Source organism: Punica granatum, chromosome 4 (assembly GCF_007655135.1).
Source record: "Punica granatum isolate Tunisia-2019 chromosome 4, ASM765513v2, whole genome shotgun sequence".
NCBI classification, from domain to species: domain Eukaryota; kingdom Viridiplantae; phylum Streptophyta; class Magnoliopsida; order Myrtales; family Lythraceae; genus Punica; species Punica granatum.
Window position 1 is genome coordinate 30,974,337 of NC_045130.1, and position 71,943 is coordinate 31,046,279.

Below are 71,943 nucleotides of genomic sequence, written 5' to 3' on the forward strand. Positions count from 1 at the left end.
AGTTGAATAGAGTTTCTGAGAGGAGAAACCGTACCATGTTGGACATGGTTCGGTTGATTATGAGCCATACAGATCTCCCCATTTCGATGTGGGGATATGCGTTGCAGACCGCATATTACTTGCTTAATAGGATTCCAACCAAGTCAGTCTCTACCACTTCATATGAGATATGGAATGGTAGGACACCTAGTTTTAAGCACGTTAAGATTTGGGGTTGTCCTGCATTCATTAAGAAGCAGAAGACCGATAAGCTGGAAACCTGGTCCGAGAAAGGCAGGTTTGTTGGTTATCCAAGTGATTGCCTTGGATACTATTTTTATTTCCCTGCTGAGCAAAGAGTTGTTATCAGTAGAGATGCGATCTTTTTGAAGAAACAGTTTATCCACTAGGAAGGCAAATAGTACTTGATGAGGAGTCATCAATGCCACAGACAATCGGGCGCCCATTTCGATAGACACTGATAAACCAGTTAAGACACCTATTCAGGTTGAAAATGTCACAGAACCTCGAAGGTCTGGTAGGGTAACTCGTACTCCAGCGAGATACCTTAATCTTCATGAAAACGTACAAGAGTTGTTTGTTCATGGAGATAATGATCATAGGGATGATCCTTCCACTTATGAAGAAGCTATATCAGATATAGATTGTTTTAAATGGCTAGAAACCATGAAGTCCGAGATAGACTCCATGAGTGAGAACCAAGTCTGGGATCTTGTTGACCCTCCTGAAGGTATAGTACCAATAGGGAACAAGTGGGTCTTGAAGAGGAAGATTAGTGCTGATGGGAAGGTAGAGACTTATAAAGCTAGGCTAGTGGCCAATGGTTATTGCCAGAGGCAGGGAGTCGACTATGAGGAGACTTTCTTGCCTGTAGCTATGCTAAAGTCCATCAGGATAATGCTAGCCATTGCAATGCACTATAATTATGAGGTTTGGCAGATGGATGTCAAGACTGCCTTCCTTAATGGACATATTGAGGAAGACATATTCATGGACCAACCCAGGGGTTTTGAATCCAAGGATAAGTCTAAAGTGTGCAAACTTAAGGCCCTGTTTGGATTCAAGAACAAAAAATTTTAACTTTAACTTTAACTTTAACTCAACACACTATACAATAAAAACACACATTTCCCAAGTCAAAAATTTTAACTTTTACTTTAACTCAACACACTTCGCAACAAAAATACACGTTTCTCAAGTCAAATTTATAATCACATCTCATTTTTCATTTTCCACAATCAAAATCAAAGTTACTTTAACTCTGAATCCAAACGCACACTAAGAGATCCATTTATGGTCTTAAGCAGGCTTCGAGGAGCTAGAATCGACGTTTTGATGAGGCTGTAAAGTCCTTTGGTTTCATCAAAAATGAAGATGAGCCATGTGTGGATAAGAAGGCTAGTGGGAGCACGATTACCTTTCTTGTATTATACGTGGATGACATTCTACTAATAGGTAATGATGTTGGTATACTCACTTCTGTAAAGGTCTAGTTGTCTAATATTTTCTCCATGAAGGATTTGGGATAAGCCACCTATATTCTGGGTATTCAGATCTATAGAGATAGACCGAAAAGATTAATAGGTCTGTCCCAAGCCCTATATCTGGATAAGGTGTTGAAAAGGTTCAACATGTAAGATTCCAGAAGAGAATTGTTTCTTGTGAGACACGGTATCCATCTCTTTAAGGGATGTCTCCTAAGACTCCTGAGGACAGAGAAAAGATGGCACAAGTGCCTTATGCTTCGGCCATAGGCAGCCTAATATATGCTATGCTGTGTACTAGGCTGGATATCGTATATGACATTAGTGTGACTAGCAGGTATCAATCCAACCCGGGACTTGATCATTAGACTACTGTCAAAAACATCCTTAAGTACTTGAGAAGGATTAAGGACTTGATCAATCCAACCCAGGACTTGATCATTGGACTGTTGTAAAAAAACATCCTTAAGTACTTGTGGATGATAGAAAGTTTATCTCCAGTTATATATTCACCTGTAATGGAGGTGCAGTTAGCTGAAAGAGTTCTAAGCAAGAGACGACTGCAGATTCCACTACAAAGGCTGAATATATTGATGCATCTGATGCAGCGAATGAGGTAGTTTGGATTCGGAAGTTTGTGATAGAACTCGGTGTTGTTCCTTCATATAGTCACCAGTAGAGCTGTACTGTGACAATACTGGAGCGATTGCTCAGGCAAAGGAACCGAGGTCACATCAGAAGTCCAAACACATTGAAAGGAGATATCATATTATCAGAGAGATTATCAGGAGAGACGATGTAGCTGTGCAGAAAGTAGCTTCAGCGGACAATGTCGCTGATCCACTCACGAAGGCCATGACGCAGCAGCAGCTAGATAAACATCTTGAGAAGATGGGTCTTAGATACTGCACTGAGTGGCTCTAGTGCAAGTAGGAGATTGTTAGTGATATGCCCTAGAGCCTGATTTATGTATTTGGATAATTCCTTTTATGGCAATAAAGTTTATTCTATTATTCGTATATTGTCTATGTTTATTAGAATAAAGTCCTTAAGATATTTTGAATGCTTTATTCTTCAGAGTTAAGAATATGAGTGACGAAATAATTCGGTAAGCATATCTTTAAACTGTTCACATCGTATGAGACTTAACTGGACATTATTTCTCCAGATAGATCGCCACCTTTGTCTGTTTCCATGATTAGTATACAGATACTAATGAAGATGGAGTAGTGAGTCTTATGTTATTTGATAACTGTTATTATGACAGATATGTGGATACTTATATGATAAGTAGTCGAACGTGACGTGCATATAATATTCATATAGTAATTTACTAATATCAATGAATGTTATCTGGATCGTATTATTGCATATAGTCCTTAGACCTGAGATGGAACGCTATCTCAAGTATATGTGATTAGGATTTGCTATTGCTAATATATTTGTGCTTAGTATGAGTATTCGACAGATAGTGGTCCTAGTTAGTTATACTTGGAGTTAAGTGTTCGATCAAGACGGGATTCACTAACCTGAGTAAATAGGGAAAATGTCCTATGGATATGAGTTTTGTTCTAGATTAAGAAATCATCGGCCGGAGTAGATAGACTCGAATAGAAAAGTGTTTCTGTTCAAGTACTACAGATCTAAGAATGAAATTAGAGAGTCCATATAATCGGCTATAGAGTTTGACATTTACTGTATCTCTGGCTAGATAGGGATCTTGTAGTGAAGGAATTCACTGCATGACATATACGATCGGAGGTTCATCAGAATGTTTCAATTATACATTCGTTATCATTTGAATTGTCACAATATGCTGCTAGGTGTCACTCGTGAACTTTGGGAACCAATGACATTTTGGAATTTATGCTTTTGGTTACAAAAAGAGTTTCTAGTAGTGTCAAATGAGTTGATACTGTAATCCCATTGCCATTTGATGATGAACCTAGTTAGTTATACACATTGAGTGTGTTTAAACCGAGAAAAGAATTAATTCTAATTAAGGAAGTTAATTAGGAATTAATTATCGAACGAGGCTTGCAATGTGGTTGCAAGGGTGCTAGCACATTCTGAAGCCGAGTTCAATATTTAGGATAAATCTGATTAAGGAAATACGATAGTTTCTTTATTTGGAGAGTTCTATAAATAGATTGTTTATTGATGGAAACTCATGTCAATGACTTGTTTGATCTTTCTTTCTTATAACAAGGGCAAGTCATTGGATGACTTAAGTGTGAGGACTCATTTGTGATTTATTAGTTAATGTGGATTAATTAATAATTACATTTTAGTCCCTAAGGTAAAGATATATATAGATATGTTCTTACAGATAACCCTACAACACAATCGATCATCAACCAATATTAGACAGAAAGAGAGAAGGTTTCGACTGAGGCAATTACAGCAACTCAGCCGCACAAATCCCAAGGCCGATCGAAGTTCCTTTTGGTTCCGGTTCGGCTTTTCGGTGTTGTCCTTGACGTCCTTAAAGAGATCCTTTCATTCCATGACGATTCTGTTCAAGATCGGTGACCTAGATCGGAGTGTACGGGTCGAGAGGAGTCTAATCTCCGTGAAGACGTGCTCGTGTGGACGAACTAGAGACCGGACACTTGGACGGTTAGTTTGATCGACTCGAATCAACAAGGTTAGTATAAAAGTCTAAACTTTTCTTGTAGATTCGATATGTGATGTTGTCTATTCGTTGAGAAGGCGATTCTTATGTCAAGATATGATCTTGAAGTTTTCGATTAAACGAGCACGCGATAAAAATTTAATTTTTATCGTAATTAACTTTTCCGTTGCGCACGTGCTCCGTTTTCTAACACTCCACCGCCATCGGCATCACCTACTCATTCCCTACTGCCGCCGCCAACACCACCGCGACAACCACTCCCCCACCCTCGGACCGTAACCACCACTCCACCACCATCAGCATCACCTTCTCTCTCTCTTCTTTCGTCTATCTTCTCTCTTTCATACATTAGGGCTCTGTAAAAATTCTAAACTAGTGAAGCTATCTCACAAGATCTTCCTAAGAGCAAAACTTTTATCTCATGGAGTTGTACAAATCAACACTGCCCGGTATTGCCTATGAAGTGAGAGCCAATTTACATACCAATGTCATCTCAGTTCTGTTTCCAATCCTTCGTATCGAACAAATCCATGGGATTTATGTTTGAACTCATTCAGTGGACACACAGATGGAACTAGAGATAGAGAGCTGACATATACACAGTAAAAGTGAAGACTTTGATGTCCCTAAGTTAGCTGAATTGAAGCATTCTCGGAGCCCAAAACAAGACAAGTACAGGGGACATGCTGAGCTTCTAAGCAAGCAAAGAATTGTATATGAGGGATAATGATGGGTTTTACCTGAGTGAGCTTGGCATTAAGCAGACCTTCACTGTAAGCGCCCTTAGCAGGGGACCTGTTCTCAATGACGAAGACCTCGTCCTTGTGCCACAGTAGCAGTATCGTCTCCTCTCAAGATTTAGATGGGAAAAATATTTTTGTATCATTCCATCGATGAATATTGTACAAGGCATATTATATAGACCCTATGTACAAGCTATGACAGAGATACATAGTCTACAAGAAGGAAAGTAGTATCCGAGAATTAAGGAAGGTATCGCAAAATATCGGCTGAATATCAATTATTCTTAGTACTCCCCCCTTAAGTTGGTGCATGAATATCAGAAATGCCTAACTTGCTATGAAGCATGAGGCCACGGCTTGGACTCTGCTTAAGATAGCGCAAAACGCGCAGCACGACATCCCAGTGCTGCTGTCGTGGCGACTGCATGAATTGAGATAAAATTTGCACTGGGTAACTGAGTTTTGGATGGGTGATCGTCAAATAAATTAAGCGTCCCACCAGGCGTCCATATTGACCCGCGTCTTGTAGCTCTACTCCAGAATCCATGGTCAATTTAAGGTTTTGCTCCATGGGAAAAGTCACCGGTCGAGCTCTCAACATACCAAACTCCGTCAGGATGTCAAGTGTGTACTTCCTCTGACATAAGAATAAGCTATCCACTGTTCGTGCTACCTCAATGCCGAGAAAGTACCTGAGCTTCCTAAGGTCCTTGATATGGAAACAACAGTCCAAATAAGTCTTGAATCTAGTGCAGTTCGATGGGTCGTTTCCGGTGAGGATCAGGTCGTCCACATAAACCAGAACAACCATGAAAACTCCATCTCGGTTGTAAGTAAAAAGTGAATAATCCGCCGCGGACTAGATGAAACCATAATCCTTGAGTGCAACGGGAAACTTAGAGAACCAATTGTGGGAAGCCTGGCGGAGCCTGTATAAGGACTTGTGTAATCAAAAGATCTCATTTCCTTCCAGTGTCCTGTAGCCGGGAGGTGGTTGCATGTATACTTCCTCATCCAGATCTCCGTGAAGGAATGCATTGTTTACATCGAGCTGGTGTAACCGTTAATAAAACCCGAACGCTAACTAATTTCGCAATCGGTGCAAAAGTCTCATTAAAGTCGAGACCCTCTACTTGTGTGTATCCCTTTGCACAAGACGCGATTTGTAAGTTCAATCGATCCATCAGGCCTCCTCTTGATTTTATAGACCCATTTACACCTTATCCATGTCCTATTCTCCTCCAACGTATCCAACTCACATGACATAGCCTCACACCAATGGGAACGACAAACCGCTTCTGTATACGACCTGGGCTCATTCTCTTGATCAAGTGCGGCAAGATAACCACGATAATTAAATGATAATCTTGCATAATTAACATAGTTTGCTAAAGGATGGGACGTACCTGGGGAGTCAGATGAATCAGGTGTAGCAGTGGATGGGGGGTTTACTGATTTAATCGTGTCGCAAACAAAATCCCGACACCATGACGATGGGTTCCTGTTCCTAGGTGGCAATTTCTTCTGGACTGGCACATTAGGGTGTGTTTGTTTTTTTAAAAATTTTCAACTCAACTCAACTCCACTCTACTTATCTTCAATTCAACAACACAATCATTACTTATTTTTAATTTTAATATTTTTAATCATTCAATTCAATTTTTAATATTAAATTCTCTCAACTATTCATTACTTTTTCACAATTCAACAATACAATCATTACTTAATTATTATTTTCTCTTAACTATTCATTACTTTTTCACACTTTTTCTCATAATTCAACAATATAATAATTACAAACCAATTAAAACCAAAACTCAACTCAATTCAACTCTAAATCCAAACGCACCCTAGTGGTGTTTGCTCCCGAGGCTGTCCTCTCATTCTCCAAATTCAATATCACGGGCTACCGTTCCAGACTTTGATTCGGGCTCCCTGGATTTCGGCCCAACTGCCTCCTTGGCTCCACTGGGCCCATGCCACCTGACCCACTGGCAGCTGGGCTACTTTCCTGTGATCAGGCACTGGCCCATCTACCTCTGGGCTCCTTTCTTGTGATCCGCCCACTGGCCCATCTGCCTCTGGGCTCCCTTCCTCTAATCCATCTGCTCGCCCATCTGCTATTAGGCTTTGCTATGGGCTGTCCTCCTCTTGGTCCCCTTTGTAACAACAGAACTCCTCTCTGCCTCTTGTCTGCCTCCTTCTGCTGATCATGAAAAGGAAATCGTGACTCATGAAAAATAACGTCGCGGGAGACAAATAATTCCTCCATGTTAAGATCGAAGACTTTCCACCCCTTATAATTGTAGGAGTAGCCGAGAAATACACATTTTCTCCCCCATGCATCAAATTTATCAGTGGGCTTCGGTCTCTTGGTCGCATAACACAACGTCCTGAAAACACAAAGATGATGGACCTGAGGCTCCTTATTGAGTATGATTTCAGTTGGTGATTTTCCCAATAGCAGTGGCGTGCGCATATAATTAATCAGATATGCAGCAGTGATGACACATTCACTCCATAAACCGCGTTGGTAAATTGGCATCAAAACGGAGCGATCTCACCATCACTATCTTTATAATATTATATAGGTTAAAATTATAAAATTAGAAAATGTATTCTCACAATCTTGAAATTACAAAAAGAACCAAATATGTTGATATGTTTATGAACTGTTATATAATTCTTTCGAAGACAATTATTATATTATGAATTACTAAGTTTTCTACATTTTTGAATTATTAACTGATTCACTTTTATGCTTTGATTGATTAATAAGTGCTTTATTTTTGTTGCATTAATTAGGCTGCATTTATTACCCCTAAAGCAATTTTACTATACATGTATATATATATATATTTATTTATTTATTTATATATGGATATTTATATATTTAATATACATCATAGTCTAAACTCCTAAGATAATAACCTGTATGAGAGGGGAAAAATATTGGTCCCACACCAAGGTTGTTCTTTTCCCTTGAAAATACGTTCTAACTGTTACACTATCACATTCTTTAAAAAAATAGTAATTTCCTGAATTCCAAGTCAAGCATTAACTACACAAGCACGATGCGTAAAAACTAAGATCATACATAGTATGATGCCAGTCCAATCAGTGAAGAGAAAAAAAAAAAGTTATGTTTGGGATAGGGAATCCATGCTTCATCATATAATATACATTTTATGCTAGGAAGATTGGTAGAACTATTTGAATGTACATACGCTCAGTCGAAAAACAGAAAAATAGCATTGCCAATGAGATAATCCTTTGGTGTAGATTTGAATATGATAGATGAAACATAGCACAGATGATAGCCCAACTATGAGAATATACAAGAGCACATTGTCATTCTTCTCGACTCTCATTTTCCCATTTTATCCTTAGATCTGCATTTCCAGCTTTATGCTATTCTCTGCTCATCACAGGCGCAGAGACATTCATGCTTATGCCCATACACCAAATGCAGCAATATCTTTAAAATATTGAATAGCTTGTTTGTAGGCTCAAAAACCTATAAAGACGACAAAGATATGTTGTGTTTATAGATGAAAATAAATACAAAATTTGGTTGAGAATATAATTAACCAACTTTCACAGACAAATTTTTGAGAAGGAACTGTATGCATGATGATTAAGCTTTGAGCAGTAAATGGATCCTGAGGAGGTAATAGTCGAAACGACATGCATAGAGCCGTTCATCGTAGCACCCAGCATTAGCATAAAGACCTAATCTGGCCATTCCAGGCTGCGATCAATTTCAATACGGGTTAAAACTAAAGCCTTCAAGAGGAAACATGTAGTTATTAGTGCAAATCACTGAGCTCCCTAATATAACTAATTCACCTTTTTCATTATGGGAAAAAAAAAACTAAATCATCTATAACAAAGAAAAATCCATTACGAGTAGAAGTAGGTTCATAATAATGTGACAAGAATTTAAAAAAAAAAACGCAAACTCTTGATAAAGAAAAAGAGATAACAAAAAAGAAAAGTAAGAGAGATAAATCATAAGCATGTCCCAGAACCTTTTTAGCATTACCTAACAAAAGTGGATAGATTCCTTTTACTGATCGGAAAAAAAGTCACCGTAAAGACTATGTGCAAATTTCTCCAAAATGAGGAACATGTCTTACTCCATCGTTGTGGACGGCCCTCAATTGGATAGTCCAGAATTACCTATTCTGAAGAAGAAGGAATTTTGTCGAACACACATGTTGGGCGCACAACTTGTGGACGCACAGCAATATGCGGAGATTACAGACTGGAAAAAAAAAAGCATCAAAGGAATTTTTGTGAAAATGAATACCTCTTGGGTTTTTTGCCAATAGCAAGACTGTGAAGAAGCAACGTTCAAGAGAACGCCGGAATTGGCAATGTCGAGCGTATATTTCTATTATATTATGCAAATATTATTATATAATTTTAAATTTATATTTCCTTTTATTATTGGAATCTCTCTTTTTCGACTGACTATATATGTGTATGTGTGTTTTATATGCCTCAAATTTTTTAACAAGTAACAATCTATTAGTTTTTTAAGCTCTACAACACCCGCTTGAGATTTAAGTGGTAGATGATCCAGTCGATTCCTTAGAGGTTATCCAACAATGAGCTAACTTCTTTCTGGTAAACAATTTATACAAAAGAGGACTCAATTTTTCTTCCTATATTTGTTTAGGGTTCTTGAGTGGATCGCTTAAACTTGGGGTTCTATTAGGATATCAACCATTTTAAAGTATTAATTATCCTTTTATATTTTGCTCAAAATAATTACTATTTTGTAGAATTGTTGAATTGTCATATAATTTTAATATTGGGAATTCAAAAATTCTTTTATCTTAAATTCAAAACTATTTCGCAAATAATTTTCTCAATGTGGTGCGAAAGTATATGAATATACATAAAGATAAATATTAGATAGTTTTTGGGTAAATAAATATTAGATATATTTAATTTGATTATTACTTAGTTTTCTTGGATATTATACTGTTTTAGGAAGATTATATTCTGCTCTAGACGTATATATCTAAGGAATAAATATTTGATACGTATCGAGTTGATGATACACAAATCCTTAATATTCATTATCCAATAGATATATGATGAATACATATGAATTCATTATCCAATAGATATATGATGAATACATATGAATACTATCTCTTCCGCTTTTACCTTTTATAATTTACAAATTATATATATATTTGGCGTGGATTATAACATGTTCTGATCATGTCTTATTAATGATAACTAATTTTTCTATGATAATTATTTTAAGAAATTATTTTTCAGTTAATATATATTTTTTATATTGTGTGTTTCCTCATAAGCACAAAATTATGCCAATGTAAAATATCTGATTACTATATCAATATAATCAATATATCAATATCTATATCTATATCCATGATTATATATATTTATGAAAGCAATGACATGGTGGACCCAGTTAGATTGCCTCAAAATGCTCGGTTATCAAATGGACTTTTCTCTTCTTTTTTTAAAGTTTTTTTTTGTATTTTCAATATTTTATGCTAAGATTATGATAAAACATATATATATTTATTTTTCTCATGAGATATTATTAGTTACAAATATTTAATAAATAACTTTTAATTTTTTAAAATTCAAAAAAGACTTTGATTGTTTATAATTTTTAATATTGAATATTAAAAATAATATGTTATAATAATTGAGAAATTTTTTCTAATTTTTAAGAATATATAATATTAATAAATTGCCAAATTTTTAATTAAAAAAATTAAATGAATATTTTTTACAATTATTGATACAATAGAATATTTTTAAAAAATTTTAAGAATATTTTATAATATGCGTAATATTTAATAATCTTGAATTAGATTAAAGTTAATATCAACATCAGTCATTTATATAATAATCATGAAAAATATTTTCTTCTTGAAATATCTTCAATTTTTCTTTTTTAAATATTTTTGTTCCTTTAATATCAAAAGGTTAACGAAAGCATGGCGACGCAGCAGTTAAAAATATCTCATCTTCTTAAACTTCTTGAACTTTTTCTTGATGCCCGAATATCTTTGAGTTTCTTCCTCAACCTAATCTCTTTGTTCTTTCCTTCTCTTCCGGCCACCAGCAGATTCTTCGATTGTCTGCACATGACAAACAGCATCGGCCTAATTGAGATCGGAAGCATAACATGTAGAGATAATTGAAGATCACAACTTAGGCTGGATTTGGGAGTGCTCTTGCTAATGAAGAAGTATTGAAACAAACTGCTAAAAAATAAGTGCTAATCTCATAATAAGTTAAAGTGTTTGGAATGAACTAATTTAAAATTACGAAAAGTAACCAATAAGGGTTTATTCAAGCAGTTCGGCGCTTGTTTCACTTAAGTAAGATCTCGGGTTCGAGTCATTGTGAATACAAAAAATTCACGCTGAGAGAGCTTTGCCTCTTAGTGGGCCGACCCAGCTCCACTAGATTAGTCGGGGTCTAATTGGGATTTCGGATACCAGAGTTCACACCGAAAAAATTACTGAAATTAAGAAATGTAATTATTAATACTTGAAACATAATAAGTAGAAGCAGATTTCATAAGCATCTATTAACCTGCCTGAGAAAATCACGTTTGCCACCGCAATTTTGACCCATACCGTGTCTGAATGACAGTTTAGAGAGCGGCTATTTACTATGTATTTTATTATATAGTATCCAATTGGGCTTTGTAAAATCCTCCTTTCTAGGAGCATCCGAACTAAAGTTAATCCCTTTCTAGGACTCTGCACGTTGAAGTACACAATAATCCATGTTTCAGGTCACACAACAATTTCTTAATGCAAGTGGGCACGTGAATTCAAGCACAGGTTATGAAAATTTTCAAACATTGGCTTTCGGACAGCCCGCAAATTCCGGTAAGATTTGTCAAACATTGGCTTAAGAATATATAATATTAATAAATCAACAAATTTTTAATTAAAAAAATTAAATGAATATTGTTTTACAATTATCGATACAATAGAATATTTTTAAAAAATTTTAAGAATATTTTATAATATGCGTAATATTTAATAATCTTGAATTAGATTAAAGTTAATATCAACATCAGTCATTTATATAATAATCATGAAAAATATTTTCTTCTTGAAATATCTTCAATTTTTCTTTTTTTAATATATTTGTTCCTTTAATATCACTAACAATTTGTGGTTCATTGATCTCTTTTAAGATAGAATATCTTAAATAATCAAATCTATATCTTCATTATAACCCAAGTGCTTAAATGTTTTGAATGTCAAAACGTTTATCCTAAATTATTGGATGATATATAATTGGATCTTATTTGAGGTCCATTTACTCTAAAAATTACCATTTGCATGGAGAGTAATGATGGGGTCATTAGTGTGATATTGATTTCGATGCTAACTCTATATCTTTATATGTTTATACACACACACCATACTATTATAAAGTTATTCTTTTTGGAATTTTTTGGGGTAAACTTTTTCTTTGGTTGAAAATTATGATTTATACTCTATATATAATAAAAATAGACAAAAAGGGAAAAAAAAAAAAGAATCACCTTCTATCCCGTGCAATACTCATGCCCCACTGCTAGGATATATATAGGTAAACTAAATGAGTCTTTTTCATGGCCCTTGCTCTGTTGGTCTTCGAGAGAATCTAATAAAACAAAGAGAGAGAGAAACAAAAGACATCTTCATTTAGAAACAGAGTTAAGTTTAATCTATTGTTACAATTAACTTTTTAATACCGAATTCTCCTAACTATTAATTACTTTTCTTTTAATTCAATAATACAATCATTACCTTTTTCATTTTTTTCAATTTAATAATAAATTTTTTCAATTACTTTTATTTTTATTCCGTGAAATCAAATAAAATAATAGTCATACTCCCTTATCAAATGTACAATGGCACAAGATGGCTAGTACGATAATATTCTCTTATTGTCACATCTGCTTTTATCTATCGTATGTTCTCTATATTTTATTAATTATTCAAAACTAGAAATAGCTTCCCAGATCTACCGTCTACCAATTGATCTAATCGAAAGAAAAAATGATTTGACACAGCACTTCCAGTCTTTACCTAAAAACAAGGAGTTTAATTCTTATCATTGGAATTTCTCCTTTAAATTCAACTATTGCCACGAGCCACGTTAAACAATGTGAATATTTTTCCTAACTTGGCATTGCATTGTGACTGTTTGATCCCAATTGACAGCACTGCCTCTCCAGTGTTTGTTTGGGTTTATGCAAAATTTTCAAGTAGACAATCCACCTTTGGCCAAAAGGAGGAAAAAGAAAAAAAGGCATAAATTATCGAACTATTTTATGCCTTAACAAGGCATTGCTACGATATCATTCCCCTAATACATCAATTATCGGCTATGAGTACAGGCACTTCTTTCACGAAATTTGCTCTTCGAGCAGCCTCTTTTATCCTCACCTGCCGTTCACAATCAAGAACTTACAGGAATTGACTGAAAAAAATAATAATAATTGTGCCAGGTTTCAAATAATCAAGCGGAATCAGTGTCATCTGCCCAGAATTCTCTGTCAACTAAGCTTGCAATGCCTGAGGAGATGAGATTGGAATAAAGAGGTGGACCGAGGGACGAGAATGTATGGTAATGTTCATCAAAAGGTTAACGAAAGCATGGCGACGCAGCAGTTAAAAATATCTCATCTTCTTAAACTTCTTGAACTTTTTCTTGATGCCCAAATATCTTTGAGTTTCTTCCTCAACCTAATCTCTTTGTTCTTTCCTTCTCTTCCTGCCACCAGCAGATTCTTCGATTGTCTGCACATGACAAACAGCATCGGCCTAATTGAGATCGGAAGCATAACATGTAGAGATAATTGAAGATCACAACTTAGGCTGGATTTGGGAGTGCTCTTGCTAATGAAGAAGTACTCAAACAAACTGCTAAAAAATAAGTGCTAATCTCAGAATAAGTTAAAGTGTTTGGAATGAACTAATTTAAAATTACTAAAAGTAACCAATAAGGGTTTATTCAAGCAGTTCGGCGCTTGTTTCACTTAAGTAAGGTCTCGGGTTCGAGTCATTGTGAATACAAAAAATTCACGCTGAGAGAGCTTTACCTCTTAGTGGGCCGACCCAGCTCCACTGGATTAGTCGGGGTCTAATTGGGATTTCGGATACCAGGGTTCACACCGAAAAAATTACTGAAATTAAGAAATGTAATTATTAATACTTGAAACATAATAAGTAGAAGCAGATTTCATAAGCATCTATTAACCTGCCTGAGAAAATCACGTTTGCCACCGTAATTTTGACCCATACCGTGTCTGAATGACAGTTTAGAGAGCGGCTATTTACTATGTATTTTATTAAATAGTATCCAATTGGGCTTTGTAAAATCCTCCTTTCTAGGAGCATCCGAACTAAAGTTAATCCCTTTCTAGGACTCTGCACGTTGAAGTACACAATAATCCATGTTTCAGGTCACACAACAATTTCTTAATGCAAGGGGGCACGTGATTTCAAGCACAGGGTATGAAAATTTTCAAACATTGGCTTTCGGAAAGCCGCAAATTCCGGTAAGATTTGTCGTCCCCCACCCCCTCAACACACAAAAGGAAAAAAAGAAAAGAAAAGAAGAGCATATTACAGTTGTATGTATCTGAGAAATCCAGGATCTTCCAACATGCTTAATCATGATCAGATTATTTCTATTAGTTGAACCTAGTCTTCTCTTGATCCTATACCAAAATGGGTACAAATCATTGTTATTTTGGGCGTCAAGGAGGAGAAATATATCATCTGAGGGGAGAAACAACTAGCAATCCATTGTATGGTATCTACATAGATCTATATCTATATACTATATATAAAAGTATGGGCTCTTTCTCCAATTTTTATTTTTCTGAAAATACCCATGTATTCTCGTGACTTTTCAGTGCACCATTTCAAGCTTGTTACTTCTGGTGACATGCTTTCATAATGTTTATATTAAGATTCTCTTTTTTATCACCATTTTTTTTATATATTTTTCCCCTCACATCCTCTCAAGTTCTCAACCGAGTCAGATCTTATCGCATGTACATTTGACCTATATTTCACATCGATTTATGATTTCAAAACTTCGTTGCATCATGTCTGTCACCCATCGATTTTACGTAATTTTTGTCTCATGCACCATTTCACGCTTTCAATGGCAAAAATTAAAAGTATGAGGTATTTCTCCAACTTTTCTTTCTATTTTGCCCTTGATTAAATAATAATATTACAAATTTTCGCTTTACATAATTAAGAAAACCAAATTAATTTTTGAAATCATCGTAACTTTAGTAAATGTCCTTTTATTTAAATAATAAAAGCGAAACAACTTTTCAAACAGTATTTCAAGAGGCCCTAACATCTTTTAGGGCTAAATGAAATTCTTACATCAATTAATTTTTTATTTTTATTAGAAAATTATATCTTCTTTAGTATAAAAAAATATAAAGATTCGACCGAAAAATAACGAGAAATTTATAATTTGGTAAGAAGATAATTTTAGTGGTTAAATTAGTATAGATAAATTTAATCATCAAATAATATTTCATATCTGGTAATATATGATTTTCTGGTGAAAGGATGTGATTGCTAAAAGGATGTAATTATTTAAAGAGCTGCATTTGTTTATACTATATATACCTTTCGGTTTTCAAATAGACACATGAAAAATTATTTGAACTCCTTTATCCCTCTAAAATTTTTCTCATAGATAGTTTCATTAACAAGTCTTAAAAGATTCATGACATTATTGCACAAAATCTCAATGGTCGTGTTCTTATATTTCAAAAGGTATTTCATCTCTTTCACAACAAAAAAAAAGTATGTCATCTCTTATAAGATATTTATTCCCTTATAATTTATAAATTATTTATGTCTTTAGTAGAGAATATTAAAATATGGTTCTTGAGTAACCATTTATCTATTGTTCTTCATAGATTTTACCCATTTTTTAGAATATCATAAGTTTTCCTCTATATTTCAAGATATTATTTGATTGTTAATTTTGTCTCTGTACTCTTGGTCATATTTTCACAGGAAGCAGGAAATTGAGAGGTGGGGCCATTTCGCCGGCAACTACCACCCACGATGACCTTGCCAAAGGCAGTGGTGCCCTCTAGCAAACCACCACTGGCCTAATCCGCCTTTCTCTTTAATTATTCGATCTCGTGAGTTTGCTCTTTATTTGTGTATATATAATTATTCTAATTTTTAGAATTTACAGATTTTATGTTTAACTTTTGAAACTTGAAAATGTTCTAAATATTGAAATGGCCTTATTTAAATATTAACAAAGAATTAGAATTATAAGCAAGTAGACAATTTTTTTTTTGTTATTTTAGGAGCTGCTCTCGATGAGAGATCAGCAGCAAACAGGGCCTTTCAAGCTCTATCTCTGTCCAAGTATTTTAGGCAGGAAAGAATCCAAAAGAGGACTTCCCGCTTTCCTTTGTGACGGAGGTTTGTGCTAGAAAGCTTTTCTCTCATTTTTCTTAAAAAATATTCACTCTTTCTCTTAATTATCATGATTTTAATCATGCTTTTTGCTAAGGCTTTTTTATATTAATTAATTTATTACTCTTTATTTATTTTTGCTTATTTTAAAATTTATTATATGTGCAATACTATGAGAATATTAAAATTACTAATGTACTTAACAGTATATTTATTACAATTTCTTTTCGATTAAACATTAAACTTGAAATTTTTTTCTTTTATTTCAATCAACTAATTCTAAAGTCCAATAAATAAATATAGTTTGGTAATATGCAATATTAACATATTGTACCTTCTCTTCTTATATTAACCTAATTTAAGATAAATCGACTTAACTTTGGCAAAAAAAATTAAATTAATTATTTATAAGATCAATTATGTTTTATATAAATAAAAATTATCAATATGCATTAATGATATTAAGTAATTCATATTTATTCATTTGATATCTTTAAACCAATCAATAAGATTATTAATGATGTTATGTAATTAATTATATATTTTTCGAATGAAATTTCATTTTTATATATTTTCTAACATTTTATAAGTATTACGTCTTATTATCAAGAAACATTTCACGTGCAATGCATGTGTAGATTAACTTGCACATATATATGTATGTAAATGTCAGGTGGGTCATGTCTGGACATGGACTGGCCAACTAGACAAGCCTTTTTTAATATAATTTGCAACTTGCAAGTCTTTGTTAATTGGTATAATTATGTCTTAAACTTTAACAATTTGCTGCTAAAGTCATTTGACTATTAATGCATTTAATGGTCGCCCTTGTACAATATCTTATGCCTTATACATCTATATCTATATCTATATAAATTATAAATCATAAGCCAACACATAAGAAGGAGCCAAGTAAGACGAAGTATGCCTTTGGTTGAGAGACTTTTCAAGTTACCATCAACAAGAATATGACACTTGATGCGATGTCGCATTGCCACATCGATTCTAGAAACTAAAAAGATTTGAACTCATGAAAAGTCTAATTAAATATAAAAAAAGTGAGTAAAGTTTTAAATAGTAAATTCGTGATTATATTTATAATATATTAAATTTTATTAGGAGTCTTAAATAGTAAATTGCACTATCTTGACGAAGACGTGGTTTGGCATTTCTAAAGCAAATAGTATTGCAAAGGCGGTGAAGTTCGACAGCCTTATTCTATTTGTCATGTTCATCTGTTTCAGCCATTTCTAACTCTTGAAAGAAAGCAAAGCGTTCCCCTCTTGCAAGCCATAGTTCATACTACTCCATTTCTCTGCCTTCTTCTCTTCACTATGCAAAAAAACGTTCTCTTCTCTGAACCTCGTCATTTCAAGTGTTCATTTTGGTCATCAGGAAAATGAAAAGAAAAAACAAATTCTTCTTTGATATCTAAAGTACCAAATTAGCCCCTAAAATCAAATTTTAGTTTGGAATTATTAGTTTAAAATATATGGATATTTGAATTTATCATTATTAATGAAATTAACTCATTTTATTATATTATTTTTTGCTATGAAATAAAAGATAAGATAGAAGAAAGAAATGATAAATTCGGTTAAAACCCAAGACATCACAATGAAAAATTTTATAACATACCAAATCAAATAACAACCATCTCTTCCTTTCATTCTCCACTATTGTTATATATAAACAAAAGTTGTAGTATTCTTATAAAAAAGTTTTAGTATTATTTTGTGGAAAATAAATACACACGTGAGTATCAAAATAATATTCGACTTCACTTACTTTGCAGTGTATGACCTGTTTTGGTAGATTATATACATCTATATATTAATTTTGAAATTCTTTTGAAGGATGTGAACAAAAAAAATCGAATCGAGGGATGAAAATGGAAAAAAAAACTTTGTAGGAAAATATTAAAAAAATGAGGAAAAAATGGGCAGAAGTGAAAAAAAGAGAAAAAGGGACACGTACCCAATTCCCTGCAATGGATATGTAAACGAGAGATTTTTTTGGTATGCATCCCGGTACCCGGAAGCCGAATCCAGTTCGAGCGGGATCAGCCCACTAAGGGGTAAAACTCTCATAACGTGAATTTTCTCTATTAATAAGACTTAAATCTGAGATCTCACTCAAAAAAAGTCATTGGACTGCTTGAACTATCCCACATTAAAAGGTATATAATGATCCATGTTTGCAGGTCAGAAATCAATTTCTTAATGCAAGTTGGCATGTGAAATCAAGTACAGGGTATGAAAAGTTTCACCTTTCACTCATTGGGTGTCTCACCTTAAGGTGGCGGACCTACTGCCCGTCTGGCATTTTCTCTCGATTGGTGGCGAAGCAAATCGATAGAACTGACCCCAGTACTAGGGCGACCTGACCCGACTTAGCCCCCTCTTCACCGATCTTGTTCTTCGTTCCCCCTCCCCACCTTAGGTGGCGGCTTCTTTGTCTGCGACTTTCCGCCCACTTGCGATTGTATCCCTACCCTCCACGTCAAAAGGTTGTAGCTCTAGATTGATCGATCGAACCGCCGCTTGCAAAAATTAGACCTTTTGTGGCTTGCCTTTTTTTGTGAAATTTCTGCACGTCTCAGATCCCCTATGATACTCGCTGGTTTGTACCAATTAGGTATCCGAATAATTTGATTTGATTGTCTTGAATGATAATCGCTAGTCTGAATCGATCAAATTAGTCCGGTTGCTTGGTTTGACTATCGGAATATAGCAAAAACTTAAGAACCAATAATAGAGAAAAGAAGTTAAAATGGTACTTCCATCGAAAGAGTTTAGATTGGGGTTGTTCAGGAATTGGTTTGGTTGACTAGATCTAGAGTTTGGACTTGTGAAGGATTCATGTGCTGAGTATTGGTCCAAGACTCCTCTTGGCTCTACTCCTTTGTTTTCACATAGTTGCAGCTTTATATAGATTGCACTTGGCTCCGCTTTCCTGCATTGACTGGGTCCGTATACAGTTTAGTTCCAAGAGGTGGAAAAATAGACATACAACAACTAGAACGATTTCTGCAACTGTATTTGTGCTCACTGTTGTGCTTTTGACACATTGCTTTTTCCTTTGCAGTAATATCGATGATCTGCTCTATTTTTCTATTATTGTACCCTTCTCTTGAATATTTTACCTTGTATTCGTTTTTATTATCAATGGACAATCATTGATTGTTGAGCCAAAAAAAAATGTCTCTCAGCAACGTTACTTTTCGCGTTCATTGCTCGCTATGGAACGAAGAGATTATTAAAGATATTCGGGATCTTCCTACATGCTTAAATATGATCAGATTAAATGATCACTGTTAATTAGAACTAATCTTCTCTTGAGCCTAAGCTAGTGAAATAGATACAAAACATTGTTATTCTCTGCGACAGGGAGAATAAATCAAATTCATCTGCAGGGGAGAAACAACTAGCAATTTATTATAACCTTATATATTTATCCCAAAAAAAATGATTTACATGTGGAATCATGTGTATTGGTATTAGGTATGGTATCTATTTTATATATATACAGGCTCCATACAAGTCTTTGTTTAATATAATTTGCAAGTCTTTGTTAATTGATATAATTATTTCTTACATTAAAAAGTACCCTGCTAAGGTCATTTGACAACTAATGCTTTTGACGGACGCCCCTGTACAATATTTTATGCCCCATACATTATGATAATTCCTAGAAGGAGTACATATTTTGACTTCAAAAGCAAGAATCCATCTGCTGCTGTGTGAAGCAACTAAAGAGAGCTTGTCGTTAGTGAAGTTGCCCAGCCTTAATATTCTATTTGTCATGCTATGGTCATCTGTTTCAGCCATTTCTAACTCTGAAAGAAAGCAGAGCTCTCCTTTCGCAAGCCACAGTTCACTCTCCACTTCTCTGCCATCTTCAGTTTGCAAAAAGTTCAGAAAACTCGATCATTTCAAGTGTTCATTTTGTTCATCAGAAAAAAAAAAGGAAAAAAATATTTTTTCTTCTTTGATAAGGCATACTCCACAAAAGTGTTTCAACTTCAAGTTCTTGCTCTTTTGACTTACCAAAAAAAAAAACAGAGAGAGAGAAAGGATCTTGCTGTTTTGCTGTTATCGTTTGTTGTTATTCAAAGCTTCTTTTTCGACCCTCAAAAAAGAACAATCATCCCGTTTTTCTCCTAAAAAAATATAAATGGCTTTAGTTGATTTAGTTGTTTCAATTGCTGTCGAAATTGCGAAAATAAATACACACGTGAGTATCAAAATAATACTCGACTTCACTTTTGCAGGGTGTGACATGTTTTGGTAAATTATATACATCTATATATTAATTTAGAAATTCTTTTGAAGCATGTGAAAAAAAAAATCGAATGGAGGGATGAAAATGGGAAAAAAATAAAAATTTGTAGGAAAATATTAAAAAAAGGAAAGAATGTGTAGAAGTGCAAAAAAAGAGAAAATGGGACCCGTGGCCAATTCCCTGCAGTGGATATGTAAATGAGAGATTTTTTTAGTATGCATCCCGGTACTTGGAAGTTCAATCCGGTTCGAACCGGGTTGGATCACTAAAGAGTAAAACTCTCACAACGTGAATTTTCTCTATTTACAAGACTTAAATTCGAGACCTCGCTCAAAAAGGTCAAACTGCTTGAACTATCCTCATTAAAGTATATAAGGATCTGTCTTCAGCTCATAAATCAATTTTCTTAATGCAAGTGGGCATGTGAAATCGAGTACAGGGTATGAAAAGTTTCACCTTTCACGTCATTGGGTCTCTCACCTTAAGGTGGAGAACCTCCTGCCCGGCTGCCATTTTCTCTCTATTAGTGGCGAAGCAAACACATAGAACCGATTTGACTAACAGGGGCGACCCGACCCAACCCGACTTCCATGCATGACCCGACTTAGCCCCCTCTTCACCGATCTTGCTATTCGTTGCCCCTCCATACCTCAGGTGGCGGCTTCTCTGTCTGCGGCTTTTTACTTCACTTGCTATGGTATCCCTGCCCTCCACTTCAAAAGGTTGTAGCTCTAGATTGATCGATCGAACTGCCGCTTGCCAAAATTCGACCTTATGTGGCTTGCCTTTTTTTGTCCAATTTCTGCAAGTCTCAACTCCTCGATGATACTTGCTGGTTTGTACCGATCAGGTATCCGAATAATTTGATTTGATTGTCTTGGATGATAATCGATGGTCTGAACCAATCAAATTAGTCTGGTTTATGGGTTTGCCTATCTAGGGATTGGGATTGTTCGGAATTGGTTAGGCCGATTAGATCTAGAGTTTTAACTTATGAAGGATTCCTACGCCAAGTATCGGTTCAAGACCCTCTTGGCTCTACTCCTTTGTTTCCACATAGTTGCAGCTTTATATGGATTGCACTTGACTCCGCTTTTCGGCATTGATTGGGTTCATATACAGTTTAATTCTAAGAAGTCGGAAACAGACTACAAAAACTGGAAAGATTTCTACAATTGTATTTGTGCTCAGTATTGTGCTTTTGTCGCATTATCTTTTCCTTTTGCAGTAATCTTGGTGATCTACTGTATTTTTCTATTATTATAATCTTTTCTTGAACATTTTACCTTGTATTTGTGTTTGTTATCAATGGACAATCTCATTGATCACTAAGCCAAAAAAAAGGGGTCTCTCAGCAGCGTTACTCTTCACGTTCAGTGCTTGTTATGGAACAAAGAGATTATTAAGGATATTCGGGATCTTCCTACATGCTTAAATATGATCAATTAAATGACTGCTGTTAATTAAAACTAATCTTCTCTTGAGCCTAAGCTAGTGAAATAGATACAAATCATAGTTATTCTCGGCGACAAGGAGAATAAATCAAATTCATCTGCAGGGTAGAAACAACTAGCAATTTATTATAACCTTATATTTTTATCCCCAAAAAAAATATTGATTTACATGTGGAATCATGTGTAGTGGTATCAGGTATGGTATCTATTTTATATATATGCAGGGCCCTGTTTGGGCATGGACTGACTAAGTATACAAGTCTTTGTTTAATATAATTCGCAAGTCTTTTTAATTGGTATAATTATTTCTTAAATTAAAAAATATCCTTCTAAGGTCATTTGACAACTAATGCTTTTGAAGGACGCCCTTGTACAATATTTTATGCCTTATACATTATGATAATGCCTGGAAGGAGTACATATTTTGATTTGAAAAGCAAGAACCCATCTGCTGCACAGCCTTAATATTCTATTTGTCTTGCTATGGTCATCTGTTTCAGCCATTTGTAACTCTGAAAGAAAGCAGAGCTCTCCTTTCTCAAGCCACAGTTCACTCTCCATTTCTCTACCATCTTCAGTTTGCAAAAAGTTCAGGAAACTCGGTCATTTCAAGTGTTCATTTTGGTCATCAGAAAAAAAAAAAAGGAAAAAAAAATATTTTTTCTTCTTTGATAAGGCATACTCCACAAAAGTGTTTCAAGTTCTTGCTCTTTGGATTTATCCAAAAAAAAAAAAAGGTTCTTGCTGTTTTGCTGTTATTGTTTGTTTTTTATTCAAAGCTTCTTTTTCGACCCTCAAAAAAGAAAAATCATCCTAATTTTTCTCCTAAAAAAAATATAAATGGCTTTTGTTGATTCAGCTGTTTCAATTTCTATCGAAATTGTGAAGAGCTTGATTGTGCCTGTCGGACGGCAGTTTGGTTATGCATTATTCTATAAGAAGAACATTCAGGCTCTCAAATGTGAACTTGAGAAGCTTCATGATGCCAGAGTTGGTTTTGAGAAGCGATGTGATGCAGATGTACGCAGTGGAAAAATTGTCGAAAATGAGGTCTCGAAGTGGCTCGACGATGTGAAGACTGAAGAGGAGAATGCGAACAGACAGTTAAAAGACTGGGAGGTCGCAATGAAGAGATGCTTCCACGGATGGATCCCCAACCCAAAGACGCGCTACGTGATTGGTCGAAAGGCGAAGAAGGCCATGCTGGCTATCCAGGAACTTCGAGGAGAGGGCAACTTTCAAGTGATATCCCACCATGACGTGCCAGAAGGGGCTGTCATTGACCCAATTATGAATCAGGTGTCGCACCTACTCTATCTTATTGAAGATGATTCTGCAAAATATTACCCAAAAACATATCGAAAACACTATATTATTCTATGCTGGCTATCCAGGAACATCGAGGGAAAAGTGAGGATGCGTCACCAGCTGAAGGGGATGTCGTCAACCCAACTGTTAAACAGGACTATGTGTTCGAGTCGAGGACTTCTCTCCTGAAGCTTCTTGTGGAATCTCTAGTGAATGTTGACGTCACTGTGGTCGGACTTCATGGTCCAGGTGGCGTGGGTAAGACCACACTAATGAAACAAGTCGTGAACCATGTTAAGTCAGAGAAACTGTTTGATGAGGTGGCAATGGCGACAGTATCCGCAAATGCAGACGTGAAGACAATTCAAGGAGAAATCTCGGACATGTTGGGTTTAAAGTTCACTGTCGAAAGTGTCCATGGAAGAGGATTCCAACTTAGGAGGAGGCTAGAAAACTCTCAGCCTCAAAACAAAAGGGTCCTCGTAATCTTGGATGATCTCTGGAAAGAGCTCGACCTGGATGAGGTGGGAATCCCTCGCATCAGGGCAGTCAAGTTGCTGCTCACGTCGAGAAGCCAAGATGTGCTAACTAGTAAAATGGGTTCGCAGCGAAACTTTCAGGTTGAAGGCCTAAAAGAAACTGAACCATGGAAGTTATTTAGAAAGATGGTGGGTGGCATAGCAGATGATCCCAAGGTGAAACCTATAGCAGAGGAAGTGGTTGAGAAATGCATGGGTTTGCCCATTCTGCTAAAGGCGCTTGCAACAACATTGAAGAATAGCAACCACTCTCAGTGGGAGGATGCATTGGAGCAACTCAGACGATCAAAGGATGTCTATTCAAGCCTGGAGTTGAGTTACAACCACTTAGAAGGCGACGAACTCAAAACTCTGTTCCTTATTTGTTCCTTACAGGGCAAAGGACGTGTGCCGCTCGATGATATACTCGTATATACTATGGGTTTGGGCCTTTTTGAAGGGGTCTCCACAATGAAAAGAGCAAGAGAGAGACTAAATGCGTTGCTCCATAGCCTTCAAGCTTCTTCACTTTTGCTAGAGGATGACGACAGTGATTATGTCCGGATTCATGACATGGTTCGTGAAGTAGCCATCACTATTGCGTCAAGAGATCGGCACATATTGGTGATTAATAATGACTACAGATTGGAGGAATTGCCAAAGGAAAAGATCAAGCAGAGTAGTGTAATATCCCTGCCTTATGTTGATGCTCCCGAGCTTCCTGCAGGATTGCAATGTCCAGAACTGAAGATGTTTTTATTTTTTGCGGAAAACAAGTCTTCCAAAATCCCAGATTCATTTTTTGAAGGTATGGGTGAACTTCGGGTCATGGATTTCTCCTTTTTATCCTATAATTCGTTACCTTCATCCATACAATTCTTAGAGAACCTGAGAACCTTGTGTGTTGACTGGTGGACCGACTTGGAAGATGTTACCGTTATTGGGAAACTAAAACGACTACAGGTTCTGACTTTCAGGGGTTCTGGCATTACTCGCTTACCAAAAGAAATAGCACAATTAAGTGAGCTGAGAATGTTAGACTTGAGCAACTGCTCAAAACTCAAGAAGATTGAACCCGGTGTGCTAAAAAGCTTAGCTCGGTTAGAAGAGTTGAACATGGAAAATAGTTTCACCGAATGGGAGAATGAGGAAGCAACAGAACAGAGCAATGCCAGGCTCACCGAGCTGAGCAATGTGCCTGAACTAAGGAGTTTAGACATACTTATCCCTGACGCCACCTTGCTCAGTAAGGACCTACCATTTGGAAATCTGTTCAATTACAGAATACTTGTAGGTGATGTTTGGGATTGGTCCAGCGACCATAAAGAGTCAAGAACTTTAAAGCTGCAGCTAAACTCCCGAAGTACTCTCCTGAAAAAGTGGGTTCAAGCAATTTTGCCGAGGACTCATGATCTGCATTTAGATGGATTGAGAGGATTAGAGAAAAGCGTTCATGAGTTGAGCAAAGAAGGGTTTCATGAGTTGAAGCATCTTCATGTGCGGAACAGTCCCTTAGTCCAATATGTTGTTCGCTCAACAAAATGGTTACCATGCTCTGCTTTCCCTATGTTGGAATCTTTGTTCCTTGATAACTTGGTCAACTTGGAAAAGATCTGTCATGGCCCTCTCGTTCCCAATTCCTTCAACAAGCTAAAAACTGTAAAAGTCATACGTTGTGGAAAGCTTAAGAATTTGTTCTGCCATTTCTTGCTGAAGGGCTTTTCACAACTTGAAGAGATAGAAATAAATGCATGTGAAATGTTTCAGGAGATTGTTTTGGATGTAGGGGTGGAGGATGATGAAGATGAAGCAATAGGGAATGCCAAAGTTGAGATGCCTAATTTACGCAGGCTAACACTACAGAACCTACCAAGGATCACAAGCTTGTGCAACAAAATAAATAATTCATCACTTCCATCAGCAATGAACTCGGAGATTACACCAGAGAATGATATAAGAACTAGAGTGGCTCCTTCCGGTTGTAGTCATGTAAGTCCGTGCAGCTACTTATGTCGAATATATACTTTTAATTGCCGTGAAGTTTTGTAACTTTTTTTTCAGTCACTAAGTTGTTACATCCAAAGAAATTGTGACGTGAAAATTGTCATTTGTGATGTAAGAAATTTCATATTTTATGCACGCATGCATGATTTTCAAGTTATGTTAAGCAAAAATGTTTTAGTAATGCTGTTTCCTATGGTTGTCAGATCTCATTCCCCAAGTTGGAGGCCTTGAAAATATCCCAACTACCCAAATTGGATGAGATATGGTGCAGGGACCCATTGTTGGAGTTAGAAAATTTACGATCTCTCATAGTGAAGGAATGCGGGAACCTCTCAAATATTATCCACTCCCATTCGCTGACAAAGCTTCAGAATTTGGAATTATTAACTATTCAAAGCTGCATGACAGTAAAACAAATCTTCGACCTGGAGGAGCTGAACCTCAGCGCAAATGCGAGAGTACTCCCCCAGTTGCAACAAATGGAGCTGGTCGATTTGCCCAATTTGAGGTCCATGTGGAATGGCAATACCATGGGTGCATTTCAACTGCGAAACCTAAAGTCACTGAAGGTCATGAAATGTAACAGCTTGAGGTATCTCCTTCCTTTGTCCGCTGCAAAAGCTCTGGAGCAGATCAAAGAAATAGAAATTTCTGAATGTATGATGATGGAGGCCATCATCATTATGGAGGAAGACGAAGGACAAGTGACCGATACTCTAGTGTTCCAATCTTTATCCTCCATGATTCTTAAAAAAATGATGCATTTGGCAGCTTTTGCACAGGGAAAGTACTCGATAAGTTTTCCTCACTTGAAAGAGTTGACGATTGAAGAATGCCCGAAAATGAAGGCAGTCATTATGCAAGACTACTCAGTGCCACGTGAAAGGGGGGAGCATCTAAGCGAAGAGAACGTGGAAGTAGTGGCTTCTCTATCCTTCTTCAGTCAAAAGGTGACAAAAAATGTCTAGTTGAGCTGTTATCTTTGCTTAAATACTCTGATCCATGTTGGCGTAGAGAAGGCTAGAGATCCATATATAATTTTATAATATCGCTGCACTCTTTTGGTGTTCTTTTTAAAATAGTATGCAACAACTTTCATTCACATGCTTCGTCATAAATTCAATATTTACAGTACAATTTCACACTTACAGAAAGCACATGGGAAATATGATTTTTTGCGTGATTCTTCTCATGTGACACGCAGGTGCTGCTTCCTAACTTGGAGGACTTGCGGCTTATTTCAATGGACGGCTTACAAACTATATGGCGCAATAAAGACCTGATTTGCGAGCCATCCTCCTTTTGCCAGCTCAAGAAAACGCGCGTCAGAGACTGCAAAAACTTGACAACCATTTTCCCATCAGCTGTGGTAGAGAGGATCCAGAATAATTTAAAATTAGCTCTGATAACCAGCTGTCCCTCGGTGGAATTAATATTTGAAACATCTGCTGCTGCTGCTGCTGGTGTGGAAAAGAAGAAGTGCAAACCTGCTGCTGTGATGCTTCACGAATTAGAAGAACTACAGTTGGATGATCTGCCAAAGCTGCAACACGTGTTGGAGAGCGACTCCCAGGCAATTGTGGGGTTCCCTAGTCTGAAGAAAATCTATGTCGAAGGATGTCACAGCCTCACCTATCTCCTACCATTTGCCACAGCTAGAAATCTTCTGAAACTAGAGTCATTAAATTTGGCTAAGAGCAACAACATGCTGGAAGTTGTTGCCGACGGTGACAGAGGAGGCGGGCATGACGCGTGGGAGCCCATCTCCTTCCCCTGTCTAAAACTTTTGCGGCTGTGGGGCCTTAAAAGTCTGATTAGTTTCTCTTCAGGAAGTTGTGCATTTGATTTTCCCTCACTGGAAGATCTTTATATTGTTCGGTGTGATAATTTGGAGACATTTATCATGAGGCCTTCGACAGAAAGCGATCATGAGTTGATGAAGTTGAATCTGAGATTTGAAGATCATATCAGTCCAGCAGCAACTGTGGGAACTCTTTCCCAACCTCTTTTCGATGAGAAGGTCTCTCTTTTAACCCTTTTTCTTTCATCACTAAGTTTGGTTGGTTAAGAAATGATAACTTCCTTTATATATTTTATTTATTTGTGTTAACATCGGATTTTATGACTTTAGGAATTAAAATTATTCGGGAAAATAATATCATATATCCTAATGTCTGCAATGTTTTTCAAAATTGCGCGGTACAGCCCAGCCTTTAGGGTCGGGTTTCTAATGTATCGTACCGTTAATATTCTAACATTTTTTACGTCAAATCCGACGTGGCACGTCACTGTTGTTGACGGTGTCAACGTTGACTATGTTGTGGGGCCCACTTAAGAAAGCATGGACCCGTGTCGGGTCGGACTTCAACTTATCTTCCCGACTCTGAAAATTCGAGCAAGCCAAGGCCAGAAACAGAGCATTTCCCCCCTCCTCCATGCCATTACAGGTAAGTGGGTCTTCCTCTTGGCAGGCAGTATGAAGCTTCAGCTCCCTGACCTTCCTCTTGATCTGGACGTATTCCTCGTCTCCGGGAATCGACTCCTTCATCCACTTGGGCTTGGGGAGGGGCTTCTTCTTGGTCTCGACCTCAACGGAGTGAGAGTTGGTCGACTGTCGGCTGATGAAGTCGGAGAGGGTCGGGCTTTCCTCAGCTAGCCGTGCCCGGAGGCCCTCCAGGGTCTGGGTCAACTGCGATCCCAGGGCTTGAGGCGACGACGGCGGCTGAGGAGTGGAGGTCGAGGAGAAGAGGTGGGATCGTGTAGATCACAGGAGGCGGGGGAGGGATTTGAAGCGGGACTGCATCTTGTTTCTGACCTCTGTTCTTCTCTCTCTAATTTCTTCTACGTTGAGGTAAGAGAGAGACAGAGACAAAGATTCGGATTGGTTTAATGCGAATGGGAGTGGGGGATGGCATTTGATCTTCGTCGGAGCCGCCATGGAAGCAAGTAGGATAAAAAAAAATTGATCATCTAGAATAAAAAAACCATAAGGGTCTCGGAATACCCATTTGCCAGCGCGGGTTGAGAAGATGGAAATCGGGTGGAATCAAAAAACCAGAAGGATCCCGGAAGACCCAATTATTAACGTGGGATTTTATCTTCGTCGGAGATGCTCTGTTTCCCGGCCTTGAGTTGCTCAAATTTTCAGAGTCGGGTGGAAAAGATGGAAGTCGGGTGGAACAAGAATCCATGCTATCTTAAGTGGGCCCCACAACGTAATCCGCGTCAGCACCATTAGCAACAACGACGTGCCACGTTGAATTTGCCGCAAAAAATGGTAGAATATTAACAGCGGATACATTTGAAACTTGAAAATAAAGGTTGAGCTGTGTCATGTGATTTATGCAATATGAACTAACATTGAGAAAAAATGTAAATGTTGAGATACGTTATGTAATTTACCCAAATTATTAATGACATGGTATTGACCCGTGCTTCACAATTAACGTGGAGCCTTCTCTACAGATTGAATATTATTATACAGTTTATGTAATTGTTAAAATAGAGATATGTTTATTGTACGTTAATAAATTTTAATGGAATTCACACAGGTTGAATTTCCAGGATTGGAGGTAATATATCTTGAGGGCTTGGGGAATCAGCAGAAGCTGTGGGACGATGAGCTTCCTATAGATTCCTTTTGCAGTCTAAAGTCACTGACCATTATGGATTGCAAAAATCTGCCAGCTATCTTCCAGTCCAATGTCATTGGAAGCTTCCTGAATCTAGAGAAGCTGAAAGTGGAAGACTGTGATTCACTAGAAGAGATATTCCAATTGCAAGGGGAAGATTCAGCAGCAATATCTGTTCCATTAAGAGAACTGGAGATGGTCGGACTTCCAAGAATGAAGCGTGTGTGCAATAGAGATCATCAGGGAAGTCTCACCTTTGCTAAACTAGAGCGAGTAGTGGCTGAACGATGTGGGAAACTTGAGTACCTATTTCCATCCTCAGTGGCCAGAGGTCTGTTGCAGCTTCAGGAGATTGACATCCGTAACTGCGCGGTGCTGGAGGAACTCATTGCCAGCGGAGAAGTATTAGAAGAAGATGAGACTACTCCCCCTGAGGATCAGCTCCTTTTTCCACGGCTAATCTCATTGAAATTCAGGATACTGCCAAACCTGAAGAGACTTTTCCCTGTTGGCTATAGGATGGAGTGGTCATTGTTGAAGAATTTATATGCATATGAGTGCGGCAAACTGAAGACTTTTGCATCTGAATTACGGCCAAGAAGCGAAGGAGATGATACTGATTCTCAACAAGCCCTCATATCCATTGAACGGGTATTGTCTGCACATCTACGTATACTGATCTTTAATCTATACGAAGGGATATCTAGCCAGCCAGTAAGAAGATTGAACTAAGTCACATGATTTACCAGGGATTTGAGGCTAATGAACTCAGGGCTGAATCTGCAACAGTGCGCATTTGAGGCTTTTTTTTTTTTTTTCCTTGGTACTTATTTCACTTCGAGCTGTCCATTACTTACTCATTTGGTTGAATCTTTGCAGGTGATCCCCAACTTGGAGTCATTGGGTTTGGGCAGTGAGGATGTTTTGACGATACAGGATAGTGATTTTCCTGATGATATCTTCCGCAACCTCAAAACCCTTTGCTTGGCATCAATTCGGGAAGGTTCAGCTGGTTTTCCATCCAGATTCCTTCTGGACAGGTTCCCAGATCTAGAAATAGAACTTCTTGTTCTGTTTAATTATTCGTTTGAGGAGATATTCCCAGATGAGGAGCTTGGTCCCCGGGGAACTATAATTTCATATAAAGATGGATATTCCAATGGCGGAAAGTATTCGAAGGCGCTTGGGAAGTTGAGAGGACTTTCATTGATAGAACTGTCCAACTTGAGGTATGTTTGGAAAGAAGGCTCCTTAGCCACCGAGATTCTCAAGAGAATTAATTCCCTGTATATCCGGAGGTGCCACTGTCTGAAGTCTCTACTCCCAGCACCCTCTGCTTCTTTCCAGAACATGACAGAGCTGTATATAAACAAGTGTGATGGACTGATGTACTTGATGACACCTTCAGCAGCTCGAGCTCTGCCGAAACTGGCCAGTATGACCATAAGAGACTGCGAAGTGTTCAGACAAGTAATTGTTGCGAATGATAGCGAAGCAAGTGTTGAGATTTCTTTTCCGCAGCTTGGGTTCCTGGCACTTGATAAACTTCCGAGCCTCACATGCTTCTCCTCAGCAAGTTGCAGCATCACATTCCCATCCTTAGAAGATACCATCGTCCAAGAGTGCCCCAATATGAAGTTTTTCTCTTCTGGTGCCGTATCAACACCAAAGCTATACCAAATAAAGAGTTCCTACTTTTCGGTGTGGTTGAATGATCTAAATACAACCATACAGAAGTTATATTCCGATTCCGGTTCAGAAAGCTGAAACCTATGGTGAGAATCCACTTTTCCCTCCAATAATAAATTCCAGCTGTCCGTATAACGGCCATATATATAGGCCAGAAAAAAGTCTCAGATAATGCAGATTGCTCCTCTTCGAGTGCTAAAAGCATCCCAAGGCCATCTGTTTCTCGCCTGAATTTGATGCCATCAATTTTTGTTTATGCTCCATGGCTTGCATAGTGCTTTGTGTGAATTATTTAGCAGAACATACTTTCACAAACTGAAATCACATGAATGTAGGCCACCGTTGATGGAAAGCTCAGGGATGGAGGCTCATGGCCTGAAAAAGGACTCGAAGAAAAAGAACTCAAGCTGGACGGCGTCAACAGTGGACTGAATCTTGTGTGGTGACCTGATGTATGACTCGAAATTCCACAGGTTTTGTAAAGCCCAACACCATCCAAAGTTAGAATCCTGTGGTCGAAGCGAAGGGCTTGGGACAACTCTACATGTGGAGAATTGTCTGTGTAAGGCTATCTATTTTTATATTTCGTTATCACCGCAATAATAAGAAAACAGTCGAACATCGTTTGCCTGTTGATATATGGACCATAAATGATATATCATTCATGTATACCGTGAGGGAAATTATGAGTACGGGTCATTCAATCTATTGGTTGATAGATGGAGTATCAAACCCCGAATAATTGTACCATGGAATTTTCTGAACGGCAGACATTTCACCTGAATATCGCGTGGCCTATCAAGTCACTCCTATTGGAAATCTGGCGCCAACTGGCAGTTTTCAAACTTCAGGGATCAAAATGGATAGAACATGAAATATATGGGGGCAAGAAAAGAAGTAACCTGTAGAACAATGTAAATTTTCTGTCGTAATCGTTTTGGTACCCAATCTTATGTTTTGAGTGTACAGCAAAACGGCATAGTTGGGTGGAGCTCAACACTGATGCCAAGACCTATAATTTTGGATCATCCTTGGTGATTAGATTTATAAGACTTTGGAACTCATGAAGAATCATTTTTCGACTCCTTGATCCTCACGGTCACGACTACGGCGTTCTGATCAAACCATACTACCTTGTTTTTTCTGTAGTCTAGGTGAAAGTGTGTGCTTTACCTATATGCATGAATGATCTGGTTATGCTCAAAATTTTCGCTGCCTACAGCTTGGCACCTATTAGTTTTCGTTCAATATTAGCCTATCTCTTGTTTCATTTTTTTTTCTTTTTTTCCCTCGATATATACCTATTCTAACTAGTTGAATACCCGTGCATTGCACAGGGACCATACAAACAATCTCTTAATTAGTTTGGTAGAGAAAAATGTTACAACTATATACACAAATTTAAAACTCATCAAAGAAAATTGAGACATACATGAAAAGAATTGAAATGAACTAAAATATGTCTGGGTCGTGACATATGGAAACCTTACAAAATGAACTTTTGTTTGAAAAATTAATAGGATTTCACAAGGTGAAAAAACAGATAAAAATGTAGGTGAAAAATCGTTACTTACCATAACAGTAGAAGATTCGGATTGTCATAACTCTTGAACTGTTCTACGAAAATGAGTTCTATACATTCTTATGTCTTCCTTGTGATCATAGAAGTCTAAACATATAAGACTTTCGTACAATGAACATCTTTACAACAAGTTGCCATTCACGGCCCGTAAATTGAGTTTTTTTCCTATAACTCTAAAAATCATGAGTTTAACCATAAAGAGTTTTTGAGTTTCTTACTAAATGACGAAGACTCTTGTGTGTCGATTTCTACATCTCCAAAGGCCGTATGACTTAGTCCCCGCTCTCACTTTCAGAGTCACCTTCACCGCCTCTTTGTTCCTCTCTCTTGTTCTTCCTCAATGCTTTTTGTTTATGGCTCCTTGATCCAGAAAAGAAATGTCTCCCATTTTCTGTAATCTATTGATTAATCAGAGACTGATTCACCACAGTTCGGAGTCGTAATCATGCACCATTCATTGGAATAATTTTTGCAAACCTGGAAGTTTGTCCAATTTGGGGATGAAAAGCAGAGAGAGGAAGAGGGTGCAAGAGAAGGAAGGGGGAAATATAAAGCTAGGTGGTATGACTATAGGAAGTGATGTATGTTTAGATAGAGAGTGGTCACAATTGCCGACTATCAACGGGGAATGGGAAAAGAGTAACAAATTGACGGAAGTGGAAGCCTTGAAGATGCATTAGAGGGAAACAAATATATTAAAGATAAAAAGTAGGAATTCATGGAATAACACAATTGACATCTCTTAGCGTAAAAACACTTCAAGCTATTTCACATTTTTTATTATAGGTGCAAATTTGAATTTCTTTCTCTCTTTTTTTTTTGCAAATTTTCAATTTATTTTATGTTCAAACTTTCTTTTTGAATTTTCTCTCTTTTGAAATTTATCTAGAATTATGATAATTTTTATTTTTAATTTAATTTTCTAATTCTTTATATCTTATTTTATTTTATTTTTCTAAATTTTATTTTTTCTTGAATTTTATGATTTTTCCTTTTTACTTTTATGCAATTTATTATTTCATTTTTAACATTTTTCTATTACCATATTACTAATTGATTACTATGTCAAGTAAAAATTGACAAATGTTAGATTTAAAACAAAAATAATTATTAATATATTTCTATAAAAAATCATGCTAGATTTGAAAAACTAAGTGAGCTTCATCATTGTTAACACACTTACCCCGAATAAGGATAAGAAAACATTTCAAATTCTTTGATTAAATGAGTGAAAAAGCGTCATAAGAGGATAATTATATCATACCAAAGAATAATGGATTAGATGAAGTGAATGAATATGCATGCATCCTTTAGTAATTTGCATAGATAAAACGAAGGGATGTTTCTTTATGTATGAAAGAGCATATTTAATCACTCTAGATGTGAAGAAGCGCGTCTCTATGTGGCAAGATACATGAATGAATTAAATTTTGTCTAAATGCATTGCATGCGTAAAAATTGACTAAATTCATCGAATTGGTATAATGTAAATTAAAATATGTTTAAATTCATTGAAAAGGGTAAAACTAGAATAAAGAAAAATGGCCTTTATCTAGCTCCGTCCTTTTTTATGGTAATAGATTAATTTTAGTTGATAATGTACAAAGTATCTTGACAAATCACAACACGATAAATAGACATATATATATATATATATATATATATATATTCGTCCTTTGTCTTGTTGCTGTTGGGCCATCTCTCACTCAGCCTCTGACAGCAGGCTATAGCTAGAAACAGAAAACAACCGCACATAACAACTTGACTTTGGTAATGTATACTTTCACAACACTCTGCATTCCTGGCTTTTTAACCCTAATTTTTTCTGGTTGTAACCGTATCTTACAACAAGCTCATCAAGTAAGATGAGACTGATTAACCCCAGGTCGATATATTTCATGAGATTTTCTTTGAATGCGCTCTTGACCGGCTCCAAGCAACTTCACGCTGATCTAATGCTTAGTTAGTATAAAGCGTGTCCAACCCGAACAGAAACAAACCGAGAGATCCGATATTCTTTTTCGAACACTTCTATATAAACCAAGCCGCTCTGATCTTACATTGAAACTGTACCAAATTGAATCGATATATTTCACTTCGGCGTAGTTCAGAAACCGAAATTTCTTTTAGCAGTTGCATTTGGGAAGATGAATGAGAACCTCTGGGCAAGAAACGAAAATCTAAGAGGGACACGCGGCTTGGTGTGGCAAAGGCTACCGTGGTGGGGGTGGCCGACGGCGGTGGAGATGATTACGTGCGGTTTACGTTTTGTTTTTTTGGGTCAAAGATGATTTCATGCTGAAGAAAGTCAAAAAATGTGCAGTTAGGGCTGGGGCCTAGGGTCTTACAAGTTACAGGGCTGGGTTACTGTCTACTTATAAAACTTCGACTTCTCGGTTTGGTTCGGTTCGGTTCGCCGAAACTTTTATTAAAAAAAATTATCGAATTGAGCCGAATCAAATCCCAATATGAACCGAATCAAATTTTGTATTCAGGGTAAAGTTAATATGAACTTTCATTTACTAAGCACAATCAACAATCTATACTTATATATATTTCTTTATATATTAATTCGAATTACACTCACAAAATTCATTTTCTTGTGTGATGAGATCTTTCACATAATTGTATTGGATAAACTCTTAAGTTGTAGTCGATCATTCCTTTTAGTCACCCCATTAATATATACCTATCAGACTAATTTGTGGTGATTAAAAAATTGCTAAATCTTGTAGAGATATTATTTTGAAATATTTGAAATAAGATCTTGTTATTCAGCTATATTAATATATATCATTTTTTTTTGTTAACCCGGAGTGTCCAGATTTCGCCCAACTAATTCCCGAGACTCCGTGAACCCCCGGTAGCGCATGGAACATGTAATCACGCCAAATGCGTTCCAATGGCTCCTAGGGGTTTCGAACCCGGGATCGGATGGATATTTAAGCTCTTTCTTACCACTCGGCCAAACTCCATGGAGTTATTAATATATATATCCGTTGGATCTGCTAGATATTATATTGCATCCTTGTTACTTATTTTTAGATTTTCTGTGGCGTAATTAAATTAGGCTAATGCTCTATGTTATCCGATGAGTCGGTTCATAATAATAAATCTTCTGCTCCCGCGGATATGCCCGTCGTATTCTTGATCTCTAACTCCTCTCCTTCTCTTATATTTTAATTTTATTTATTCATGATATCGGAGCAATTACAATATTCTAGCTCTTAATTTGCATAGATATTATCTCAAATAAAATCCTCTTAAAAATTGCATCTAAGAATCCTTTCAACACTCACATATATCACATAGTCCTTGAATATTGCATAAATTACAAATCAGAAAATTACAGCCCAACCATTATTTGGAATTTTTGAATTAGAAGCATGTTTAAGTTAATCTTTAGGAGGATATTTTTAAAATCTTACAATTATAAGCGAAGATACATTGCTGGGAGGTGATATTTTTCTGGTGTCTAATACTCTAATATTGAATGGGTCCCAATAATCTAGATTCGAGTTAAATTCCTCCGCTACGAGACTCTCCCGGTGGATATTCCCTATTCACAAAATTCGAAAACTCTCTTTCGCTACTTTTCTGTGCATTATCTTTGATTAATCGTATGGTGGTAAATTGATCAGTTGTCAGTTCTTAGGAAATTGCATAATGTTGTTCTTACAAGCTTATGATAGACAATCAAAATTAGCATTTTTTAATGCTTCTTGGTGAACATAAAAAAATTTTGAAATTTTGAAAAAAATAAAATGGTTGTAAGAAAAGGCCCATCATTTTAAGATAATATAGATTGTTGATATGATGCGAGTCATAAAAACTATCTATCCATACATATTACATATAACCCTTTAGGTATGAAAAGTTATTACCTCTAGACTCCCTGAAACTAAAGCAAAAATATGTACACCTGGGTCAAGACTCTGGAAAAATATCAAAGTGAAATATATATTAGGGCAAAGGAAACAATAATGCTCTGAACTTATCATTACATCGTTTTCTTATGGTTGGGTATTCTCTCGGTTTACTTTCCGGAGCACGTATAAATTTCGCTAGGAGAATCTCGCACAATGCAGAGCACAAACACCAAGCCTGTGCAGTAACCAAGCATTGCTTCCATATCAGTCTCCTAATAGGGTGGCTAGGAGCAAATCTTGCACGAAACCCGCTCTCTCTGTTGCCTGCTTCATCCTTCTTTCCCTCTCCTCATAACTTAAAGAAGGATCGTAATTGCTGCAACAAGAATAACAGTAGAACGGGACAGAGAGATATTACACAAAGACTACTGCAGCAAGAATTCACCACTCATCCGGAAAGAGAACTACTGCAATAACATGAAAACTACATATTCCACATTAAGATATTGAGGTATTGACCAATGTCTCCACATTTTCTCAGTCATCGACCCGAGCTAGACACCCGGTCATCCCTCTCTCTAGTGCTTTTCTGATGTGGGCAAAAATAAAGAGAATCTTCCTTTTCTTTGTAGTTCTCATTCCCCCTAGTAGTCCTTCACTGGTTTCCTCAAGTTAACGACATATTTAACAGGTGAACAAGTGCAACTGAATTCTCCCTGACAGGAAACGGCAACAAATTATGCCGTTTAGGAAAAGCAGACAAATCCTTAAGAATCACTAACTTTGTAAATTCAAGTCAACTCAATCGAATCATTATCTAGAGTTTTGAATCAAGAACTTATAGAATTGACTAAGAATTCAAGAATTGAGCTATCTGCCTAGAATTCAATTGGGTTAAAACCCATATCTATCAATGTCCAAGAGAGGCTGTGTATACAACTTACTTCCAGGCAATGCTTGCAGTTTCAACTTAGCTAATGCATGTGCATTTCGCACCGAATTTAAACAAATTGAAACTAGTCTTTTTTTATGGCTGAACTAACACAACGAGGCAGTGAAAGGAGGATATATGACCATTGAGGTGGAAAAATAGAGACGGATAGAAGATTAATTTGCAGTACCTTTTCTTCCAAGGATAAGAGGGCACAGTTTTCTTAGCAGACAAGTCCCCGATACTGGAATTGACGGATTTCGGAATCTCTTCAGCTTCAAACGCATGAAAGTTCATGATAAGGGAAGAAAGGAAAGGGTCAGTAGTAGCAGTCAATGGCCCACTACTATTATTTGACCTCAAACTGCCACCACCCCCAAGAAGGACCTGAAGATGGGCTTCACGAAGCTCGCGGCCTAACAATAAGAAAGCTTGACTGTTTGGAATTGCGACCCTACGCAATCTATGGCGTCTCTGCATGTATCCTTTGATTAAGGAAACACGTACAGAACCAAGTTAATCTCATGCGCTTATAGTATTTTTAAAAAGATTTATCACAAGAAGGGAATATAATACTTATTGTCCAGCGCATAAAAAACACAAACAGAAGTAAGCTCTTTGTCGAGGATATCTTTAGTAGGTGCCCATGTTGATGGGTTATGTGACTCAGCATGTCATGCAATACTTTGACGGAGCAAATGGGACAAACCTGAAGAACAAATCAGATGAAGCGTAACGACAGTTATACTCCTTCCAAGAAAATATCTACGCATGAATAGACATGGAAGTAAAGGTGTCGCTCTCATCTAGGATTTTTCTTGATGCATCCATATTCCTTCCAGTAGAAGACTACGGTAAAGTAGAAGTATGGTGCGGTTGAGACCACTTTTAACACAGATACAAGCTTTGCAAGTTTCAGCTAGAATGTAAAGGTGTTAAGATGATTTCCTTTGGGTGACTAGACAATGCCATCGATCGTAAGAAGAACAATTGCTCTCACCTTCTCTAAGAATCGACAGCTGAACTGTAGTGATCTTATTAGACAAAGTACTGCTCCCAGAGATCATCATAATTCACGACAAGATAATGATATTGTAAATAGTATACCAAGAACGAGTTTTTCCAAATCCACAATGATAGATGATGTAAATTATGCTCTTACCTCTGGTCCCAAAAACAATGTAGAATTAAGAAAAACATTTCGGAAATGTAAACAACAAATAAGCACTATCAGAAGAAGGCCCCTAAATTGCAAAGATACTTGAATGACAACCAATTTCAGCAGCTTTGCCTAATCAAGGCACATCCACAAAAAAACGTCCCCAAAATCAATATACAAGCGGTTGAGTTCATGAGATCCTTACAGTGGTTTTAGACTCGCCGGAGTGCTCGTCCTCGAGATGTGAGCATAGTGAAGCAATGTCAAAATCCTCGTAGCAATACGGGCATGGGAAGTCGGGCAATAAGTCATCCTCCAACTCAAGCCCCTCTATGCCTAATCTATCTGCAACCACGCAAATCAAACGCAAACCGAGTACACCGTGAAGACTCAAGATATTGTTGCCCAAGGCTCATCCACTGACAACCATAAGGAGCTTCTCGAACCTCGAAAATCGAAAGTCCCCCAACAATATCAGATCAAAATCTCACCCGCATGCAATCCTCCAGCATGAAACAACAATCTCCAAGCAAAACAGACCCGACACACCAAATGAGAATAAACATTCAAAGGGCAAAGCGATGGACCTGAACGGGAGCCGTGATTATGGCTCTGGAACGCATATTGGCGCTTCGTGGCGGCGAGGCGAGCTGCCCAGATATCTGAATCCATTGAAAAATCGAACTTGATCGAGGATTTCGCCCAAGAATCGTAATCAGTGGATACCCATATTGCTGTAACTTCAGTTGGTTACGATTTCTTGTTGGGATTGCTGGGTGGAGCTTGATCTGTCAAAAATGTCTATTGGGTCTGTGTATAAACATCCTCTTGCTCTAACATTTGGTGAGAATTTTCTGAAGAGCATTGACTCGCTCGTTCCCCGAAGAATGATGGAGGTCAAGAAGAGAGAGGTTGTGGAAGATTCAAAGCAACGGCGATTGAATTAAGGACAAAGGGAAAGAAACAAGAGAGAGAGAGGAGGGATAAATTCATGGCGGTGACCGAAGCTAACGCAATGGAAATGGAAGGAAATGCAAAAAGTTCGTGTTTTTCGGTCCTTTTTTCTTCCCCCTGTTTTTCCCCCTTTTTTTTTCGAAGTTAAGGATTATTTTTCGTGGCTGATATTTACCGATTGGAAGCTCCATTTGTCGTTTTATTCTAATCCGGACTCTTGTTTAATTGTTGGGTTTGGGTTAATTTTTTTTTTAAAAAAATTATACTTTACTCTCTTTTTTAAATATAACAAAAAATAAAATTGATTAAAAATTAAAGAGCAAACTTCCAAAATTATTTTATTTATGCTTTATACCCACTCTTAACGCAGGAGTTGTCTATCTGCGGTGCAAGCTACTTGCTTTAACATTTATCCCAGAATGCTAATTCCAGTTGCCTCGATCATTACTTCATTCTTTCTTGGTCAAAGTATTCATAAATGGATTGGTTCCCTCGACGAAAGGATTCGAAAATATTACTCCGCCTCTGCTTCCAACTTGTGCTCAAATGGCAGTTTGATCGAAATACATAATTATAATTGAACAAGGTCTTTTATGTTTCAACTTCGAAAATTTAGACATCATTTCTATCTAAAATAATTTCCTTCAGGATTAATAAATCTAGAGGAAGATGCAACAACCTATGTCAAAACTGATTAATTAATTAATTAATTAATTAGTTATCCTTTTATTAAAATAATAGATGAATGATAATGTAAAAACTCAACTCATTATTTATATATAAAATTATACGGACTTATTTTATGAAATATGTTTCTCCGCCTCTACCTTCTACCTGTGCCTGCATCTTCTACTTGTGCCTACATTACAGCTTGATCGAAAATATTTTCTAATTGAATAAGTTCTTTTATATTTCAAAATTTCGCAAAATTTAAAATATCAATTCTACCTGAAATTATTGCCTTCAAATATATGCACCATATCATAATCAAAACTATTTAGTTTGTCCTTTCTCATTGCATAACAATTATAACTCATTCATTTAACTACAGTATTTCAACCCTATAGTTCCTGTAAAGAATCAAATGTACTGTCTAACTAAGTTATCAAATATGACCGAAAATTAACACATAAAACAAGTCCATGCAACGCACCCGTGAAAGGGCTAGTTCTTAATAAATTAGTTGATAATTAATATATATATATATATATGTATATACACACACGATGTATAACTACCATCAAATAAGAAACTACAAATATTTATATATGAAGATACATCAATAAAAATATCTTCAGAATGAATCGCTCTATTTTCTTTTCGCTCTTTTTTTCTATTTCTTATTTTAACAAACCAATTTTAATTAAACAAGAGAAACAACTCTTACATGTTTAGTTTCTCAATAGTTCTACCTACAAAATCATTCCTTACTACCTACAAAAAGCCTACTTTTAAGAATATTTTCTATTACTTTATATATGTTTACACATGTCCGCATTTTGATTTATTTTATATTGTTAATCATAAATTTCATTGAATTTAAAAACTAATAGATGAAATATACTTTGAAATCTAAAAGAAAAGTACTAAAAATATAATATCATTTAAAAAATGGAAATAAATAATGTTTGTGTTTGTGTAGAAAATAATATTGATTTAAAATTTACGTCAAATAGTATGTCAATTTATATTATTTTCACATGCGATATTCATAAATAGTATAAAACTCGTCTATCCTAAGAGAGGACAAGTGATATGGATTTCCCCACTCGCGCGGACCCACCCCTCTTTTATCTTTTTTTTTAACAAAAAATAAACTTATGTAATATTTTATTTTACATTTCAGTTAATTACATAATTTTTTTCACGGTGTATATAACATCGTAAGTGAAAATTCAACGGGCTTAAAATTCAATGGATTTAATTAATTTATGTTTGAGTGAGATCGGCTTACTAAGAAATAAATTAACTCTTCCAATGAAGTTGGTTTCCTTACCTGCAAGGACTCATCCTTTTCTTTGTTTTCTTTTGCTTTTTTAATTATATATTTTATTTCAAATTTAATTTAACTACATAAGTCCTTTTTCCATGGTGAGCACCACCTCATTTGTAGAAGTTCAACGAGTCTAATTAATTTAGGTTTGAGTGAGGTTGGCTCACTAAAGAATAATACTCTTCCAATCACAAGACTTGCACCGGATACCTTTGCTTTAAGGAAACAAATTTTGCATCACCTAAAACCAACCCAAATCGATAAATCTATGTCAACACAAGGTTTTCCCAACGCAGGACCCACCCTTCTTTTTAAAAAATATATATATATATTATTTGAAATATAGTTTAACTATATAAGCAATTTTTTTCTATAGTCACCATCTCATGTACGAAAGTTCAACGGGTCTAACTAATTTAAATTTGTTCGAGGTTGGCTTAATAAGGAATAAAACTCTTCCAATCACGAGACTTACACTTGAGACCTTACTTTAAATGAACAACTTTGAATCATCAAAAACCAATTCAAGTAATCTCTTTTTATTTATGACGTTAAAGAGGTATTTAGTTTTTCAATGAAACATAAGATTACGCCAACCTGATTATTGAGACTTACTCTAGCTTCATTATTAACTTTTCTATGACTACGAGATGGTTTTTATGAATATCTAACCCTTTCTTATTTATAGGTAAACTGAAAATATCGAAATCCTACTGCAAGTAACGTTCGTCCGTGTAAAATTAACTGGCTACTTAAGGCATGCTATATTGCGATTATGATTTTTTAATCAAAAATAATATTGACCATTCATATTAAGATTAGTAGGTAATTAAATATGGATTATTTACTATCAATTACAAGTTGATAAATTTTATATGTATGTAGTTTTATCCTTAAATTCGATTATATTCAATATAAATTATTACATAAACTATTATGATAAACTAATGAACAATTTGTCCAACCCACGGTATCGTGCAGTATCACCCCTATTACATAATTATATTGCTGGCATTTATACAAGATTGTAAAGTAAGTTTTTACTTTTAAAGGAAAAGTACAAAAATCACTTTTCTAATTTGAGATTGAAACAAATTAGACCCTATAATTTTTTTGATGGACAACTAATCACAGAGTGTTAGTGTTCCTCGAAAAATTACAAGATCTAATTTGTTCCAAACTCAAACTATAAGGAGAATTTTTATACTTTTATCTACTTTTAATTAACCCTTAATTGTTTAACCGTCAACTGGAAATGTATGGTGTAGAGACATTTCTTTGTTTTCTTTTTTTTCAGTTTATCCTTTCTTTTTGTCCTTTTTTTTCCAATCTTTTTGTCCATTTTGAAACTTCCTTTCTCAGCTCAAATAGTTTATTTCGAATAGTTTTCTTTATTTCTTTTCTTTTTTTTCCTTTTTTTTTCCTTTTCCTCCTCAAATTTGAGAAATTCTTTGATCACTTGACCTCATCATATGACATAAAAAATTACTAAAGCAATTTAACCATGTTACGAGCAAAAATCTTACGTAAGAAAGACTGAAAATTAATTTGGTATCAAAGGACTTCTTTTTTTTTTTCATGTAACTAGTCATATTGCCACCTGCGTTGCACGTGGTGCATTTTCATGGATTTTTCCTATTTATAATTCCATTTCGAAAAAGAGGAATGCCATTATGATTTCCTAAATAAATATGAATAAGGTAGAAGTACATTTTTCCATGCATGGTAATTTCTTACCAGCTCATTAGCTGATAACATATTATCTGCAATCCTCCACCCTTTAATGAATGCGGACTGGCCCTGGGTAATGTCCTGAGGGAGGACCTTCTTCAACCTGCTGGCGATAATCTTGGTTATGCATTTACAGGATGAATTGCAATAGGAAATGAGTCTAAAATCCTTCATCTTATCCGCATTATCTTTCTTAGGCACCGAGGTCACAATGGTGGAATTGATCTCTCTATTGAGCCCCCCTGTATCAAAGAAGTGATGAATAGCAGACAAGAAATCCTTCTTAAAGCTTTGGCACCATCCGTAGAACATAAAGCATTCTGAATCTCCATATCTGTTATATCAGCTACAAGAGAATCCAACCTCGAAGTAGGAACACGAAGCTTAACAATATCAGGGACATAAGAAACAGAGCTCACAACCTCAGAATCGGAAGTGCCAAGCAGAAGAGATTTTTAGAACGCCACTGCCACCGTTTTGATGCCATCTATCTTGTCCACTTTGAAGCCATCATCCCTTTGTAAGACATCATTGAGAAGAATACATTGAACTCGATGAAGATCAGCTTTAGACGTGTGACCTTCCGTTGAATATCTCCATAGAATTCCTTATTGAAGCTTCTGAGCTCCCCTTTCAAATTATGCCGCTTCTGATATAAAGAATAGAACAAGAGTTCCCCGAGAGGTCACCCTTCCACACCTTCCCTACTATCTCCTGAAACTTCACATGCTGAGTCCAAAAGTTAAAAACTCGAATGGCAGCTTCGCACCAGCATTTTCCGCACTATGATCTGATAAACCAAGCGGCGAAAATTCAACAGTAGAAATCAACCTTTGTTACAGCCAATGCTTATTGACCAAGAACCTATCAAGTTTCCTAGCCTGAAATCCTTATGATCTTTTGTTACTCCAAGTCAACCTACAGCCCACGTATGAGTGATCAAACAAATTTAAAGAAACAAGCCACTCATCAAAATAGGGGACTAGACTAGGGGTGATCGATTCCGGATACCCTGTATTTTTCATAATATCCGGACTCTACCCTATAAGGGACATGTTCCAAGATTTTGGAACCGGACCCTATCCTGTTGAATTGTGGAATCGGAACCTACCCGGAACCTGTATTATAGCACAGGTTTCGGGTACCCTGTTGGAACCTATAAATTTTTTTCTCTCGCTAAATAAAATCGAAAATATTACATACATAATTAGTAATCATGCCAAATAAAATATCAACAAAATTTATATTAATCCACAACAATGAAATAATAATATGTCTCATCAATCCATCGACAAAATTGAACATCCATAATACGATATCACACAACAAAGTGTCTATGTTCTGATTCATTAGAGGAGATAGTAACTTTGCTCTTTTCTCTCTTTTTTTTTAATAAATAATCGGTTCCGGGTACTCTGTAGGCAGGAACCGGAACCGGAACCGATTTTTACAGGTTCCTAATTTTAATACCCGGACCCTACCCGTTAGGGTAGGTTCCAACCGGTTCCGGGTATACCCGGTACCCGTGCACACCCCTAGACTAGACCACACGTTACTTTTGGGCGCCTTGTGTCGTATAACCTTTTCCGTCGACAATGTACATGAGATCAAGAATTATCCGCATGAGGTCGATAACTATCCAGAATGCAGGAGTTCATGTAGTTCGGTATGCACAATGCCGAGTTGCTTTCTAGCCGCTTGACAAAATTAATTCTTTCATCCCTATATATTCATTTAGTCCAAAAAGGCACATGAAATAATCACCTTTAGATTGGATCGAAGATATCCAGCAGAATGATCATATTACGTATACTCTCTGAAACTTAGTGCCTTGAATTTCCCTACTGAGACACGGTACTCTTTCCGGTAACACAACAGATACAACCAATAGACCAAGCCGATAAACTTCAACATCCCATGTACATGCATTCCGTTGTTTTAAAAACGACAAAACTCACTTTTTGGTCCCTGAAGTATACAGTGCTATACAAATTAGTCCTTGAAAGAATTTCGTTCGATAAATCAGGATTTGCAAACGAAACGTTAGAACACGTTAGTCCTTCCGTTACCTTTCACAACTCGTCCTTGACAAAAAATGCTGACATAGCCCCGTTAAGTGATGATCTAAACCGTTAAGTTCAACGCTGGCACAATAAACTAAAAAACGTCATTTTCTCCTTAATTTCTTCCAAAAATTTTATATATAAAAAAAAATTGTGCTCATCTTCATGAGGGGATCTGCCCCACTGATAGAGAGAGGGAGGGGGAGGTAGGGGGATCAGAGCCCCCATTTCTGGCGACCTCCCTCCCTTGGATCCGCCCCCCCTTTCCGGCGACCCTCTCTCCCCCCCTCGATTGTCTCTCTCCTCTGCTTCCCCGTCCTGCATTGTCAAAGTTCTTCTCGAAGGGGGAGATCTGCCCCCACTGATAAAGAGAGGGAAGGCAAGGGATTGGAGCCCCTATTTCCGGCAACCTCCATCCCTCGGATCTAGCCCCTCTTTTCGACAATCTCCCTCCCGGGCATGGTCTCCAAAGGCTCCTAAAACCTCCGACGAACTCTCCTTAGGGGAGGTCGCCGGTAATGGGGGCTTTGATCCCCCACCTCTCCCTCTCTTTCTCTACTGGTTCTTTCTCTATTGCTCTCCTCTCTTACTTAGAAAACAATGTGACGAAGATTTGAACGAAGATCTCCAGTATTGGTCGGCATCTCAGAAATAGTGCCTCAAGGTAAGCGGGTCCAATAGAGCGATGTTGTTCGTAACCTTTGTGCATATAACAAGAGGGCCGATATTCATGAGGCCAACAGGCAACAACAACCTTTGGAGGCAAGCAAATGAGCTCCTCTCGACAAATCGGAGAAATGTTGACCGAGAAGGTATACTTGTGAAAAAAGGACACTGTATTGGCTGAATCCTCACTTACTGTGTTAGGTGAAATCCATTAGAATAAATAGCGTTGTACAGAATTCTAAGTATGTAAACTAGTTCTAAGTATGGAAGCTATCTATACATGACGAAAATATATGATCTGTACATGGTAAACCATAATGACAAATATTCATGCTAATCTTCTCTATTACTCCCCTGCAAGCCGAACGGGGATTTCGCCACGTGAAGCTTGGAGCGGATGTCGGCAAAGCGAGAAGAAGATAAGTCTTTGGTGAGTGCATCAGCTAGCTGATCATCGGAGTTAATGAAGCAAACAGATAGTTGCTTGCGCATGAATCGCTCCCGCACAAAATGATAGTCAATCTCAATGTGCTTGGTCCGAGCATGAAATATGGGATTCGCCATAAGATAAATCGCAAAGATATTGTCACACCAAAGAGTCGGAGGGTGACACTGTGAAACCCCGAGTTCCTGAAGTAGCGACTGGAGCCATAGAATCTCAGCAGTGGCATTGGCGAGACTCTTGTACTCGGATTCAGTACTCGACTGGGCGACTATCCTATGCTTTTTGGAGCTATAAGAGACGGGATTGGAGCCAAGAAAAATAATGAAGCCACCGACAGAGCGACGATCATCAGGGTTACCAGCCCAATCAGCGTCAGAAAAGCCATGAATAGAGGAGATAGGACCAGGACGAATGTGAAGACCGTAGGTAATTGTACCCTTGAGATATCATAGGATACGTTTCACTGCCATGCAGTGAGCAATAGTTGGACAGTGCGTAAATTGACAAACCTGATTTACCGCATAGGCAATGTCAAGTCTGGTCAGCGAGAGATACTGAAGGCTGCCAACCACACTCTTGTAGAGAGAAGGATCCTGAAAAAGGGTCCCCATTATGAAGAGAAAGTCAGGATCCTGAGGAGACCAGAGAGCCGATAAGCTTGCACTCCAGCATAGAAGTGCGAGTTAGGATATCATTAATATACTTGGACTGTGTGAGATAGAGTCCAGTATCATCAATGCGAGCCTCCATCCAAAGAAAGAAGTGAAAATGACCAAGGTCCTTCATGGGAAATTCCTGTTGTAAAGCAGTAATTATGGAATGAAAAGGTGCACCTGGGGTTCCCGTTAGGATGATATCATCAACATAAACGAGAAGATAGACAAGATAATTAGGTCCCCGAAGAATAAACAGCGAGGAATCAGCTTTGGAATATGAAAACCCAAGTCTCTGAAGATAGGTGTTGAGACGCTGGAATCAGGCTCAGGGAGCTTGCTTGAGTCCATACAGAGATCGGCGAAGTCGATAGACATGATTAGGACGAGAAGCATTGATGAAGCCGAGAGGTTAAGACATATAAACCTCCTAAGTGAAATGCCCATAAAGGTATGCATTATTCACGTCCAATTGTCGAATCGACCACTGGGAGGAGACAGCAATAAAGAGAACTGTCTGAATGGTAACTGGCTTGATGACTGGACTAAACGTCTCTGAATAGTCTACTCCTTCTCTCTGATTAAAATCCTTTGCCACCAATTGAGCCTTATAGCGATTGATGGTGCCATCGGCCTTCTATTTAATGCGATAAACCCATTTGCAGCCAACTACATTCTGCGTAGGATATGGTGGGACAAGATCCCAAGTATGATTCTGGAGTAATGCCATATATTCTTCTTCCATTGCTGCCCGCCAAGCAAAGTGTTTATGAGCCTGTGCAAAAGTCTGAGGTTCCTGCAAGGCAGCGGAAATGGAGAAAGCATAAGGATGGCGAGATATGGTAAACCGAGGAGGAGGTAGAGTACCATCTTTAGACCGTGTCATCATCTTGTAAGTATTCTGAGGAGCAGGTGCAACATTGTTACCCACAGTATCCTCAGCCGGAACTCCAGACTCAGTAGACTGGTCATGAATTTCAGGAGCAGGAACATGCAACTTAAGAGGTAGGGTGGCAGGACCACTAGGCTCATGTAATGGCATAGAAACAGATGTAGGAATGGGAATATAAGTGAAAGTGTTACTTGAAGAGGAGGGGATAGATATACCAGTAGCAAGTGCGGGGCCAGAAGAGGACCGACTGGCATCCACCAAGATAGGCCCACCTGTCCTGAAAGGAAATGAACGCTCATCGAAAACAACTTGAGTGGATAGGAAGATGCGACCAGTGAGAGGATTCTAACATCGATATCCTTGATAATGGTAAGGATATCCAAGGAAGACACAGGGCTGAGATCGAGATTCTAACTTATGACGTGTGTAAGGTCGTAAGTAAGGATAACAGAGACACCCAAACACTCGTAAATTAGAGTAATCAGGTGGACTACCATGAAGTACCTCGAAAGGAGATTTGAAACCGAGAGATTTTGTAGGTAACTTGTTAATAAGGTATATTGTTGTTTCGAAGGCAAAATCCCAAAATTTAGGTGGAATGGAAGAGTGAGAAAGTAATGTGAGTCCCATATCAACGATATGACGGTGTTTATTCAGCAGAGCCATTTTGTTGAGGATCATGAGGGCATGAGATACGGTGAAAGATACCGTTGTTCTGCAATTTAGACTGAAAATCTGCAGAGAGAAACTCTTTTGCACCATCTGATTAAAAATACTTGATTCGACGTCCATAAAGATTCTCAATTTGAAGACGAAATGCTCAAAAGACACTAAGTGCATTAGATCGAGATTTAAAAACGTAAAACCAGGAGTATTTACTGTAATCATCAAGGAAGTGAATATAATAATAATGACCAGTATGCGAAATGATTGATGCAGGACCTCAAATATCTGTATGAACAAGCTCAAAAGGAGATGTGCTTATATGAAAAGTTGGTGGAAAAGAGTTATTTATTAATTTTCCTCCCTGACAAGCAGAACAAATATGACCAACATGATCATTATTAAGAGAACAAAAAGTACGTAAAGCACGACGAATTATGGGAAAAGATGAGTGCCCAAGTTGTTGATGCCATAAGACACTAGACCCGGACACGGAGAGATGAGCTTGAGGACGGTCGATGCGCCTGCCTCTCGCGTGGAAACAATAGAGTCCATCTTTAACTGGGCCACGCAGAAGCTCCTGGCGTGTATGACGATCCTTCACAATGAAACAGTCTGGATGAACCTCAAAGAAACAAGTATTATCTTTGGTAAATTTGAAAATGGAAATGAGATTTTTGGAAATAGCAGGAGCATAAAGTATGTGATTCAGATGTAAAGGCCGTGAAGGAAGTTTGATGGTAGAAGAACCAAAGGCTAAAACTGGAAGAGATTTACCAACGCCCACAAAAAGATAATCAGAACTCTGATTATCATCACGAACACTGAGATTAGAAATATCTGAAGTCACATGATGTGTGGCTCCTGAATCCATATACCAGTCTGGATCATAAAGTGCCGGCGAGGATCCATAGGCCAGATGAGCCTGAGCCCCAGAGAACTGACAGAATGGCGTGGTGTGACCAGCTCGATTGCAAATCTGATAGACAACAGAAAAACTGAGCCTGAAATGTTGTATTAAACCGAGTTGCTGATTCGGCCCAAGAGAAAAGGACCCACGGGCGGAGGGAGCAATTGGACTGGGCCGACCACCGAAATAAGGCCCATGAGTGATTGGGCGGACACGCGGGTGGGTCTCACCCGAACTGACATAACCGACCCGCTTAACCTTTCTTCTCCACCCGATCCCTAATTAGGGATTTTTCTCCCGTTTCCGCGATCAGACGAATCCCCGGAAGAGCCCGAGCCTCTTCCCTTTCCATTTCCTTTTCCTCCCTTACTTTACCTTTGTTGCGGCCGTTTTGATTGTTCCGACCATCAACATAGTGAGCTTCAATCGGAGGAGCACTGAGGATCCCGGAGAGAGGAGCGGCAGCAAAGGAAGCCAAGTTTACCATCTAAGCTCCATGGGTGGCTGCATACAAACGCCGATCTTTATGTCCAACGAGCAGCGATTGAAGCTCATCCGTGCTAATGGTGAGCATGCATTTGGATTGAGCAAGCATAATGGGTTCCCATTCGAGACCGAGCCCGATGTGAATCTGACGATTAATCTCAGCCGTGGTCATAGGCTTCCCGATTTGAGCATACCTTAGAGCATGTTCCTTCATCGAATTGATAAATGCAGCCATCAATTTGGAGCCTTTCTTCAAATCACGCCACTATTGATCGAGCAAATCCTCCTGTGCAGCTGTCTAATTAATAAAAGCCCGTTCCAAAGATGTCCATGCCTCATGAGATGTTTTGGTAGTGAGAATAGTCACCCCAATTGCCTCGGTGACTGCTAGCATGTTACAGGTGAGGGCAAAATTGTCTCTTGACTCCCATCTTAGGTAGTCATGATTAGTGATTTGGACACCATCTGCTTCAGCAATTGTCTTGCTCAGGGCGGTGGCCCCACCCTTAACATGATCTAGCAGATCGTATGTAGCCAGCAAAGGTGTCATGACACCTCTCCAGTATAGATAATTTTGGCCATTGAGCTTGATTGGAATTTGGAATAGTGGTTGGTGTCTAAATAATTGGGGGTGAGGATGAAGAGGAAGAAACAAGTGAGGATGGGGTACCAGCCATGGTCACTAATTGGAGAAGAAGAGAAAGAGTAGAGTAAAGCGGAAGCAGATGAGCTAATCGGAGTTATCCGTATTAAAGCTCTAATACCATGAAGAAAGGACAGTGTATTGGATGAATCCTCACTTACTGTATGAGGTGAAATCCATTAGAATAAATAGCGTTGTACAGAGTTCTAAGTATGTAAACTAGTTCTAAGTATGGAAGCTATTTATACATGACTAAAATATATGATCTGTACATGGTAAGCCATAATGACAAATATCCATGCTAATCTTCTCTATTAACTTGAAACTATAGTTATTGCTTTCTAGGTCATGAGAAACGAACTGCTTGTCATGACGGCTCTTGACAAGAGCAACTTTCCCAATAAACTCCACAAACTTCATAGCATGGCTACGATTAGCAAAGAAGAAATCATTGCCATGACCCATCTGCTAGATCTTGATGGCATGAAATGCAGCATCATGCTTTAGGATCAACTGCTCTAAATAGAAGAAAGTTCTTTCTGTGAGAAACATGCTACCGAAGTTGCACGGCTGCAACCCACTAATCAGGACACATGTACTCTTGCTGAACGTACTCGACAACATAAGCCTGCTCCGCAATGAAACCATTCAAAATCTCCTTCTACGTTTTGTTCAAGAAGGAGAAATCGGTGATTTATGGATCCATAGAGTCAAATGTGTTCAGTGTTCTTTGTTGCTTTGGCTACATGGCTCTTGTGATGTGCTAGAGCTAGGAATACAGGAACCCGAAAAGTAGGGGCGTTATGAACACAATGGAGTTCGATATCCAGCTCGAGATCGGGACTACAGGAAGAAGCCTCAAGCGACCTCCTCCCATGTCCAATCCCCCTGTTTTTTCCTCCAAAAAAAAAGGAGCCAAAACGACAATTTTGAATCCAACGTGGGACTTAACGTGCCAAATCAACATATAACAGGTTACATCAGCGTTTTCCGTCAGGAACTAGATGGAAACTTGGACAGAAGGACGAAAATGTCTAAACATTATACACGCCGCGTTCAATTAGCATAATAAATATCTTTCTGAGACATCTTTTCAAAAAGTGCATCTTTCAGGAACCAAATTGTAAATTTTGTCTTTTAAAAACCTTAGATGGTCAGTCAATGTTAACTTATATCCTATCCCATTCATTTTCATAGTCAAAGATTCTAATTTTGGCTCCACAGACACAGTCCGCTCTTTGCTGAAAGAAGAAATCAATCGTACGGACATCCCTGCAGCTTCATTCAGACCCCGGCAAGAAATCTCCAGGAATCAGACCAAATCTTCATCTCTCTCTCCTTTAAAGTTTACAGCTGTCAGGAAGAAGAAAGACAAAAGATACTGCCACATTCTTTTGCTCTCCACTGGTCAGTATAGTACGGTACAGCCATGCTCTGCCATTGTGATATTTGACCCGATAGGATTCAGTCCGGGAACCATACCCCAACAAAGCTTTTCGTCATTCTCCGAGAACTGTATGGGGTTTAGTAGATTCGTAGTATCCCTCTGCGATTGAGAAATGCTCCACGGAGTGATTCGTCCAGCCTTCACCCAGCCAAACTTCCCCATTGTTCTTTTCCAATTCTATGGTCCGCGTTTCACCACTTTCGGAACCCATAGCAGCATAGCACTGTTAAAAGCTCTTGGCGTTTCCTGCCAAGAAAGTTGAAAGTTTTATGTGGTGAAACCTGAACTGTACCATTGGAGAAGAACGATGGAGTTTGGCTCGGAGAGGGATGATGAATTTCCATGGGCATTTCTCCATCGTAGCGGAATTCTCCATATGTTATGGGTGGGAAGGGAGCTCCGTGTTCCATATCCTTATATTTGATCGGACTGGCTACCAGATCAAATATCATGAGATGCTGAAGTTTAACGATGCTAATGAAGATGTTTCGGGTGGAATTGTCGGTGATTTCGAAATGTCTGCGGAAACGGATGCTGACGACTTAGCTTCTTATCAGCTCTGGATAAACCTTTTTTTTTTTTTAATGATGAATAATTTACCCAAAGTAGAGAGGTAAGCTAACTTGTGTGTAGTCTTTGTATTGTAAATTTACCCAAAGCTCTGGATATGAATATCCGATCGGGTAAGTATTGTAAATCAGAGACGGTCTGTGTCTGTCTATTTCTTGTGTATAGTGTTATCAAACATGAGAATGGTCTTCCACTCGAAGATTCCATCCAAAAAATTCTTATCTGCCGATATTGTTGTCTCTTCTTTGTTCATCGTGTTGGATGATTGATGAAGATTTTTGAATCATATTGGCGCCGGTGGGGTTGTCTATGAGTGTGAAGACCTGGGAGCGAGCGAGCATCTTCAGGGAGCAACTTATGATTACCAAGAACAATCCCCGTTACGATGTCATGAGTTTGAAGGAGATTGTTATGTTCTCGAGTTGTGTTCTACCTCTTGGAGAGTATTCTGTTATTTTGTAAAGACACTAGAGTTCAGTTTATAATATTTACCTCGGATCCTGAAGTTTGGTACAATATACATTGAAAGATCTTTGTCTAATGATACAGCCATGACCATTAATTAGTTGTGGTATATGAAGTATTGCGAAAGTTAGTTCAGATATGCCCTCCTCTGTAATGAGGCATTTCAAGTTTTGAGGAGGTCTTGAATTTTTGCAATGGTGCAATTTTGGATCATGAATTTCAAGATTCCAAAATTCGATGACAACTCATGCAATTGAAACTGTTCGGGTAATCGTAGGATATTCGATTTTCTGGTGAATGACTTTACGAATGGGATGTCATAACTTTGTGTGCATGCTCTACAGACTTGAATAAAACAGTACTCATCAAGATCTACATATTTTTGTGTCTCTGTGTCTGTATACGAAATGAAAACGAAGTGTTCGGGGATGTAATTCCAGTATTTCGGCAACAATTTCTTGGCGGGGAGCTGAGTTAAAAACTGTTGTAATTGATGATTTGGTGAGCATTTATCTTTTCGATTTGTTCTTGTTCCGGCTCGCTCTCACCAGAATGTTTTGTAGGAGAGGGATGCAAATACGTTTGGAAGCATTTACTCTCTTTTCTTTCGAGAACGTGGAGCATGCCCCTCCGATCGACCTGAAGTCCACCTCTTTGCACCACCTCGAGCCAGGGAAGTAGAGCCTCCCTCCGTTCCCGGGCTTGATGCCTGTAAGCCACCCCAGGGACCTGCTGCTATCGTGGAAGAAAGATGCTGATGACTGTATCAGAAAAGAGGATGGCGCATGACTATTAGAATTGAAATAATATATCGGAAAATTCACGTCTTACAATTCCCTGTGTCATGGCTGAATTTACCTCGGTGTCGAGGGCTGAGGATGTGAATGAGGAGAAGCTAGCCGAGGGCAACAGCAAGCGGGTCTCTGCAGAGGCAGTTCTAATGCTCTCAACAACTCCGAGTCTTGAATTCATGATCTCAAGTCCGAGTGGCCATCCGATCGACATCTCGTGGGCCTGCAAGACTCATCATCACCTGTCATACCATCACATACTTCAACTTTATAGAATCAAAGTATGAAAGACCCGGTATAACATTATACGATCATAAGCTCAGTCTTACCTCTATGTCCATGGAGCATGAAAATGAAGCAGCTGACTTGGGGTTAGGGAGAGAAGAAGAGATGAAGAACAGAGGCAATGTATAAGCAAGAAGAGGCAATTAGGGACTGGAACTCAGAGGATGTTGTCTTATCTTTTGGAAGGACCAGGGTATTAATACAAGTCTTCATTGGAAGAATATTGGAGAAATTTAATTAATTAATTAAATTAAATTAACAATCAGAGTGGTTGGCCTTGATCTTGTTGTGGGTTTAGCCTTAATTCTAAGTTACAGAATGGGATGAGTGGTTCTGTATCAATTAATTGCTCCATCCTGACAGCCTTTGACAATTACAGTTATTCAGACATGAAAGTACCGTTTAACCGTCGACAAGTAACAATTCAAATGGCTGTAAATTCCAGCAAAGTCCCATGGAACGGATTAATATCATGTATGGACGCCTCTGCTCTATCCATACAATATATAAGATTAAGTCCATGTTTGTTTATTTCACCTAAAAGTACATACCCTACTGGAAAAGGAGTACATAAATTGGAGATTTATCGATTTTTTAGGGAACATGCTAAAAAAGAGATTAAAAATGGAAGCTTTGGGCAATTCAATATCAAAATTTAGAAAAATTCTCAAAAAACTCTAGGGCCGGTTTACTTTTAGAAAAGCCTTCTTTATTTTTTTTTTCACTTTTCTTTCTCCTTTTCAAAATTTATTTCTCTAAAGAAAATTGAGAAATCATATTTACAAACTCAAAATTGAGAATTTTCAGACTTATATTCAATATCTAACAACGATTTGAAACTTTCCAATTAAAGGGAGCAGAATGGATTTAATTTAAAAAATTGATAAAAGACCTTATAATTAAAGGGAAGAAAATTAGAAAATTATTAAAAGTACTTCTCTAAATTGTTTTGGATTTAGGGAATTAGAAAAATCTCTTTTCCTAAACAATTGTTATTAATTTAAAGTAGGTAAACACATATTTTACGGTTTTCTATATTTTATGAAATTTTTTCGAAAAATTAGAAAATTTCACAAAGTAAACATAATTTTCTTAACTTTGATGTGTTAAGTAATCTAATGCATTTGATTTCCTATACTCTTACTTAGGAAATGGAGAGAGTATTTCGGTCCGGGAATTGAGCATAAATGGATCTACTAAAAATTTCACAATCAAAAGTGATACATTAATTCCATTTCTTCAAGTTATGGAATCAACAATACTTTATCTTTTTGTTCCTTAATAACAATCTTGCATGCATAACGGGTGGGGGGAAGGTCACTAGTTAGAATTAGAATTAAATGATGCAATTAATATTCATATATATGAATTCAGTTAATGAATTACTTCACCCAAAAAAAAAAAGAATTAAAGGATGCAATTAATATTCATATAAGTGAATTCAGTTAATGAATTACATAATTCACCAAAAGCCATATACATACAAGAAAGGTCCTTTTTGACATGGAAATAGATAGGAGCAACTGCTGTCAGCTCTTCTTCAGCTCTGATATTCCAATCGAAACGAAGACTTTTTTCTATTTTAAATAACTTAGCAATCTTCATTATTAATAACTAATAATACGGGGGAACACATATAGTCATCACATAATACTTTGATGAAAGTCTTGAATCGAAAGCGAAGACTTTTATGTGTCTTGAATTATGGAGGAAATTGAGCGACGGGGTCATTGTTACCTGTGTTGCATTTATTTAGACAGAATACCTTGTGAATTTCGATACTCAATCCAATATATGAGAAAATTATTCCTGGAATCGCATGAATAATGTTTCCCATAATTTTAATTTGTTAAAAAATATATGGTCAAAATTATACAGAATATAATAAAATAAATAGAAAAGCATATGGTTTCAAAAAAAATTCAAATATGTCCTGCTTTTTTCAAATATGACTTAAAGAAGCACAATATTTCATTTTGGTGCCAAATCAGTCCTGCCATAGCTATTTTGTTACCAATTCGTCAATCAAATATTTATTTATTTATTTTCAAAATTTCAAAAATTTAAGAAATAGTAAGAAAGAGAGATCACTTGGAATGAAGAGGTATTGACTTAGGTCGTCGAGGCCTCATTGCCTGCTCGTGACCTCAATTAGAGGAGCGGTGACCGACGTTCAGCATCCCCGATACCACGTCATTCTCTTTCTCTTTCTTCCGTGTTCTACTCTTATTTTCCGCTAGTGATCTCAATGGCTGGAGAGCACTCCCACTCGCATTGTCTTTTCTCTGTTTTCATTTTCCCCCCAAGTTCTTTCTTTAAGAATATCTGTTATGTGGTGGGGGCACCGACCCCTGGAATTTGGTATTGAAATGAATGTGAGATTTAATAAATTAAGTACTTAAAAATTAAGAAAAGAAATATATGGAAAAAGTGGATAAATGATAATAATGATGATATGTTTTGTCAAAAAGAAAGGATATCAATAAGTCAAAAATGACTTATTTCATTAAATCAAATATTTTTATTTAAACAATTAAGTAGTTTTTGACTTAATGATTCGGTAGTATAGAATCTCATTTCTCATCTTTCTCTCTTTACCTCATTCATTTTTCTTATAACTTACTTGTAACTAACTTTTAAGTATTTATTTCGATTAAGTTGAGATAAACACACTCGAAATCCCATACATTTTTTTAGTCACAAATGAAAAATCACGCGAGATATTGGGGGAGAACTTTGAAAATTGAAATCATAGACTTTATTTTATTTATACTTTTTACCTTTACTATATCGGGGGCTTCTATAATTATCTTAAAGATGAGAGCCATTGATATTCACGATTCACGAGTGCGTGGCTTAACAATAGATTGACTTAGTAGGGGACAGATTCTACCTATAGCGTCTGCATTTGAAACCTATTAAAACTAGGAATAATAGCGCCATATAACCTAATGTTTGAAGGAATTTTTAGTTCTAGTCCAAACTTAATTTTTTTTCTGAGATATCCCAACGTTGACGTGTTAGTTTCAAATCTATCCCGACGCTAACTTTCCGTCTAAAATTGACGGAATTGCACACGTGGCACGTTAATTTTGTAACAAGTGTTGGGATATATGTAAAATTAACGTGCCACATGTGCAATTTCGTCAATTTTGGATGAAAAGTTAGCGTCGAGATAGATTTGAAACCAACACGTCAACGTTGGGATATCTCAGGTAAAAAATTAAGTTTGGACTAGAACTAAGAATTCCTTCAAACGTTAGGTTATATGGCGTTATTAACCCTTAAAACTATCTTCTAGTCAAGACCAAATCGATGTCAAAATATTATTATTTTTAATTAATAGACTGAAAAAATGCGTGGTCATGAATGAGACCGCAATGCATGGTGAGATTATGGCGAGTTTCATCAGCCGGCCTCATAGTTAATTGTCGTGAAACACCATTGAATGAGATTTTTTCTTCTTTCCTTTGGATGAGTGTTTTTTTTTTTGGCCAATTTGGATGAGAATTTTTAGACATTTGGTCGTTGTCTGCTTCAATCGGTAATCCCCTTCAATGCCGACACCAAAGACCTTTCCCCCACCATACTCCCCGACCAATACGGCACTCCACCTTCTTAATACTTCTGCTCTGTACTATTATATGATGAGTATTATTTATTAATCTATATAACTTGATAATAATGTGCCTATCTTCTCTAGCAACATTTGTGTCGATGAATCTAATAATCTCGTTCTTGTAAAAGTTTTAGAGTTGATTGATTATCGGGTTTAACCCTAGAAAAATCCTAAGATGATCAAATTTATTAAGTGATGGTATTGGTTTTTTTTCCCGTAAATGCAATTAGTAAGCAAGCTCATCGATTTAACGTGTCATATTTTGAAGGGTGAATCAAGAAAAATAGTTGAGTCTCATTTGCTTCAATAAAGAGACTATATATATGTGAATAATGTATATATATTTTCTGTATATTTACATATTTATATCTTCTGTATAAAGTTGTTATTTCCTCAAAGGAATGTCACTATGATCAGTGACAGTAATAGACATTACCTTGTATCAAAACTTGAATTAAGGCAAAAGCTTAATTGTATTGATCAATTGGTCTCGTATTTATACATCGTGTCTAAGGAAAAATAAGGCAAAGCTACCTAAGATAGGAAACTAAAATCTACAACAATAATACAGCTAGCTAGACTATGTATGGTATATACGTAATACACAATAGGAAGAAAATGCTTCCATAATACTCTCCCTCAAGTTGGAAAATGAGAATTTTGAATTCCCAACTTGCTGAGGAGAAAATGGAATCGATCATGACTACGTCCCTTCGTGAAAATATCAACTAGCTGAAAGCGTGTAAACACATGAGACGTGGTAATGGCTCTTGAGCGCAAGTGCTGCTGGATGAAGTGGCAGTCTATCTCAATGTGTTTGGTGAGCTCGTGAAAACTGGGTTGGACGCGATATGGAGAGCTGCCTAATTGTCATAGAAGAGATGCATAGGACCAGGATGAGAAATATCGAGAGAACGAAGGGGGCTTTGTAGCCATAGTAGTTCATTAACAGTACCTGGCATTGCATAATATTCTGCCTTAGGAGAAGACTTGGAAATTGTCTTCTGCTTCTTAGTCTTCCAAGAAATAAGAATACCGCCCAAAGTGACAAAGTAATTAGTTAAGGACCGCCGAGTCATCGGGCAACTGGCCCAATCAGCATCACAGTAGGCAGTAAGAGAAAGTGGATCGAGGTCTCGGAAAGATTCATTGCCCTGGGGACTGCTTGAGATAAAGGAGAACTCGCATGGCCGCATCCCAATGACCTTGCCGAGGATTCTACAAGAACTGTGAGAGAATGAGGATAGGATAGCTAAGTTCATGTCTAGTGATAGTGAGATACAACAAATGACCAATAAGATGACGATACTGGCTCAGATCTGGAATTGGAGCTCCGCTGCCTTGAGAGAGTTGTTGTTTGTTGCTCCATGGGAAAGTAAGCTGGCCAAGAGCCGATCATGCCTGCCTCAGTAAGAATGTCCAGGGCATACTTCCGTTGATTCAAGAATATACCAGAATCAGTGCAGGCAACCTCAATCCCCAAAAAATACGATAAGGGACCAAGGTCTTTGATGCCGAAGCACTGGTGAAGATAGTTCTTGAAATGGAAACATCGAGTAGAATCATTAGTAGCTAGGATCATGTCATCCACATAAACAAGCACTGCTAGGAATATGCCACCTTGGGAGAGGTGAACAATGAGTGATCGGTCTCAGACTGTTGAAAACCATAAGAGAGTACTCCACCGAAAAAAAAATTCCATTTGCGCTTTTAATTAAAAATCAAATAAAATATTCCACCGAAAAAAAAAATTTGTGCTCAGAAATAATTTGAAACTATAACCATACTTTCTGCTATACTCTTAAGTTATATCTAAATAATAATTATACTTTTATAAAGTACAATTCCGATTTTGGATTGACGGTGATTGTAAAGTTCTCTCTTTTTTATTTAATAGATTGAGATAATAATTTTTTTTTTAATCGTAAAGTCTTTGTTTTGTGAAGTCTTGCGACATTGCATAATATTTACATTCAGCTTCTAATCAAGTATAGTAGTTTTTTTTTTCCCACCTTCTTGTCACAAGATAGGTCCATTACCTAGTAAAGATATAGGGAGGGAAAATAGAGTAATATGAGAGGTATGAATAGGATGAACTCAGAACCTCTTGGTTTCACGTAATGTCATATATATGACAACATATAGCATGACACACCATTCTTTGGTCAAGTATTGTCGATTAATTCATGGTATTTTTGACAAATTGGATGGGATGGGAATTTAATATGCAGTTGATCGGAAAGAGAAAATTGTTCACTTTACATGAGTAGGAAATTTCAATAACAATATGTTATTGATAAATCAGTATATATATTTATGTCACCTCTTGGAAGACTTGGAAACAACAGCATCAAGAATTTGTTGGTGGGCCTCGGGCTTCTTTTGTACGGGCCTTGCGCACCCTTGTGTTAGGTCCAACATGCAAGTTCTTTGGGCCAAGTGGAAGCCCAAAACCTATTCAAGTTTTGGTCCGACTGATCCGATATTAATTATCAATTACCTACTTGAGGAACCAAAATACAAAATCAGAGCTCAAAATTCAAAGTTGTCGGAGCGATTGATTTTTCTTATTGAACTTCACGAAGTCATGTCTCGCGTGCATCCCAATAATGTTGCATTTGATCTGTTGATTTGGATATGTGTCATTATTGTTTTGAACCAGGGACATGTCTCCTCGATTTAGACTAATATATGCCACTGAACTTCGATGTCGAGGAGTTAACTATGAATATGTGTGTGTGAACCAAAATCCTCATCTAAGTACAAGAACTCACCTAGGTAATCAAGGGTACAATTCATGCATGGTGTGGATACACATATATATGTCATACGAGCAAGTTGACTATGTATGCACATGTCATCCTTTTATTTTTATCTCGTTATTTTATTAATGAAATTTTTTGTACTATTCAAAAATTCTGAAAAAAAATATTCCCACTACAAAAATGTATTTAGTCATCGACATCTGATTTTTTACTAGGTATGCAGAGGCAGAATAGCATTAACATACTCAAATTCAAAATTGATTGAGAATAGTAACAACCAAATTAATGATGGAAAACAATATTACAACTCATAGGAATTTTCTCTTAAATTGAAAACAATACACATAAAAATAGTTGCTAAATGAAGTGATGAAGACGGAAAAAAAAATTTAACGAAACATATAACTAGGGGAAATAATAATAATAATAGTATATGAGGTGAAAAAATCGACTTATTTATTAGTTTTAACATTTATGTATTTTGATGATAAAAGTAATGAGGGGATTGTGAAAAATATATATATATATATATATATATATATATATAGGACCTTCAGTTAAATAATGAATTTATTTTTCATTAAAACGCCTAATAAAATAAATTAGATACTTGGACGAAATTCCTTTCTTTATTTGATAAAGCATAAATAAAATATATTATATAATAAATCAACTATTGATATAACATAAAATAAAAATAAAAATAAAAGACAAGAATATGGGAGAGAGTTTTCCTCTCTTCTCCCTGCAATGAAATATACGTGGTGAATCCCATATTTTTACTATTCCAAAATTGCCCCTGCAAAGAACTCCGGCATCCTCCCCCTACCTTTCGATGTTTCCTGTCTCGCGTCCTATCCCCCGTCAATTTGCTCCGCCTGGTCGCGCTGCTTCTGCCACCGCCACCCTCACCAGTGCCCCATTCCGACTCCGATCCTTGCCATTGAACTCTGCATGATCGCACACCGTGCTGCCCTTCAGCCTGGCCTCTATTGATTGTCCTCCAACGCGTGTTGTCCTGCGCCTATAACCTCCCCCAGTGCCTACAGGCACTTACTCGCTGCTACTTCGTGCTCTTCGGCCACTCCCAGATCGCACCTATTTCCTCTCTAAAGCACAAACTCAGACATGGGCGTTCTCGCTCCCTTCCTCTGTTCCCTCTGTTTGTTTACATTCCAGCCAACATTTGTGCGCTTCCAATCTGTTCATGGAAATGCCTGTTCAGTTTGGTCTCTTCAATCATCGCCTGGTTATTGCAATTGCCGCAGGCAGGTAATCACTCATTTCTCTCTACTCTATTTCTCGGTATTGCGCACCTTCGCCTACTGTTTGCTTCAATGAGTGCTTATACATGTAAAACATGAAAGGGAAACTTTACTATGTTCATGCCTTAAGAAAATTCAATATGCTCCTAAGACTAATTTACTTCTGGCCATCTACTGAGATTTTTAGACCTATATATGTGATATTTTCATTGTGATTATATGGTGGGATTATAGGTTGGAGGTCCAATGCGTATCTTCTGCCCTGTTTCGCACTTGACTTGGGTAAGAATTTCATTCCACTGGGTGAATTTATATACATTACTGTAATATTGATTCTCCAAAGATGCCCACCATTTAAATGATTTTGATAAAATTTTAAATCATTGTTATTGCAGGAAAATAGAATAAAATATTTCTGGCCAATGGTTGCTCTGAAATATGGTTTCTTCACCTTAATTTGTTCCCATTATACTTTTGGAGTGATGTTTCCAATATCAGTCCCACAGACCCTCTTTCGAGAACAAATACAATGTGGTCCCTCACTCATATTCCTCGTCTCAAGGTTCAAATGCCGTAGACTTAGGTGAGCTATTCTGTACCATTGCTCTTACAGCTATTTTATTTGGGTCCATTGCTTATTCATGCTTCACTATTGGTCATCTGAATTGCACCGAGTCCATTGCTTATTCGTGCATCACTTTTGGTCATCTTTAAATTGCACTTTCAATGTTATAGAACTTTTAAGCTAGGCACTTACTATTGTGTACCAAAGGAGGCCCTATATGGAATCAACACGAAATGTTAAAGTAAAGTTATGATTTATGCTGATTATTCTGCAGTGAACATACAATATTCATGCTGACTGAGAAATCTTTGATTCTACACACAAAAATCTCAGTGAGAGTGATGAAAATTGAAGGAAGAGTTTGTAAAAGCAATAGAATGAAACACAAGTCAAGATTATTGAGTGGTTCCTCTATTTTCTTGTGATTATTAGGGAATTTATCGTGCAGAGGTGGAGTGCATATCATATCATTGCCCCCATCTGTTTCCTGATTAAGATGAGCCGGATTAAATTTTCAATTTATCCCATTATTATGGAAGTATAAGTGTATTATGATTTATCTTGCGACTTTCATCCCTTTTTCATATGCATTACTTTTATCGTGGTAGCTTGCCTTGCTTACCATGTTTGCCTTGCATTTATAGATTTATATGCAAACCTTTAAGAGAAATTATACACGATCTGATAAATTTCCCCATCTCATATCTTTTGTTTATTTGGGCACATTGATGAGGCAATTTCCTTGTAGGTTTCCAAGGGCTAATCATGGAATGGATACTCTCCTATAGGGGATTTTGATAGCTATAAATTGCATTTCAAAAACAAGGAAATGAGAAATGTTTAGTTCCATTTACATCCTAAACTTGGAGTAAGCGTTGTTAATAAAATTCAACTTTTTGCATCCTATGCTTTGTGGAAATGGAACTGGTTTATGATATATTTCATGTTGTCATATTTTGTACTGAAACATCTACACAATATCAATTTTCAGAGGCTGAAGTGGTCACTGTGGCTTCTCTAGCTGGGACAAGGGAGCAATTAGTTGGGTCACTGGGTACTGCTGAGACTTCCCCATACCTCCTTGCTTTGCTTCAATTGGGTCCAGACGAAATGTTTCCTAGGTTAGTTGTCGCGCTTAATACATGCTTGTGTCAGCTGAGCCTTTTCTATAAAATCTTACTACTTTAGTTCTGGAAATTGCTTGGACCTTCTATAGGTTAGGCGCAATCAAGATAAAGCTATAGGATGAAAAGTTATGATGTGCTTAAAAATCATGGGAAAAGAATTATGACTGCATATATCCAGAGTTATTATGTGCTCACAATGACAAGGAAGGAAGCATGTATTTTCATTTATTGGTAGAGAAGAGGTTTGACAAGAAATGATTGTGTATGTTTTGATTTTTTTTCTAGCCTGGATATTGACGTGGCTCCAAGATTGTCCATCTATGTGTTATCCCAAAAATTTGCGATTGCTGCATTCTCTAATATGCCATCTTTTTCTTGACATCCTGGAATTTGTTAATGTTTATTTTTTTAATTTTTTTTATAAAAGGAATTTGCTAATGTTGCATTCTCTTATATGCATCTTTTGTTGACAGTCAAAGGATGACAAATAATGAGTTCGAAGTCCGGCATGGTCTTCCAAACTTACATTCTAGCTTCTTTGATTGGAAGGATGCAGAGATAAGAATTTAAAGAATCGAGAAGCATTCTCTGACAAAGCACTGCGAATTGGTAGGAAATTGTTATAAGCCTAATGATGTTATGACGTTCACATTGGTGCTTCAAGAAAGAATTTAGAAAGTGTCTCATTTTTCCTAGAGCTCTTTCTTCCTACATCAATGCTGTCTTACTAGGATTATCCTATGTCCCATGTAAGATATTGATGGGAGCCTTGCTCTGCAAGATGGTCCTTGGTATTGCTCACTGCAAGAGGCTTACTTGCTGATGATAAGAGATTAGGACCCACCAATAGAACACCTTGGTACTACTTGGGCTTGGTCCATTAGGTGGACGGTCGTGTAGCTGATGCAACGCATTGCTTCCAGGCTGCTTCCATGCTGGAAGAATATGATTATTTCAAAAACTTCAGCTCTTTACTTTGGTGGCTTTTGCCCTTAAAGATCCTCGGTGCACTTACTCTGCTTTTTGTCGAGTTAACTAGCAAAAAAGTTCCCATTCTTTCAGGTTGCTCTGAAATATATCATAATTTTTTAATAAGAAGAGCAATTCACCTTGTTGTCATTTTGTAACAATTTAACACGGTTAAGTGTTCAATAGATTTTCAATTGATTGCTCAGGATGACATCAATGGATGTTCTGCCTTCTTTTGATCTTGAATTTGTTTGTTCAAATTTTATACGATCATATTCTTGACCGTGAAGCAACAGGATTTGAGGGAGGGAGGAGTTTCAGGGATTTTTGGAGAAGTCGATTCAAGGAAGAGACATTTAACAAGTCAAATCAAAAGGAAAAAAAAAGAGAAAAAGAAATTGAAGTTTTTCGATTTGATTGTTCTAGGATCATAGGCTTTGTAGAATGTTGCGTGAAGTTTACCAACATTGTCCTACTCAATTGATTTGCCATTCTTGCTCGCCTGATGTAAGTACATGTTTGTTTCACTGGGAAGTTTGTGCTAGAGGGAAGATAGTTATTCATCCCTTTTTTTTTTTTGCCGAGTTTGGAGATACTTACCTATTGATTGTATCAATTTGTATATTTTTATTTTTGTGAAGAAAATGCAGAACCTATTTATACCGTCTTCACATGCCCCACTATTTGTGTATCTTTGTGATGGGGCACAATTTTGAAATTTATGCTACTCTCTTGTGGAAGCATGCAATAGTATAAGTTCAGGTTGTAGAGAAAGTAGGGCGATTTGTATGGATTGCCGGAATCTCGAGATGACGAGCTTTTCATCATGACCTTACTTACGAGGGTATACTTGCCCCAGTTGAATTTATATATTGAATAGAGACTTCACTAGTAAAAGGTGCTCTACTTTCTCCAATTGCTCATTATTAGTTATGTTATATTTTACTAAGAGCATTTTTTTTCTTACTTCCTCTTCCATGGTGCGAAATTTAATTCCTAATAATCATTTGATACATCAAACTGAGGTAAAATAAGTCTATTGCTTTTTACAATGTTGGTCGTCCAAGGGATTTGGGGGTATTTTGTTATTGTTATTACCCTTTTAATTATGTACCTTTAAAGAATTTCTAAATGCCCATTTAACTTCTGATTTTTTATGATCTCGATGTAAAGAAGTGATACTTTATATATATATATATATATATATATATATAGGTAACTTCTGCTGTTTTATGACCTCTGCTACACCCACTTACTTGTCCTTACTGGAATTTGTATACAAACTTCCTAATCTCAAGATTCTCAACGTCAATGTACATTGAAAATGGTTCAATTTTTATCTGGAGGGCACACTGATAACGGAGAATGAAAAGAAAACCATTTATTGTGATTTGTTAGGCTTACATAGCCCATATACCATTATCAATAAAGACAACATACCTTACTAATTCTAGTATAAAAAATTATGCTATTCTGATGTGCTCTTGATTAAATAATCTTTCTATAATTCCACGTACAAATTCAAAATTGATCGATTAATTTTTAAAAAGTCTCACACACAAAAGCAAGCATGTTCTACTTGGAAATGGAGACATGTACAACTCAATTTTTTACTTATTTTCGACGTCAATGTTAAGATAATTAATGAATCAGGTCATGAGAAACATAGGTCACCTTTTTTGTGTTGGGCTTGTCATTTGCATGTATAAGTAGCACATATATTACTTTTGATGAACCTATGCAACATTCTTGCAACTTAATATATAATATAAATAATGTAGATTGGTTTTCTTTTAAAATATGAGATAAATCTATAATATAACTTAACACGATATGTAACGCCGGTGCTGTTTCACCAGTCATACTTAAAAAGATGTAAGTTTATACGTTTTTATGGATAGATAGATTTATATGTTGTACGTGGTTAAGTATGTTGAATAAATATGAGCAAGGGACCAGGAGAAGGTGGGAGTGATAATGTATCTTTGCTGGCCGGCCACCTTCTTATCATTTTTCACCAATTCTAACTCCAAACATCATGAGTGCATCTTTAATCATATACTCTCCTCTTTTGCAGATGTATCAACGGAGGGTCAATATTCCATGTGTCTAAGCGAAGACATGGCCAAAGAAAAGTTGCATTTTCGCATTATTACGACTTCTCATGTGCCCGTCAAATCAATTTTCAACGAAGTAGTTCTATAAAAGTGAGTTGTCACCTTTTTCTTAATCTTTTTTTCCCCCTTGGAAGATAATATGTAAAAGAGTTGTACCATGTCGTTGAGACTCTTCCTTCGGATCTATATTATTCGGCTAAAATATATGGCGAAGATATATTATTTGATGTACTATACTTAAATCATGTTTTGGTGATCTTGGATTTGTAACTTCCGTACATTCCGGCTTTTCCATTCCCTGGAAATCAATAGAGATCATAAACTTGAAGTCTGTGAATATTGAATTTAAAACATGGGTTTTAATTTTTAAATAAATTTGTCCCGTAGAACTTGGCCTTTTTTTCAAATTTCGGTGGTTGACCAACTCATGATAAATTTCTCGACCCATGAAGAAAATATGGACAATGTTTCCCTGATCCCCAGGACTTATGAAGTTATTTTTTTATGGTAAATTACATTGGTGATCCAAAAAATTTCACTAATGTATCAAGTTGGTTCAAAAAGTTTTTTTTGCTACTTGATAGTACAAAATATTTCAAAGTTGTAACATGATAGTACAAATCGTTATCTCGCCATTGACGTCGTTATTTCGTCATTGACATGGATAGACCTTTAAGTTAATTAAAGAAATATTTTGTACCATTATGTTACGTCTGTAAAACATTTTGGACCATTAAATGACAATTTCAAAAGAGTTTGAACCATCATGTAACGTTCCACCAACTCCTAAAAACATATCAAAGCCATGTGTCGGCCACGTCAGCTTCGCTTGACAGTGTCAATGGTGAGATAACGGTTTGTACTATCATGTTACACGTTTGAAACATTTTGTACCATCAAGTAGCAAAAAAAAAGTTTAAACCAACTTAATACATTAGTAAAATTTTTTGGACCACCAGTGTTAAATGATTCTCTTTTGTTATTTTTTTCCTTTTGCATAAGGACAAGTATTGTTTAATAAAAACGGTTAAAGATAACAAATTCCATTATCTTCGTTCGATTTCTGATGGCCTAGGTCCTTTGTTATTAGGTGATTTATCCGGAGTTCCTTACCCCGTCTTTGCTATTTGTATCCCCCCAATTTTACCGAAATTTAACTCTATTTTGTTGAAGTGGTATATGTAGAAAAGAAATATGTGCGACTAATTAAGGTAGTTTATATATATATATGTATGTAGAGTTTTTTTTCGGTGAATCATATTTACTTCTGAAATTAATTATATAATTTAGTCCATAAGTTCCATATATATATATATTTATTAATATCTTGATAGTTATCATTCTAATAAAGTTACCTACTGCCTCGTTTCTATTTTATGGTTAGTCCCGTCTATCTCTGTTCATATTTCCATGTCCATCTTCCATAGTATTAACTAATTTCTAGATATACTATTTATCATGAAGATATATGAAATTGTGGATCATAGGTAGGAGGAAAAAAAATACTACGAAGGCCAGTTCCAAATAGGATTTGATCCACGAAACTATTGCATCCCCCTACTAAATATAATGCAATTTTTTCCAAAGAAAATTGACATATGGATAATTAGAAAATATTATATATATACATATAAAAATATATATATGTAGACACTTAAAATGGGGAAACAGAAGAAGGAAAAAGAAGAAAGGAAAAGGAAAAAAGAGGAAAAAAAGTAAAGCTGATGAAATTCAATTTATGAAAGTTTCAACCGACATACTATGGTCTAGGTCACCAAAAGAAAGGGTAGGTGAATGACAATATCAGTAATCGAAACTGTCAATTAATTGCCCTCAATCCTTTTAGTAATTTGTACAATCTCATCCAATTATAATATATCACAAGACAATCATTTTACATAAATTATTTGTTCACGATAAAGATTGAATACATGCACGATAATATTTATATATTCTCGTTGTTAATATCTAATTATATGGCTAAGTGTTAAGCTCAGAGACAAGTACCTGCTACCTACCAGAGCCGATCGATGCAGAAATATTGTCGATGAGCGGGACGATGACACCAAGCTTCCTCAATAATACAAGAACTCGAGAATCTCGGCCAGTTATGATCAATTTTTCCATTGGTAGAAGCGTGATCCGAAGAAGATAAGATGATCAACCTCAGAAATCAGCAGAGAAGGACCGGACCATGTGGTACACCGAGGGTTCATAAAAAAGGACACCATTCGCCTTAAATGCTTAAGCAGATGTTTGTGCCTTATGTTCTGTCTTGTTTGTTAAAATTGTTGCGGGAAGTTAAATTTAATGGTGTAGGTGTTTTCAATTTCATGGACCACGGAATGCGGCAGGCATGGCCTTGGCTCAATTATCTTGACTGCCTAGTGGCAAACCTCACCCACTCACTACTGTGTCCATACATATATAATGCACGAGTCTCTTTCTCTAAAACATTAAGAGGCATGCAAATGTACAGTCAGTTACAGTTCAAATTCACGTTGAGGTGCGCTTCTAACATTTCATAGTGATCTTCAGCTGTGTCAAACACATAGCTCTGTACACAACTGTAAGGGAGGCCATAGACAGGGATGGGAGGAAAAGGATGGTCATAGGAAAACGTCGTCATAGAACAGTAATTACACGTAGAGCTTTATAGTCTGAGGCAACGTCAAATGCCACTGCAGTAAACTCGATTTCCCGAGTTATACTGTGTTATGTTAGATTATATTCAACTCTTAGTACATCCTATACACTGCTAGGAACTGACCATATATTCAGTGTGCAAATTTTTCTCCGAAAGTTTAGACTCGCGGGTGCACAAAATCAAGTACGTGTGACTAAAGTTACTCTTAGCTCATTAATTAATTATGTAATTAATAGTATGGCGCTTAAACAGCTCCACGTTATTTTGGCCATTACACCTTAGAATTTCCCATGTGTAATATGATTGGTAAGGTCTTTGTTTCATGAGAAATGGGGTGCAGTATAGTGACACAAGCTCTCACCTGATGACTATAAAGTCAAATTTGATTTTCTCTATGGAGATTATCTCTGCCTTTCACTCAGATTTTTATATATTTTTTATACTAGATCTATGAGCCTTCTTTATAATAGAAAAAATCTTTATTTTTTCTTCTATCGGGTCAATATTACCTATGTGATTCCTTAGAATGAAAAGAAATTAGTTATTATAACTCGATGGAAGGTCATATATATTTCTCTCATATATATGTAGCTAGCTTCAGTTAGCAATCATCTCTTGCATTTCTTTGGTGCATGTTACATATCTATAACGAAATCAGACGGGGTTTCTTATTGGACAACTAGTTAGAATTTTTCTGTGTGTACTCTCATATTCAGAAGTTTAATAGGTCCCCGACTAATTCTGTAGAGATGGTTTGACTTACGAAGAAATAAAGTTCTTTCAACATGAATTTTTTTCATTCAGGAGACAAATAATTAGAATTTATTAGTTGAATCAACCATTTATTGTATAATTATTTTTTCGGTTACCGACACAAATGAAAATTGTGTAAGAGTCCCTTGGTTGGCCCAACAAAGGAAAAACAAAAAAAAAAACAAAAAAGGGGACAAAAATATAGAACCTGCTGCCATTTACCCTTTTCTATTTTTACCGAAATACAAGTTCCCATATAGACTATATATGCAAATTGATTAAAGTGGAATAATGTATTTTTAAAATAACCACGAGAGAGAGAGATAACATTTGATATCTTTTAGATTTTTTCTCGCTCAACCATAATTTATGATTAAAACATGAAACCCATAATTCAAAAACCATTAATTTGTTCTTCTCAAGTTATCTTCTTAAGGCACGAACTCGTCTTGGACGTCCTGGAACTCCTCCTGGTTCTGTTCGTACCCTCCCATGGTGTTTCCATTGTACTTGTAATTCGAATTCTTGTAGTTGTTCCCGTAGTATCCTCCGTTCATCATGTTCGGGTTGTACTCGCTGCTCCTCGATGTTGTCCTTGTGTTCTGGGACCTGAATTTATTTTTCGGGACATGTTCAGGCTATGATTAAATATATACAATACCATGTAACCGGTTTACTATATGCCATCAGTTCCGATTAACATATTAATTCATCGTATAAACTCTTAAAATCATATAATATATTGATTTTCAGGAACGTAAGGACGGTAGTGTTAAAGGCTTTATCGTACCTGTAGTTCGGATTATATTTCTCCTCGTTGTCAATGTCGTAGTAGTACTTCCCGTTTTCCATGAACCGGGTGTCGCTCATGCCCTCTTGCTTCGCATTGCCGTAGGAGTTGCCGCCACTGTAATAGTTGTTCCGGTCAGCGAGAGATGCAGAGGTGGTGGTGTAGCGATTGCCCAACCCGGCGGCCCTCTCCTCGTCAGTCACATACGATTCCTTGTTGTAGTAGTAGTTGTTCTTCCCATTAATCTGCTTGTTCTGCTCGTAGTTGTCAGTGTTCTGTTCATACTTGCCGTAGAGGGACTCTTCGGGGACGGTGGGGGTGGTGGTGGTGGTCCTGTACGGGAGGCGTTCTTCGGTGGTGGTGGTGGTGGCAGAGGGAGGGAGCTGGCCAGTCTCGTGGCCATATAGGCCGTAGCCGTTCGGGGTGGTCTGCGGGATGAAGTTTGGCTCATCGACTTGTTGCTTGGTCAGAGTTTCATCTTGCTGCTTTTGTTGTTCACTGTTGGGGACATGCACAGTTGTGGTCTCCTTGGTGGCTTTGCTAAAGAATTGGCTCTCTCTGGCATGAGCCAAGGATGTTATGGAGAGGGCAATGAAGAAAGCAATGGACAAAGAGGAAGAAGGAGAAGCCATTGAAGAGAGTGGAAAAGCAATGGAATTTGGGGGAAGTAAGTGTGAGTGTGTAGACTGTGGTTTGTCAGGGATAGTGCCCATTTATATATAAGGGAAAAGACTATTATAATCTCTCCCTCTCAAATCCCAATTTTTTCTACCAATTAGGTGCGAGTGGGGATTGGGGGAAGGAAGAGTGGGTAAATTGATATGGGACCCATTTGCATTGCATTAGGGGCACTTTAGGGCAAAGAGAAGCACTTCTTTTTTTCTTTTCTTCTTT

General features: G+C 37.0%; 5 protein-coding genes across 10 annotated transcripts; 2 read left to right on the plus strand and 3 right to left on the minus strand.

Annotated features, from left to right (window-relative positions):
* The first annotated feature begins 22,556 nt into the window (after positions 1-22,556).
* Positions 22,557-31,926, plus strand: LOC116205901. Its single transcript, XM_031538595.1, has 7 exons — positions 22,557-23,382; positions 23,478-25,898; positions 26,117-26,863; positions 27,118-27,933; positions 29,465-30,196; positions 30,425-31,320; positions 31,570-31,926. The coding sequence occupies exons 1-6, from the start codon at positions 22,924-22,926 to the stop codon at positions 31,310-31,312; spliced, it is 6,063 nt and encodes a 2,020-aa protein (XP_031394455.1). The 5' UTR covers positions 22,557-22,923; the 3' UTR covers positions 31,313-31,320; positions 31,570-31,926.
* A 4,661-nt stretch (positions 31,927-36,587) lies between these two features.
* Positions 36,588-39,842, minus strand: LOC116205481 (protein DEHYDRATION-INDUCED 19-like). 2 transcript variants are annotated; one of them, XM_031538105.1, is made up of 5 exons: positions 39,363-39,842; positions 38,981-39,120; positions 38,248-38,325; positions 37,807-38,096; positions 36,588-37,401 (listed from the first exon to the last, which is right to left on the minus strand). In XM_031538105.1, the coding sequence occupies exons 1-5, from the start codon at positions 39,445-39,447 to the stop codon at positions 37,353-37,355; spliced, it is 642 nt and encodes a 213-aa protein (XP_031393965.1). In that variant the 5' UTR covers positions 39,448-39,842; the 3' UTR covers positions 36,588-37,352. The 2 variants fall into 2 exon arrangements, with proteins under 2 accessions (XP_031393965.1, XP_031393964.1); XM_031538104.1 differs by having other exon boundaries at positions 36,605-37,061; positions 39,363-39,838.
* A 13,767-nt stretch (positions 39,843-53,609) lies between these two features.
* LOC116202995 lies at positions 53,610-54,601 on the minus strand. 2 transcript variants are annotated; one of them, XM_031534628.1, is made up of 3 exons: positions 54,477-54,601; positions 54,215-54,370; positions 53,610-54,117 (listed from the first exon to the last, which is right to left on the minus strand). In XM_031534628.1, exons 1-3 carry the CDS (start codon positions 54,486-54,488, stop codon positions 53,866-53,868), a joined length of 420 nt encoding a protein of 139 aa, XP_031390488.1. In that variant the 5' UTR covers positions 54,489-54,601; the 3' UTR covers positions 53,610-53,865. The 2 variants fall into 2 exon arrangements, with proteins under 2 accessions (XP_031390488.1, XP_031390489.1); XM_031534629.1 differs by having other exon boundaries at positions 54,215-54,389; positions 54,477-54,589.
* Positions 54,602-61,443: 6,842 nt separating this feature from the next.
* LOC116206443 lies at positions 61,444-67,093 on the plus strand. 4 transcript variants are annotated; one of them, XR_004156685.1, is made up of 5 exons: positions 61,444-62,088; positions 62,316-62,363; positions 62,477-62,664; positions 63,395-63,514; positions 63,638-64,152. XR_004156685.1 is itself a non-coding variant. In XM_031539319.1 (4 exons), the coding sequence occupies exons 1-4, from the start codon at positions 61,945-61,947 to the stop codon at positions 63,642-63,644; spliced, it is 387 nt and encodes a 128-aa protein (XP_031395179.1). In that variant the 5' UTR covers positions 61,459-61,944; the 3' UTR covers positions 63,645-64,152. The 4 variants fall into 4 exon arrangements, 1 of the variants encoding a protein (XP_031395179.1); XR_004156687.1 differs by lacking the exon at positions 63,395-63,514 and adding an exon at positions 66,820-67,093 and having other exon boundaries at positions 61,450-62,088; positions 63,638-63,767; XR_004156686.1 differs by lacking the exon at positions 63,395-63,514 and adding an exon at positions 64,247-65,420 and having other exon boundaries at positions 61,466-62,088; positions 63,638-63,767.
* A 3,358-nt stretch (positions 67,094-70,451) lies between these two features.
* Positions 70,452-71,752, minus strand: LOC116206258 (protein E6-like). The gene is made up of 2 exons (XM_031539078.1): positions 71,050-71,752; positions 70,452-70,868 (listed from the first exon to the last, which is right to left on the minus strand). The coding sequence occupies exons 1-2, from the start codon at positions 71,679-71,681 to the stop codon at positions 70,691-70,693; spliced, it is 810 nt and encodes a 269-aa protein (XP_031394938.1). The 5' UTR covers positions 71,682-71,752; the 3' UTR covers positions 70,452-70,690.
* Between the last annotated feature and the right edge of the window lie 191 nt (positions 71,753-71,943).

Bases quoted from the DNA above. Each gene is read 5' to 3' on its own strand.
- LOC116205901 (XM_031538595.1), top strand. From the start codon at position 22,924: ATGGCTTTTGTTGATTCAGCTGTTTCAATTTCTATCGAAATTGTGAAG. The intron at 23,383-23,477 runs GTGTCGCACCTA...CTGGCTATCCAG, and splicing joins TTGACCCAATTATGAATCAG to GAACATCGAGGGAAAAGTGA. The intron at 30,197-30,424 runs GTATTGTCTGCA...GAATCTTTGCAG, and splicing joins CCCTCATATCCATTGAACGG to GTGATCCCCAACTTGGAGTC.
- LOC116205481 (XM_031538104.1), bottom strand. From the start codon at position 39,447: ATGGATTCAGATATCTGGGCAGCTCGCCTCGCCGCCACGAAGCGCCAA. The intron at 38,097-38,247 runs ATATCCTCGACA...ATCAAAGGATAC, and splicing joins AACATGGGCACCTACTAAAG to ATGCAGAGACGCCATAGATT. The intron at 37,062-37,806 runs GTACTGCAAATT...TTCTTGTTGCAG, and splicing joins TCTTATCCTTGGAAGAAAAG to CAATTACGATCCTTCTTTAA.
- LOC116202995 (XM_031534628.1), bottom strand. The intron at 54,118-54,214 runs GTAAATTCAGCC...TTTCTGATACAG, and splicing joins CCTCAGCCCTCGACACCGAG to TCATCAGCATCTTTCTTCCA.
- LOC116206443 (XM_031539319.1), top strand. From the start codon at position 61,945: ATGGGCGTTCTCGCTCCCTTCCTCTGTTCCCTCTGTTTGTTTACATTC. The intron at 62,089-62,315 runs GTAATCACTCAT...GTGGGATTATAG, and splicing joins ATTGCAATTGCCGCAGGCAG to GTTGGAGGTCCAATGCGTAT. The intron at 62,364-62,476 runs GTAAGAATTTCA...TTGTTATTGCAG, and splicing joins CTGTTTCGCACTTGACTTGG to GAAAATAGAATAAAATATTT.
- LOC116206258 (XM_031539078.1), bottom strand. From the start codon at position 71,681: ATGGCTTCTCCTTCTTCCTCTTTGTCCATTGCTTTCTTCATTGCCCTC. The intron at 70,869-71,049 runs GTACGATAAAGC...AAATAAATTCAG, and splicing joins AAATATAATCCGAACTACAG to GTCCCAGAACACAAGGACAA.